Source organism: Dama dama, chromosome 22, assembly GCF_033118175.1.
Source record: "Dama dama isolate Ldn47 chromosome 22, ASM3311817v1, whole genome shotgun sequence".
Classification (NCBI taxonomy): domain Eukaryota; kingdom Metazoa; phylum Chordata; class Mammalia; order Artiodactyla; family Cervidae; genus Dama; species Dama dama.
The window spans coordinates 42,148,213-42,220,301 of NC_083702.1; positions in this window are offsets into that span (position 1 = coordinate 42,148,213).

A 72,089-nucleotide genomic window follows, 5' to 3' on the forward strand; every position below is an offset into this window, starting at 1 on the left:
GAATCAGTAATAATAATGTGCCAATTTTGAGGAATAGTATTGGTGATGGGATCTCTGGTTGCAATGCACCCATAGGTTTCATAAAAGAATTAACTTTTCTAAACTCTGTTAAGACACACCATTTGTTATGTTTCTTTTTTATACCAAAAATAGAGTTCCAAAAAGAGCAAGATTTTTCAATATGTTTCAGTTTTAATTGTGTGTTTATAAGTTCTTTAGTAGCTTGTAATTTTTCTTTCGTAAGGGGCCATTGCTTTGTCCAAATAGGCCCATAATTTTTCTTAGTTATTTTAATAATTGTTTTGTTTGTTAAATGAGCAGTGGCCCCTAGGAAAAATATGGAATGTATATCTGAGTTTGCCATTGTATAAGTAAGTCCCTTCCTATTAGATTAAAGGGTACATTTATCACATAAGGTTTTAATGTTGCAGGTTGGCCTTCTGGTCCCTCACATGAGTATATTTGAACACTTTGATAAACTTTTTGTACTTTAGTTTGAGAAATTCTTGCAATTTGGCAAGAGACCTTTTGTACAGACCAGGATTTGGACCATAAATGTTTGGAAATAATAGTAATATCAGATCCAGTGTCAAGGAGACCAGAAAATCTTTTACCATTAATTTTGATATTTATATTTGGTCGGGCATACTCAGATACTAATGATGTCTACAAAGATTGTTTTTGATCTGTACTGTCAAACCCATCTGTCTGTACATTATTAGAGGAATTAATAGAAATGTAAGGTAAAAGAAGTAATCGAGCAATTTTGTCCCCCTTTTTGAATTGTCATAGAATCTGAGATGACATCAGAATTTGAATCTCTCTTTTATAACTTGAATCAAATATTTCAGGGTGAACAGTAATTCTTTTAAGTCAGACTAGATCGACCAAGCAAAAGACCAAAAGTTTGTGGGGGCAGGGGTCTAAAAGGTCCAGTAGGCACTCTAGTACGGACTGTTTGAAGGTAAAGGAAAAAATCATTTAGGGCTGGTATATCGATGGCAGCACTACCGGATGTTGAGGGTTTGAGGGAAAAGATAGAATTTGTTCCTGTTTGGAGCTTTTTGGAATAGGTTTTTCATCAATACCAAATTTAAATTTACAACTTTTGGCCCAGTGCATTCTTTTACGGCAGCGAGGGCAAATTTTTTGGTATTTTATTAGCCTGTGTAGGGCAGTGCCTTTTTAAATGATTTTTATCTCTACAATTAAAGCATCTTTTATTTTCCTTTCTAAAGGTAGTAGCCATTGCCTCAATCAGCATTTGTATCTTTTGAGTTTCTGATCCTAGATTGCGATAAGCTTTCAAACAATCAATAATAATCTTAGTCTCACAAATTGCAGCTATAGCTCTTTGACATTTTTGATTTGCATTCTCATAAGCAAGTAATTTCTCTAGCTGTTTTTTGGTTTCTTCTCTGGTTACAGTATGGGAAATAGCAGCTTCTAATCTAGTTTAAAAATTAGCATAACTTTTCATTATGTTCCAACAAATGAGAGACTTTTGGAGTTGTGACTGTTGGCAGAGGAGAAGCATTTGGAGCAGCCAGGGCAGGGCTAGTAAGAAAATTTTGAGATATTTTGTATTGTTTTAATTGGGCCTTTTGTAAAGTTTAATCATTTAATTTATATTTATGTAATAAGTGTTCTGTCTGTTGCTGAATATTGGAAGGGCTAGAATGTACCTTGAAATGGCAGAATTATAGCTTTAATAAGAGCCCATAGGGGCTAGAGATCAATTGGAATATTTTTTCCTTGTTTGGCTGCTCATTTAACATTTTTTTTGACCTGGAGCCAAATCTCTAAATCAAAACTGCATTTATCAGGAAACTAAGGATTATGTTCAACTACTGTTTGAAGGCAAGCCTCTATTCATTGCCGTGAAGCCAGAAGTCCCTGAAATTTAAACAAATGGTGAAGTAAAGTAGAAAAATAATGGGGCTGGCCAGCCGTTTAACCCATGCCTTAGTACTTACCGACCTCAATAGGTCCCTGAGTCACTCCGCCCGATATGCCACGTATACCAGTGTCCCTGTTCCTTGACGCCATTTGTTGGGGTCCTTTAATGGACCGGAACCTTGTGGTGTGGAGTCTACAATAAGAGAGTGAAAGAGAGAAAGAGAGAGAGAGAAAGAAAGAGAGAGACAAAAAAGACCCGGGGACCTAAGCTCCGATGGAGCAAAGGTGCTTTAATGATTTTTCTATGAGTATATATAGGCTGCAGTACAAGAAACTTCTTTCGGGAATCATAGAGATCAGAAAACCTAATGTACAGCAACCGTTACCAAGGGAACAAGGGGTAATGTTAGTCACAAGGTCAGGAGACAATCCATATCCCAAGAAAGGGGAAGGAGATTAAGCTGTTTTGTCCTAAGGAGAATGTTTACTAAAGGAGACTCATGCTTGCCTCACACAATGACCTCAGTCCCTGGGAGCAGCGTGCTGTTCCACTTGAAGAGGGACAAAGGACTCATGAGAGACAGCATGTAGGAATCCTCCCGTCAAACATTCCCTGACAGGCATACACACTGAGGAAACCAGATCTGAAAGAGACACGTGTACCCCAATGTTCATCACAGCACTGTTTATAATAGCTAGGACATGGAAGCAACCTAGATGTCCATCAGCAAATGAATGGATAAGAAAGCTGTGGTACATATACACCATGGAATATTACTCAGCCATTAAAAAGAATACATTTGAATCAGTTCTAATAAGGTGGATGAAACTGGAGCCCATTATACAAAGTGAAGTAAGCCGAAAGAAAAACACCAATACAGTATACTAACGCATATATATGGAATTTAGAAAGATGGTAACGATAACCCTATATGCAAAACAGAAAAAGAGACACAGATGTACAGAACAGACTTTTGGACTCTGTGGGAGAAGGCGAGGGTGGGATGATCTGAGAGAACAGCATTGAAACATGTATATTATTAAGTGTGAAACAGATCGCCAGCCCAGGTTGGATACATGAGACAAGTGCTCAGGGCTGGTGCACTGGGATGACCCAGAGGGATGGGATGGGGAGGGAAGTGGGAGGGGGGATCAGGATGGGGAACACATGTAAATCCATGGCTGATTCATGTCAATGTATGACAAAAACCACTACAATATTGTAAAGTAATTAGCCTCCAACTAATAAAAATAAATGAAAAAAACAAAAACAAAAATCGGAAACAAATGAAAATACATTGATCCAAAAGCTAAGGAACATAAAAATCCATTCTATGTGTAAAACTTATAGTAATACAAGCTACCAAAGAAACAAGAAATATCTAAAATAGACAACATTAGGTCAGGCAATCTTACCTTACACCTAAAGAAACTAGAAAAAGCAAAACAAACAAAACTCAAAGTTAGTATAAGGAAAGAAATCATAAAGATAAATGCAGAAATATATGAAATAAAGACTTCGAAAAGATGAAAAGATCACTGAAACTAAGAGCTGATTCTTTGAAAAGAAAAATACAATTGATAAGATTTTAGCCAGACTTATCAAGATGTGAAATTAGCTTGACAGGAAAGACTAATACCATATAATTCCACTTATAGTGTGGAATCTAAGAAACAAAAGAGAAACAGAGTCATTAATACAGAGGACAAAGAGGTGGCTGCCAGAAGGGAGGTAAGTAAGAGGATGAGAGAAATAGAAGAGGGAGATTAAGTGGTACAAGTGTTCAAGTTGCAAAAATAAATGAATATGAAATGTATATTTGGGGGAATATATTCAATATTTAATATATTTGTAGGCTGAAAGATGATAAATAGACTTATATAGTGATCATTTTGAAATGTAGAGAAAAGTCAAGTGACTATGTTGTGCACCAGAAACTAATATAGTGTTATAGGTCAATTATAATTCAAAATGAAACAATCTCATAGAAAAAGAGATCAGATTTGTGTTTACCAAAGGTGAGAGGTTGGAGAAGAGGGAATCAGATAAAGACAATCACAAAATACAAAAGTCCAGTTACATGATAAATAAATACTAAGGATGTATTGTACAAGACCATAAAAACAATTAACACTGCTATGTGTTACATATGAGAGTTTTTAAGAGAGTAAGTCCTAAAATTTATCATCACAAAGGAAAGTTTTTTTCTATTTTTTAATTTTGAATCTATATGGATTGATGGATGTTCACTAGTTATTGTTGTAAAAATTTCATGATGTATATAAATCAAATACTTATGCTATATTTCTTAAACTTATATAGTGATATATGTGAATTATGTCTCAATAAGGCTGGAAGAAAAATAAAATAATTAATATATATTTTAAAGGTATAACCTTCCTGTTATAACATGACAAATATGGATATATTATACAACATGATAAATATGGATATATTATATAACATGATAAATATAATTAACACTATTGTATGTTATATATGAAAGCTGTTAAGAGAGAAAATTCTGAGTTCTCATCATAAGGAAATATTTTTTATATTTCTTTAATTTTGTATCTCTATGAGATGATAGATGTTCATTGAATTTATTGAGGTATAATGTAAAAATGTTTGCTACATACTTTAAACTTGGGACCAGTGCCCAGCACAAGACAGGTGCTCAATAAAAATAGCTTTAACCATTTGCAGGCAAATTGTTTACCATGTGAGCCACCAGGGAAGCCCTTTACTATTCTCAGTATAAATCATATACTTTCATCAAGAGAACATACTCTAGTGATAATAACTGATCTCACATCACTAAAGTATTTGTCATGCCTGTAACAAGGCAATATATTTTGTAGATCAGATCAGGGACATTTACCATTTTCACAGTCACTTCAGTCCATCGTGGACTGGTCTCTGTAAAAAAAGAAAACAATGACATTGTCTAAGTACTCTGAAAGTAGTCTATGTTCACAATTGCTCAAAGTTATGAGAAGAACAGTCTTCTACAACAGTCATTCTATTTCTGAACCTTTTAACTACTGTACATATCTCAGCAATGATCAAATGAAATGGATTACTCTGATGCTGCCCATTCAGTTCAGTTCAGTGCAGTCCTTCAGTCTTGTGCAACTTTTTGTGGGCCCATGAACTGCAGCACGACAGGCCTCCCTGTCCACCACCAACACCAAGAGTTCACCCAAACCCATGTCCATTGAATTGGTGATGCCATCCAATCATCTCATCCTCTGTCGTCCCCTTCTCCTCCTGCCCTCAATCTTTCCCATCATCAGGGTCTTCCCAAATGAGTCAGCTCTTCGCATCATGTGGCCAAAGTATTGGAGTTTCAGCTTCAACATCAGTCTCACCAATGAACAGCCAGGGCTGGTGTGGATCTCGTTGCAGTCCAAGGGACTCCCAAGAGTCTTCTCCAACACCACAGTTCAAAAGCATCAATTCTTCTGCACTCAGTTTTCTTTGTAGTCCAACTCTAACATCCATACATGACCACTGGAAAAACCATAGCCTTGACTAGATGGACCTTTGCTGACAAAGTAATGTCTCTGCTTTTCAATATGCTGTCTAGGTTGGTCATAACTTTCCTTCCAAGGAGTAAGCATCTTTTAATTTCATGGCTGCAATCACCATCTGCAGTGATTTTGGAGCCCCAAAAAATAAAGTCTGACACTGTTTCCACTGTTTCCCCATCTATTTCCCATGAAGTGATGGAACTGGATACCATCATCTTAGTTTTCTAAATGTTGATCTTTAAGCCAACTTTTTCACTGTCCTCTTTCACTTTCATCAAGAGGCTCTTCAGTTCTTCTTCACTTTCTATCATAAGGCCAGTATCATCTGCATATCTGAGGTTATTGATATTCCTCCCAGCAATCTTGATTCCAGCTTGTGCTTCTTCCAGCCCAGCATTTCTCATGATGTACTCTGCATATAAGTTAAATAAGCAAGGTGACAATATACAGCCTTGACAATATACTCCTTTTCCTATTTGGAACCAGTCTGTTGTTCCATGTCCAGTTCTAAATGTTGCTTCCTGACCTGCATACAGGTTTCTCAAGAGGCGGGTCAGGTGGTCTGGTATTCCCATCTCTTTCAGAATTTTCCACAGTTTATTGTGACCCACACAGTCAAAGGCTTTGGCATAGTCAATAAAGCAGAATTAGAGGTTTTTCTGGAATTCTCTTGCTTTTTCGATGATCCAGTGGATGTTGGCAATTCTGATCTCTGGTTCCTCTGCCTTTTCTAAAACCAGCTTGAACATCTGGAAGTTCTTGGTTCATGTATTGCTGAAGCCTGGCTTGGAGAATTTTAAGCCTTATTTTACTGGTGTGTGAGATGAGTGCAATTGTGTGGTAGTTTGCGCATTCTTTGGCATTGCCTTTCTTTGGGATTGGAATGAAAACTGAGCTTTTCCAGTCCTGTGGCCACTGATGAGTTTTCCAAGTTTACTGGCATATTGAGTACAGCACTTTCCCAGCATCATCTTTCAGGGTTTGAAATAGCTCAACTGGAATTCAATCACCTCCACTAGCTTTGTATAAGGAGCCTCTGATTGACCTGTTTATAGGGCAGCTGGTGGACTCTCAATAACTTCCTCTCGATAACCTCCAACGACATGAAAACAAAGAGGCTTCAGGTTCCTCAGGGCACAGATGCTAAGATGGAGATGTGAGGAATGCTCTTGAAAACAATGACTTAAGGGACAGAGGAGAGCAGGGCTGAGTAAATCAGGAAATTCAACAGGATGTGACAGAGGCAGTACAGATCTGGTAGGGAGTTTGGAGAAGCAGGTACAACTCTTCAAAGGTGGCCCAAATTGAAGCAAAGTCTGAACTTCATGTCCCTTCACCAATAAATCACTGGACAAGTGCTGCCCCAGAGAGGGACATAACCTTGAGTAAGGCTGCTCTTTTCGGTCATGGCAACTCTTGGAGCCATAGGTAAGCTATACTCCTAGCACCTGAGGTAAAATGGATCTCGGTCTTAAAAGAGGAGAGTCTGCTTCATTCACTGAGGTTTGAGATTTTCAAACTTCAGCTGCATCAGAATCACTTGGAAAAAGTATGAGTTGAAATTGTTAGTCGCTCAGTCATGTCCAACTCTGTGATCCAAAGGACTGTAGCCTGCCAGTCCCCTCTGTCCCTGGAATTCTCCAGGCAAGAATACTGAAGTAGGTAGCCATTCTCTTCCCCAGGGGATCTTCCTGAATCACTTGGAGGTGATTGTTAAAACGGATTGCTAGGGGTAACCCCAGAGTCTGATTTATTAGATCTGGATTGAGAATGGAGCATCTGGACAAGTTTCCAGGTGCTGATGTTGCTTCTAGGTGCAGAATCACTGCATTTATTTTCCCAAGTTTACTCCACTTATTTTCCTTCAACAGAGTGAAGAATACATTTATTTATTTATTTATTTATTTTGAAGAACACATCTAAAGACGGCAAAATAAGGGTAAGTGAAGAATGAAGATCTGTTAATAATTTTTTCAAATACTATCCTGTCACAATACTTTTTTTTACTCTTAACTTTGGAATTCTTTATTCTGTACTTATTAATAGTCCTTTTTTCCTTCCTTTTCTCTCATTAATTACACGTTATCTATGATTGTTTCCAACATTTCCCTGTCAACTTATCCCCACTCTGGCAGCAACATTGTCCCATTTTGATTCACCCATTAGTTCAGAAATTATTACTCTATGCCCATATTCATTTGTTATGTATAATTTATCAATGTGAAAAAAAAGTTTAGTGCCAATTAACTATTATCCTCACCAATGTGAGTTATGGTGGTATACACATACAGGGAAAGCCCCAACAACAAACCCTTTATGGAAGAGGTTAGGTGAACTGTAAGCATGGCTATACATGATAGAATTACCCTTAAACTGAAAGATAACAAAGTTTATAAACAAGCACATAATAGTACAAAACATGAAATGCCCTGACATACATTTCTCACTCTACCAGAATTAATTAGATTATAATCATTCTGATAGGTGACAGGAGGGCTTCTTGGAGGAGGACTTTTCTTCACTTTCTCTACTAAACACACCCAATTATGTGAAGCACATTTAGTACCCAGTGATCATGCTTAGACAAGGTTTGTGAAAATTCTTAGTTCTCCTTTTCTCAGCCCAATTTATTGTACACTCTTCTTCATGAAATTATTTATTGGTGACATTCCACCTTGTTATTGCCTCTTGTATCTGTCTTTTGTCATCCTTTCTAATATGACTTCAACACATAAAATTTTAGGGATGGCAGCAAAATTATAAATTTTCCTTTTTTATCTTCCTCTGCAAAGGTCCAAAAGCCTCCAACTCCATACATATAATCTTGGAGTATACCTTGGCATCATGTTTAATTGAAAGATGTGTGAAATTTTTAAATGATTTATTTTTAATTGAAAAAGATGTTTTAAAAGCAGAAAAATATTGTCTATAAAGAAATATTAGAAAAACTAGAATTATTTAGGCTGAAAATTAAAGTTTAACAATCAACTTCAAAGATGTAAAGGGCATCTAATGGGTATGATTGAGGAAAGGAGGAGGAAAGCAAGGCACTGAATTTCTGCTAAGAGACAATTGAAACTAGAATGAAAGGTTTTCCTACTTAGCAGAAAACTTGACATTAACTAGGAACCTGAAAAAGTTTTATTATCTGTTTTCCTAGGAGTCTTAAAAAACAAAACAATGTCATATTTCAACACAGGATTAGGTGTGGTCCTACAAGGAGACAGATTAGTACAATAGATGAACTCCTAAATTCCCTTCCTACCTAAGATTTTATCTTTTATTATGGCAGTCAGCGACACTCTTCTGGGCAAAATTGATTTCTGGCAAAGGACGTATCTCCAAAGAATCATTTTTCATGGCTTTTTGTATAATTTTTATTGATAGCATAATCTACAAAGGCTGAAGAGATGTCTCCATGTAATGAAAACCCTTAGTCTGTGCTAGCTATTTGTTTAGAAAGATTTACATTTCTATGATTTCTTAAAATTCTTAACTTATTCCCTAATCTAATATTTATATTGTGTATATGGAACCTGGTTAGCTATAAGAGTATGAGATTAGAATAATGTCAATTTAGAGCATAACTTTCCCCTGCAATATTTGAAAACATATCTTTATGAATTTTGCTTTTCTTATATTAATTTATTTTTATTCATAAGGTTTTATAAAGATCAGAATAATCAGGTTGAAAAAAATAACCTGAGATGGCTGGACTCACTTTAGAGAGTATTTATAGGGTGCCACCTATATACTTTTGCCATCCTAAAACATAGTCATCAATGTATGGATACTAGAGTAGGGTAGAGAAAATTGAAGTGAGAGAAGCACCAAGGATATAAGTTACCTCAAGTTGGAAATTCCCTTCAGACTTTTCCTATGTATCAAATTCTATTGTACATTAAATCCCAGCTAAATATCACCTTGTCTGGAAAGCCCATAGTCCTATGGTAGAACCACTCAGTTATCCCTGAGTTTAAATCACAATTCCAACAAATATTATCTATAAAAACTTGAACATTTTCCTCAGTATCACTTAACCTCAAAGTAAATCTGATACATGAATGTTTGTGAAAACTTCAAGGTCAGTGTCATACAGAATAGGTATTCATCCATCATTACTTTCCATTCCAAAACTGTTATAATGGATCATTTTTATGTTTATGATTACAATTACTTTATTCTCTTTGGTGAGTAACTGTTAATTATATTTCTCTATCCCACACCCATTAGATATAATTATCTTAAGACCAGGTACTGTGTCTTAGTTGTATTAGAAATTCTTGATGGCTAATGTGGTACTGGCATACAATGGATACCCCAAATGTAAATGTATTAAACACGTTTTTACTAGTCTCCAAAGTTCAAAAAGCATACTTCAAGCATCTTAAAAGATATTAGAAATACTTTTAATAGAAAAAATGTCCAACATATTCTTAAATTCTGGTATAATGGAAAATTCTAAAGAAAGAAAAAAATATCAGTAAAGGCTGAAGACAATCTGGGATTTTCTAAAATTTACTGTCATATCATACTCTGAACTGTTTTTTGGGAAACTGTGGGCCTGAGGGAAAATAAAAGTACAATAGAATGAATGTTTGTTTCTCCCCAGAATTCATGAGTTGAAACTCTAATCCCATATCAAATGATGATACTTGAAGGTGGGGCCTTTGGAAAATCATGAGGTGGAGCCCTCATGAATGAGAAAAGTGCTCTTATAAGAAGAGATCAGAGAGTACCCTCACCCATTCTGCTGTGTGAAAACACAGAGAGAAGATGGCCCTCCAGAAAGAAGGCAAGAACCTTACTAGTCAGTCATTCTCATCTTGGACATTTAGACTCTAGAACTGTGAGAAATAAATGCTTATTGCTTAATTCACACAATTTATAGTAATTTGCTATAGCATCCCAAGCTGACTAAGATAAAAGGCATAGAGTGTTAAGATCAAATAAATGGACAAAAAATCAGATTATTGTAATTATTTCAATATAATACCTAACATAAATTAGGTATAAATGATCAGAATTTTAAAGCTAGGGCAATGGTGGGGGAAAAACTCACAACACAAAGATGAAATGCCTTGACTCTTATGGTTAATTTCTCTCAGTATTTTCAATGTGCTTTGCATATTTCTGATCATACTATATAACAATATTTGGCTTTTTAGCATAATTTATTTAACAATATATAGTAAGAAAATTTCAATGTTATTACTAACTTTTAAAAAACCATCTTATTTGCTATCTGATGTAACATGTATATGTAAATAATAGTCATTCCTATTTATTTGGGTTTTAACGTCTTTATATTACATAATACTCATTTAAAGATTTTTTTTTAAAATAGAATTCATTTACTGTGTTGAAATTTAAAATAATAGATCAGAGGTTCAAGATGTCAGAGTAGGAATACCTTGAAGTCATCTCCCATGCATGTTAAGTCATTTCATTCATGTCCAGCTCTGCAACTGTGTGGACTGTAGCCCGCTAGGCTCCTCTTCCATGGAATTCTCCAGGCAAGAATATTGGAGTGAGCTGCCATGCCCTCCTCCAGGGGATCTTCCCAATGCAAGGATCAAACTCATATTTCTTAGAGCCCCTGCAATAGCAGGTGGGTTTTTACCACTAGCACCACGTACTGCTGCTGCTGCTAAGTCACTTCAGTCGTGTCCGACTCTGTGCGACCCCATAGGCAGCAGCCCACTAGGCTCCCCCGTCCCTGGGATTCTCCAGGGAAGAACACTGGAGTGGGTTGCCATTTCCTTCTCCAATGCATGAAAGTGAAAAGTGAAAGTGAAGTCGCTCAGTCGTGTCCGACTCTTAGCGACCCCATGGACTGTAGCCTACCAGGCTCCTCTGTCCATGGGATTTTCCAGGCAAGAGTACTGGAGTGGGGTGCCATTGCCTTCTCTACTAGCACCATCTAGTAGGGTATAAATATGTACTCAGTCATGTCGGACTCTTTGTGATCCCATGGATAATAGCCTACCAGGCACTTCTGTCCGTGGGATTTTTTCAGGCAAGCATACTGGAGTGGTTGCCATTTCCTTCTTCAGCAGATCTTCCTGACCCAGGGATTGAATGTTCATTGCCTGTGTCTCCTGCATTGCAGGCAGATTCATTACCTGCTGAGCCATCAGCGAAGCCCATAGGCACACCAAAACTGCAACTATTTACAGAGAAACTATCAATGGAATGATAGAAAACTAGCAGAAAATATTTTGTACAACTAAAGATCATGCAATATAATGAAGAAGTCAATGACATTTTTGCATGAAGACCTGGCCCCACTTAACAGCCTATTGTCTCCAGTGCTGGGATGTCTCAGGCCAAACAACAAACCAGGAGGGTCACAGTTTCACCTATAAGCAGACAGGCTTCCTTAAGACTTCCTGAGCCCACAGCCGCCTCTAGACATGCCCCAAGACACATGTCTAGCAAACAGCCAAAACTGAGCCCCGTCCATCAGTGGAAGGCACTGGCCCCTCCCACCAAGAAACTTGCAGAAGCCTCTAGACCAGCCTCAAGCACCAGGGGGAAGACACCAGAGCAAGAAAACTACAGTCATGTAGCTTGCAGATCCAGTCCAAAAACACAGGCCAGAAACAACCCTGGGATGACCTGGTCCCTGGCCACTGTGTGACGAGAGGGGAGTATAATGCTGAGATGCTTAGGATGTCTCCTACACAGGGACACTGCTCCAAAGTCAAGAAAGGTAACTAACATGCCACATACATAAAAGTGCAAATAGCAATTTAGACAAAATGAAGTGATAGGGGAATATCTTTCAGAAGACAAAACAATGTAAAACCACAGAAGAAAAAGTAAGTGATGTGGAAATAGGCAAACTATCTGAGAAAGAGCTCAGAGTAATGATCATAAAGATGATCAAAGAGCTCAGGAAAATAATGAATGCATAGAATGAAAAGTTATGAGAAGTTCCAGAAATGATTTAGAAAATATAAAGACCAATAGAGCAGAATTAAAGAATATAATAACTGAAATGAAAAATACACTAGAAGGAATCAATAGTAGATTAAATGAGGGGGAATAAAGGATCAGTGAGCTGAAAGAGAGTAGTGGAAATTACAGAAAAAAGCAAACATAATTAAAAGAAATGAGGACTGTTTAAGAAATCTCTGGAACAACATCAAGCACAATAATATTCCCATTATAGGGATTCCAGAAGGAGAAGAAAGAGAAAATAGGCCTGAGAAAATATTTGAAGAGATAGATAATAGTGGAAAATGTCCTTAACCTGGGAAAGTCCAGGAGTCATGAAGAATCCCATACAGGATTAGCCCACAGAAGAAAACAATATAGTAATCAAAATGACAAATATTAAAGATAAAGATAGAATATTAAAAGCAAAAGGGAAAAGGAACTGATGACATACAAGGGAATTTCCATAAGGCTATCAGCTGATTTTTTCAGCAGAAACTCTGCCAACCAGAAAGGCATGTTAGAATATACATAAAATGATGAAATAGAAAAACCTAAAACCAAGAATAATCTATTCAATAAGGCTGCTGTTTAGATTTGAGGGAGAAATCAAAAGCTTTACAGACAAGCAAAAGCTAAAAGAATTCAGCACCACAAAACCAGATTTAAAACAAATGCTAAAGGAATTTCTCTATGCAGAAAAGAAAAAGCCACAACTTGAAACAAGATTACAAAATGGAAAAGTCCACTAGCAAAAATCCAATAAAGGTAGGAAAACATTCACATACATGCACAACTAGTAGGGGGGTTAAAAGACAAAAGCATAAAATCATCTGCATCCAAAATAAGTATTTAATGGGTACACAGTACAAATAGATGTAAAATATAATATCAAAAGCAGTAACCATGAAGGAGGAGAGTACAAATGCATCTAAGATGCATTTGATATTAAGATATCAACAACTTAAAACAAACACGATATATAGACTGCCAGGTAGAAACCTCATGGTAACCACTATAATAGATGTATTACACACACACACACACACACACACACACACACACACACACACACAGATATACAGAGAAAACAAAAAAAAAAAATCCAAACACAACATGAAAGTTAGCATAAAATCACAAGAGAAGGGAACAGAAGATGAAAAGAGGAAAAAAGATCAACAGAAGCAAATTTAAAACAGTTAACAAAATGGCAATAGGAGCATACATATTAATAATTACCTTAAACGTAACCAGACTAAATGCTCCCAACAAAGAAATACTTATATGAAACAAAATATACTTTAAATAAAGACTATTACAAGGAACAAAGAAGGAAACTACATAATGATCAAATAATAAATTCAAGAAGAAGATATAGCATTGTAAATATACATGCACAACATAGGAGCATCTCAGTGTATAAGACTATGCTGCTGCTAAGTCACTTCAGTCGTGTCCGACTCTGTGCGACCCCATGGACTGCAGCCCACCCGGCTCCCCTGTCCCTGGGATTCTCCAGGCAAGAACACTGGAGAGGGTTGCCATTTCCTTCTCCAATGCATGAAAGTGAAAAATGAAAGTGAAGTCACTCAGTCCTGTCCGACTCTTAGCGACCCCATGGACTGCAGCCTACCAGGCTCCTCTGTCCATGGGATTTTCCAGGCAAGAGTACTGGAGTGGGGTGCCATTGCCTTTTTCCATATAAGACTATATAAGTATATAAAAGGAGAAATTGACAGTAATACAATAACAGCAGGGGCATTAACACCCATCTTACATCAATGGACAGGTCATTCAGATCTAAAATCAATAAGGAAACACCACAGGCCTTAAATAACTCATTAGACCTGATGGCACTTAGTTGACTTTTGTAGAAAATTCCATTAGAAAGCATGACAATACTCATTCTTTTCATGTGAACATGGAATATTCTCCGGGATAGATCACATACTGGGCCACAAAACAAGACTTGGTAAATTTTAAATACTGAAATCTTATCAAGCATCTTTTTTGACTATAGTGCTATGAAGCTAGAAATCAATTATAAGGAAAAAACTGCAAAACAGAAACGTGTAGAGACTAAACAAAATGCTACTAAACAATCAATGGATCACTGAAAAAATGAAGGATGAAATTAAGAAAATAACTGGAGACATATGAAAATGAAAACACAACAATTAAAAGTCTATGGGATGCAGCAAAAGGAATTCTAAGATGGATGTGTATAGTGATACAAGCTTATCTCAGTAAATAAGAAAGACCTCAAGCAAAGAATTTAAGCTTATAGCTAAACTAGAGAGAGAAGAACAGGCAAACCATAAAGTTAGTAGAAGGAAAGAAGATCAGTGAAGAAATAAATGAAGTAGAGATGAGGAAAACAATAAAAAAAATCAATGAAATTAAAAGTCGGTTTGAAATGATAAACGAAAGTGATAAACCTTTAACTAGATTCATCAAGAAAAAAAGGAAGAGAACACAAATCAATAAAATCAGAAATGAAAAAGGAGAAGTTACAATGGACATCACAGAAATATAAGTGATCATACTATGAACAAATATGTCAGTAAAATGGACAACTTTAAAGAAATGGACAAATTGGTACAATCTTCCAAAACTGAATGAAGAAGAAATAGAATATATGAACAGATCAATTGTCAATACTGTAATTGAATCAGTTATTTAAAAACTTCCAACAAACAAAATACGGGACCAGATGGTTTCAGAGGTGAAGTCTACCAAATATTTAGAGAAGAATTAACACCTATCTTTCTGAAGTTATTCCAAAAAATTGCTGACAAAGTTACACTTTTGAATTTATCCTATAAGGCCACCATCACCTTGATACCAAAACAAGCAAAAGTTACCTCAAAAAAAAAAAAAAAAAAAAAAAAAAGGAAGGAAAATTATAGCTCAATAACATTGATGAACATAGATGCAAAAATTCTCAACAAAATGCTAGTAAACCAACTCCAATATATGTAAAGCATCATAACCTTGATCAAGTCGTTCAAGGATGTATGGATTTTTCCATATGTGCAAATTAATCCATGTGACATACTACATTAACAAATTGAAGAACAAAAATCATGTGATCATGTCAATAGATACAGTGCAAACTTTTGATAAAATTCAATATCCACTCATGATAAGAAACTCTTAGGAAAGTGGTCCTAGAGGGAACAAGTGTAAGTGGAGGGAACGTCAAAGTGAAAGTGAAAGTGTTAGTCATTCAATTGTGTCTGGCTTTTTGTGATCCCATGGACTGTAGCATAGACTTCTCCAGGCAAGAATGCTAGAGTGGGTTGCGATTCCCTTCTCCAGGGAATCTTCCTGACCCAGGGATCAAGGCCGGATCTCCTGTATTGCAGGCAGATTTTTTTACCATCTGAGCCACTAAGGAACATTATAAAGGTTGCATATTACACACAGCTAATATCATACTCAATGGTGAAAAGCTGAAAGCATTTCCTTTAAGAGCAGGAACAAGACAAGGATGTCTAATGTCACCACTTTTTTATCAGCATAGTTTTGAAAGTCCTAACCACAGTAATCAGAGAACAGAAGCAAAAGGAATCCAAACTGGAAAAAAAGTTAAAGCTGTGTTTGTGGCTGACATGATATTATACATAGAAAATCTTAAAACCTTTACTAGAAAACTGCTAGAACTCAACAATGAATTTTATAAAAATTGCTGGAAACAAAATTGATAAATAGAAATCTGTGGCATTTCTACACATTACCAATGAATCATCAGCAAGAGAAATGAAGGAAACAATCCCATTTATCATTGCATCAAAAAAGAATAAAACACCTAGGAATAAATCTACCTAAGGGGACAAAAGATGTATACTTCAAAATCTTTAAGATGCTGATAAAAGAAATTGAAGATGAACAAATAAATGGAAAGATAAACTGTGTTCCTAAATTGCAAGAATCAATGCTGTCAAAATGACTTTACTGGTCAATGCAATCTACAAATTCATTTCATCCCCTATTAAACTACCAGTGGCATTTTCAAAGAACTAGAACAAAATAATTTTAAATTTGTTTGGAAACAAAAAAGACCCCAAATAACCAAAGCAATCTTGATAAAGAACTGGAGGGATAAGCATCCTTAACTTCAGACTATACTACAAAACTACAGTAATCAAGAGTATGGTACTTGCAAAAATATAGACATACAGGTCAATGGAATAGGATAGCAAGTCCAGAAATAAATCCATGCACCTATGATCAACTAATATATGACAAATTAGGTAAGAATATACAATGGAGAAAAAGCAGTCTCTTCAGTAAATGGTTCTGGGAAAACTGGACAACTGCTTGGAAAAGGATGAAATTAGAACATTCTCTAATAGCATATTAAAAGCAAATTCAAAATTGGTTAAAGACCTAAAGGTAAGACCTGAAAGTATAAAACTCATGGAGGAAAACATAAGCAGAACACCTTTGGACATAATTTGCAGCACTGTACTTTTGGATCCATCTCCTAGAGTAATGGAAATAAAAACAAAGTAAACAAATGGGACCTAATTGAACTTAAAATCTTTTTCATAGCAAAGGAAATTGCAAACAAAATGAAAAGACAACCCACAGAATAGGAGAAAATACTTGCAAATTATACAACCAAAAAGGGATTAATTTCCATGATATATAAACAGCTCATACAGCTGAATATCCAAAAAAAAGTCAACAACCTAATCAAAAAAATTGGCAGAAGAACTAAACAGACACTTCTCTGAGGAAGACATATGGATGGCCAACAGACACATGAAAAATGCTTAGTATCATTAATTATTAGCCGGTTTCAAATGAAAACTACAATGTGGTATCACGTGAACGAGTCAGGCTGACCAAAAATCTGCAAAAAGTCTGCAAAAAGAAAATTCTGGAGAGAGTATGGAGAAAAGGAAATCCTTTTATACTTTGGTAGGAATGTAAATTGATGTAACCACTATGGAGAACAGTACAGAATTTCCTTAAAATACTAGAAATAAGTTACCTATGATTCAACAATCACTCTCGTTGGCATATATACATAGAAAACTGAATCAAAAATATAAATACACTCCAATGTTTATAGCAACACTATTTATAATAGCCAAGACATGTTGTTGTTGTTCAGTTCCTAAGTCATGTCCCTAACCCAACTCTAACCCTAACCCTAACCTAACCCTAACCCGACTCTTTGTGACCCCATTGATTGCAGCATGCTATACTTCCCTGTATTTCACTATCTCAGGAGGTTTGCTCAAGTTCATGTCCATTGAATTGATGATAATGCCATTCAAACTATCTCATCCTTGATTGCCCCTTCTCCTCCTGCCTTCAATCTTTCCCAGCATCAGGGTCTTTTCCAGTGAGTTGGGTCTTTTCCAATGACTCAGCTCTGTATCAGGTGACTAAAATACTGGAGCTTCAACTTCAGCATCAGTCTTTCCAATGAATATTCAGAGTTGATTTACTTTAAGTTTCACTGGTTTAATCTCCTTGCTGTTCAAGGAACTCTCAGAAGTCTTCTCCAGCACCACAATTCAAAAGCATCAATCTTCACTACTCAGCCTTCTCATATTTTCAGCCGAACTCTCATATCTGTAATGACTACTGGAAAAACCATAGTTTTGATTATACGGACCCTTGTTGGCAAAGTGATGTCTCTGCTTTTAAATATGCTGCTAGGTTTTTCATAGCTTTTCTTCCAAGAAGTCTTTTAATTTCATGGCTGCAGTCACCATCCTCAGTGATTTTGGAGCCCCCCAAAATAAAATCTGTTACAACTTCCATTTTCCCCCCATCTATTTTCCATGAAGAGATGGGACCAGATGCCATGATCTTTGTTTTCTGAATGTTGAATTTTAAGCCAGCTTTTTCACTTTCCTCTTTAACTTTCATCAAGAGGCTCTTTAGTTTCTCTTTGCTTTCTGTCATTAGAGTGGTATCACCTGCATATCTGAGGTTATTGATATTTCTAACAGCAGTCTTGATTCCAGCTTGTGATTCATCTAGCCCAGCATTGTGCATGATGTACTCTGCATAGAAGTTAAATAAACAGGGTGACAATATACAGCCTTCTTGTACTTCTTTCCCAATTTTGAACCAGTCAGTTGTTCCATGTCTGGTTCTAAATGTTGCTTCTTGACCTGCAAACAGGTTTCTCAGGAGGCAGGTTAGGCGGTCTCGTATTTCAGTCTCTAAGAATTTTCCACAGTCTGTTGTGCTCCACACTAAGACTTTAGCATTGTTCTGTAGTTTGAATATGCTTTGAAATCACTCTTCTTTGGTACTGGAATGAAAACTTACCTTCTTCAGTCCTGTGGCCATTGCTGGGTTTTCCAAAAGTGCTGGCATATTGAATGCAGCACTTTAACAGCATGATCTTTTAGGATTTGAAATTTATCAGCTGGAATTCCATCACCTCCACTAGCTTTGTTCATAGTAATGCTTCCTAATGCCCACTTGACTTCATACTGCAGAATGTATGGCTCTAAGTGAGTGACCACATCATCATGATTATCCAGGTCATTAAGACCTTCTTGTATATTTCTGTGTATTCTGGCCACCTCTTAATCTCTTCTGCTTTGTTAAGTCCTTGCAATTTCTGTCCTTTATTGTGCCCATCTTTGCATGAAATGTTCCTTTAGTAGCTCCAATTTTCTTGAAGACATCTCTATTCTTTCACATCCCATTGTTTTCCTCTATTTCTTTGTATTGTTCACTTAAGAAGGTCTCCATATCTATATCTATCTATCTATCTATTTATCTTTATCTCCTTGTTATTCTCTGGAACCCTGCATTTAGTTGGGTATATCCTTCCCTTTCTCTTTTTCCTTCTCTTCTTTCTCAGCTATTTGAAAGTTCTCCTCAGACAACCATTTTGTGTTCTTGCATTTCTTTTCTGGGGAAGTTTTTGGTCACCGCTACCTGTAGAGAACCTTGTGTGCACTAGGACCCAGGAGAAAGGAGCAGTGGCCCCACAAGAGACTGACCCAGACTTGCCCATGAGTGAGTGTCGAAGAGTCTCCAGCAGAGGTGTGGGTTGGTGGTGGCCTGCTGCAGGGTTGGAAGCAATGAGAGTAGCAGTACATGCATGGGATCTTTTGAAGGAGGTCACCATTATCTTCATTACCTCCACCATAGTTGGGCTCCAGGAAAATAGCAGGGAGGGAACACAGCTCCACCCATCTACAGAAATATGGATTAAAGATTTGCTGAGCATGGCCCCACCCATCAGAACAAGACCCAGTTCCTTCTCAGTCAGTCTCTCTCATCAGGAAGCTTGTATAAACTTGTAGAAGCTTATTATTCTCCAGCAGAGGGCAGACAGACTGAAAACCACAACAACAGAAAACTAATCAATCAATCACATGGACCAAAGCCTTATCTAACTCAATGAAACTATGAGCCATGCCCTGTAGGGCCACCTAAGACGGACAGGTCATGGTGGAGAGTTCTGACAAAACATGGTCCCCTGGAGAAGGGAATGGCAAACCACTTCAGTATTCTTGCCTTGAGAACCACATGAACAGTATGAGAAGGCAAAAGGATAGGACATTGAAAGATGAACTCCCCAGGTCAGTAGGTGCCCAATATGCTACTGGAGAAGAGTGGAGAAATAACTCCAGAAAGAATGAAGAGATGGAGCCAAAGCAAAAACAACACCCAGGATGTGACTGGTGACAGAAGCAAGGTCCAATGCTGTAAAGAGCAACATTGCATAGGAACCTGGAATGTTAGGTCCATGAATCAAGGCAAATTGGAAGTGGTCAAACAGGAGACAGCAAGAGTGAACGTTGACATTTTAGGAATCAGTGAACTACAAAGGACTGGAATGGGTGAATTTAACTCAGATGACATTATATCTACTAATGTGGGCAGGAATCCCTTAGAAGAAATTGAGTAGCCATCATAGTCAACAAAAGAGTCTCAAATGCAGTACTTGGATGCAATCTCATAAACAGCAGAATGACCTCTGTTCATTTCCAAGGCAAACCATTCAATATCATGGTAATCCAAGTTTATGCCCCGAACAGTAATATTGAAGAAGCTGAAGTTGAACGGTTCTGTGAAGCCCTACAAAGCCTTTTAGAACTAACACCCAAAAAAGATGTCCCTTTCATTATAGGGGACTGGAATGCAAAAAAAGAAGTCAAGAAACACCTGGAGTAACAGGTAAATTTGGCCTTGGAGTACAGAATTAAGCAGGGCAGAGGCTAACAGAGTTTTGCCAAGAGAATGCACTAGTCATAGCACACACCCTCTTCCTGCAGCACAAGAGAAGACTGTACATATGGACATCACCAGATGAAATCAGATTGATTATATTCTTTGCAGCCAAAGATGGAGAAGATCTATACGGTCAGCAAAAAAAAAAAAAAAAGACTGGGTGGTGATTGTGGCTCAGATCATGAACTCCTTATGGCCATATTCGGACTTAAATTGAAGAAAGTGGGGAAACCCACTAGACCATTCAGGTATGACCTAAATCAAATCCCTTACAATTATACGGAGGAAGTGAGAAATAGATTTAAGGGACTAGATTTGATAGACAAAAATATATGATGAACTGTGGACGGAGGTTCATGACATTGTAAAGGAGACAGGACTCAAGACCATCCCCAAGAAAAAGAAATGCAAAAAAGCACAATGGCTGTCTGAGGAGGCCTTACAAATAGCTGTGAAAAAAAGAGAAGTGAAAAGCAAGGAGAAAAGGAAATATATACCCATTTGAATGCAGAGTTCCAAAGAGTAGCAAGGAGGGATAAGAAAGCCTTCCTCAGTGATCAGTGCAAGGAAATAGAGGAAAACAATAGAATGGGAAAGACTAGAGAGCTCTTCAAGAAAATTAGAGATACCAAGGGGACATTTCATGCAAAGATGGATTTCGTAAAGAACAAAAATGTTATGGAACTAACAGAGGTAGAAGATATTAGGAAGAGGTCACAAGAATACACATAAAAGCTATACAAAAAAGATCTTCACGACCCAGATAATCACGAGGGTGTGATCACTCACCTAGAGCCAGACATACTGGAATGTGAAGTCAAGTGGGCCTTAGGAAGCATCACTATAAACAAAGTGAGTGGAATTCCAGTTGGGCTATTTCAAATCCTAAGAGATGATGCTGTGAAAGTGCTGCACTCAATATGGAAAACTCAGCAGTGGCCACAGGACTGGAAAAGTTAAATTTTCATTCCAATTCCTAAGAAAGGCAATTCCAAAGGATGCTCAAACTACCACACAATTGCACTTATTTCACACGCTACTAAAGTAATGCTCAAAATTCTCCAAGACAGGATTCAACAATACATGAATTGTGAACTTTCAGATGGTCAAGCTGGTTTTAAAAAAGGCAGAGGAACCAGAGATCAAAATTGCCAACTTCTGTGGGATCATCAGAAAAGCAAGAGAGTTCCAGAAAAACATCTATTTCTGCTTTATTGACTATGTCAAACCCTTTGACTACATGGATCACCACAAAGTGTGGAAAATTCTTCAAGAGATGGGAATATCAGACCACCTGATCTGCCTCTTGAGAAATCTATATGCAGGTCAGGAAGCAACAGTTAGAACTGGCATGGAACAACAGACTGGTTCCAAATATAGACTGGTTCCAAATACAGTTCAAGACTGTATATTGTCACTCTGTTTATTTAACTTATGTGCAGAACATCATGAGAAACGCTGGGCTGGATGAAGCATAAGCTGGAATCAAGATTGCTGGGAGAAATATCAATAACCTCAGATATGCAGATGACACCACCCTTACAGCAGAAAGCAAAGAAGAACTAAAGACCTCTTGATGAAAGTGAAAGGGGAGAGTGAAAAAGTTGGCTTAAAGCTCAACATTCAGAAAACTAGGATCAGGGCATCCAATCCCATCACTTCATGGCAAATAGATGAGGAAACAGTGAAACAGTGGCAAACTTCATTTTTTTGGGCTCCAAAAGCACTGCAGATGGTGACTGTAGCCATGAAATTAAAAGACACTTGCTCCTTGGAAGAAAAGTTATGACCAAACTAGACAGTGTATTTAAAAGCAGACAATACTTTGCCAACAAACTCCATCTAGTCAAGGCTATGATTTTTCCCATAGTCATGTATGGATGTGAGAGTTGGACAATAAAGAAAGCTGAACTCTGAAGAATTGATTCTTTTGAACTGTGGTGTTGGAGAAGACTCTTGAGAGTCCCTTGGCCTGCAAAGAGATCCAACCAGTCCATCCTAAAGACAATCAGTCCTGAATATTCATCAGAAGGACTGATGTTGAAGCTTAAACTCCAGAACTTAGGCCACCTGGTGCAAAAAATGGAATCATTTGAAATGACCCTGATGCTGGGAAAGATTGAATGTCAGAGGAGAAGGGGATGACAGAGGATTAGATGGTTGGATGGTATTACCAACTCAATGGACATGAGTTTGAGTAAACTCCAGAGTTGGTGATGAACAGGGAAGTCTGGCCTGCTGCAGTCAATGGCATTGCAAAGAGTCAGACATGATTGAGTGACTAAACTGAACTGAACTGAATCCTACGTTGTTATGAACCTTCGTCCATAGTTCTTCAGGAACTCTGTCTATCAGATCTATTCCTTTGAGTCTATTGCTACTTTCACTATATAATCATAAGGGGTTTGATTGAGGTCCTGTCAGAATGGCCTAGTAGTTTTAATTACCTTCTTCAATTTAAGTCTGTATTTTGAAGTAAGGTCATTCAGATGTTTGAATAAGATCATTCAGGTATGACCTAAATCAAATCCCTTATGATTATACAGAGGAAGTGAGAAATAGATTTAAGGGACTAGATTTGATAGAGTGCCTGATGAACTATGGACAGAGGTTCATGACATTGTACAGGAGACAGGGATCAAGACCATCCCCAAGAAAAAGAAAGGCAAAAAGGCAAAATAGTTGTCTGAGGAGGCCTTACAAATAGCTGTGAAAAGAAGAGAAGCAAAAAGCAAAGGAGAAAAGGAAAGGTATAAATATCTGAATGCAGAGTTCCAAAGAATAACAAAGAGAGATAAGAAAGCCTTCCTCAGCAATCAATGCAAAGAAAAAGAGGAAAACAATAGAATGGGAAAGACTAGAGATCTCTTCAAGAAAATTAGAGATACCAAGGGAACTTTTCAGGTAATGATGGGCACAATAAAGTACAGAGACAGTATGGACTTAACAGAAGCAGAAGAGGTCGCAAAAATACACAGAAGAACTCTCCAAAATAGATCTTCATGACCCAGATAATCACGAGGGTGTGATCACTCACCTAGAGCCAGACATCCTGGAATGTGAAGTCAAGTGGGCCTTAGGAAGCATCACTATGAACAAAGCTAGTGGAGGTGATGAAATTCCAGTTGAGCTATTTCAAGTCCTAAAAGATGATGCCGTGAAAGTGTTGCACTCAATATGTCAGCAAATTTGAAAAACTCAGCAGTGGCCACAGGACTGGAAAAGGTCAGTTTTCATTCCAATCCCAAAGAAAGGCAATGCCCAAGAATGCTCAAACTACCACACAATTGCGCTCATCTCACACGCTAGTAAACTAATGCTCAAAATTCTCCAAGCCAGGCTTCAACAATACCTGAACTGTGAACTTCCAGATGTTCAAGTTGGTTTTAGAAAGGCAGAGGAACCAGAGATCAAATTGCCAACATCTGCTGGATCATTAAAGAAGCAAGAGAATTCCAGAAAAACATTTATTTCTCCTTGAAATGGTTGGCTGGAAGAAGCTCAAGCTGGTATCAAGATTGCTGGGAGAAATATCAATAACCTCAGATATGCAGATGACACCACCCTTATGGCAGAAAGTGATGAAGAACTAAAGAGCTTCTTGATGAAAGTGAAAGAGGAGAGTGAAAAAGTTGGCTTAAAGCTCAACATTCAGAAAACTAAGATCATGGCATCTGGTCCTATCACTTCATGGCAGATAGATGGGGAACCAGTGGAAACAGTGGCTCACTTAATTTTTTGGGGCTCCAAAATCACTGCACGTGGAGATTGCAGCCATGAAATTAAAATACACTTACTCCTTGGAAGGAAAGTTATGACCCACCTAGACAGCATATTAAAAAGAAGAGACATTACTTTGTCACAAAGGTCCATTTAGTCAAAGCTATGGTTTTTCCCGTAGCCATGTATGGATGTGAGAGTTGGACTATAAAGAAAGTTGAACGCTGAAGAATTGATGCTTTTGAACTATGGTGCTTGAGAAGACTCTTGAGTGTCTTTGGACTGCAAGGAAATGCAGTCAGTCCATCCTAAAGATCAGTCCTGGGTATTCACTGGAAGGACTGATATTGAAACTGAAACTCCAATACTTTGGCCACCTGATGCTACGAGCTAACTCATTTGAAAAGATCCTGATCCTGGGAAAGATTGAGGGTAGGAGGAGAAGGAGATGACAGAGGATGAGATGGTTGGATGGCATCACCGATTCAATGGACATGAGTTTGTGCGAACTCTGGAAGTTGCTGATGGACAGGGCAGCCTGGCGTGTTGCGGTCTATGATATCACAAAGATTCGTGCATGACTGAGCAACAGAACTGTTCACTTTGCAATGAGGAGCTCATGATCTGAGCCACAGTTAGTTTCAGGTCTTATTGTAATTAATTAATTAATTTTAATTGGAGACTAACCAGTGCAAGCCCAAGTGTTTATTATCAGGTTATATCACTTGAAAGATATATTTGTAACATGCCCGAATTTTCAAATGTATCACATTTGAAGAATACTTGTCATTAAAATAAGAAGGCACAATGAGTTGGGTAGAAATGGCAGAGCATTAATATAATCAAGATCCATAACACTGGGTAGGTATTCCATGATCAGGAAGATAATCACAATTGCAGTGGTTCTCCCTAAAGAGTGAAAAGTCCAAGTCTCATGTCAAACTTCCCAGCCCAGGGTCCCTGTGCCAGAAAGAGGGACTCAAAGAATAACTGGCTTTGAAGGCCAACAGAGTTTGTGAATAAAAGAGATGGAAGCTGTAGGAAACAGAGACTCTACTCTTGAAAGCCTGATGCAAAATCTGAAAAGATCCATGACTCAGCACAGAGGGAACACATGGAAAGAAGCCTGGTTCAAACCCATGTGCTTATCTTGGAGAGTTTCCTAGAGAAGTCGTAGGGTTCTAGGACTCCCCTAGAAGTATAGATGCTGGCAACATCTATTTTGGAGAGGTCATTCTATCAAGTGGACTCTGGTGCTGGCAAGCAATATTTTGGAGTCCTTCCTCTAGTCTATTAGAGCCAGAAGCTGACTGGACCACCAGTCAGTCATCTCAGTCCTGGCCACACCTCACACTGAGCAGTTAACCATGTGGGAACACATTTGTACCCACCAGCAGGCCATCACCAACACCAGAATTCCTCCAGAGCCATACCCACCTGCCCCAGGACCAGATCTCACCCACCAGTTGACAAGTACCACCATGGGATTACATTAGCCACACAGCCATCCACTCGGAATAAAATCAGCCAACAGAAAGGCAACACAACAGCTGGGGTGACACCAAGACCCACAGAAAGCTTCCTTAAGACCCAGCCCCAGGTACCAGCATACAAGCAATCTCTTCATGAGGCAGAGCCTGGAAGCCACTGGCCAGTGGGTAGCTCCATTTATCAGCAGACCCATCATAGAAGGACAAACTACAAAAGAAGGATCCAGACAGTACACAAAGAGAGCACTTATAAAAATAGCTCTAGTGACCAGAAGAGAGTGTTGCTGGGCTGCACAGGACACCTCCTACACAAGGACACATCTCCAAAATGAGAAATGTTAAACCAACCTATGTAATACATGTAAAGAAACACAGACACTAGGCAGAATGAGGAGACAGAGGAATATGATTCAAACAAAGAAATAAGCTAAAACCCCAGAAGAAGAAATAAACAAAGTGATGGTAAACAGCCTATCCAATAAAGATTTCAAAGTAATGATCAGAAAGAGGTCAATGACATAGAAAGTAGAGTGGATGAACACAATGAGAATTTAGCAAAGAGTTAGAAAATGTAAGGATGAAGAAAACAGAGTTGAGGAATAAAATAACTGAAAAAAATATATATGCTAGATGGAATCAAGGTCAGGTGATATAGAAACTGGAAAGCAGAGTAAAGGAAATCAGCCAAACTGAGCAGAGAAAGAAAAATGTTTAATGAGGATAGTTTAAGAGACCTCTGAGACAACATGAGATACACTAACATTCCCATTATAGAAGTTTCTCAGAAGGAAAAAAGGGGGATGCAGATAATTTATTTGAAGAATAGCTGGAAACTTCCTTAAAAAAGGAAAGAAAACAGATGATCATGTCAGGAAGTACAGAGTCCCAAAACTAATGAGTCCCCCCAAAATCTACACTGACACACAATGTAATTAAAGTGGCCAAAATTTAAGATAAACATAAAATGTTAAAAGCAACAAAGAAAAGCAACTAGTTATATATAGGTCATCTGTAAAACTGTGGGCTGACTTTTCAGCAGAAACTGCAGGCCAGAAAAGAGTGATATGATATATTGTAAGTAATAAAAGGAAAAAAATAACATACAACCAAGAATACTGTACTTGGCAAGGCTATCATTTATTCAAAAGAGTGATAAAGGGTTTCCAGATAAGCAAAAACTAAAAAGACTTCAACATCTAAAGGTTTACAAGAAATGTTAAATGGGCTTCTGTAAGCAGAAAGAAAAGACCATACCTAGAAATATAAATATTACAAATAGAAAAATCTCATTGGTAAAGGCAAACATACACTAAATTTAGTAGATTGACCATTAAGGTTAAATGACTAAAGTAGCAAAATTATGTATATCCACAATAAATCGTTTGGGCTTCCCTGGTGACTCAGATGGTAATGAATCTGCCTGCATTGCAGTAGACCCAGGCTTGATCCCTAGGTTGAGAAGATACCCCGGAGAAGCGAATGGCTACCAACTCCAGTATTCTTGCCTAAAAAATCCCATAGACAAAGGAGTCTGGTGGGCTACAGTCCATGGCATTGCAAATAGTTGGACATGACTGAGCAACTAAGCACTCACACACAATAAGTAGTTAAAGATTATACAAAGCAAAATATGGAAATTATGATGCCAAAAATATTAAATGGGGTTCAGAGTCTGGGAGTAAAGATGCAAAGTTGTTAGAGTGTTTCAAACTTGAGAAATTATTACTCAAATTAATCACACATATAAATATCAGATGCTATATATGAACTTCATGGTAATCACAAATAAAGATCAGTAATAAATTGATACAAAAAGATGAGAAAGGAATCCAAACATAACACTAAGGATAATCACCAAAGCGCAGGAGAAGATAGAAAAGAAAAAGAGAGGATGAAAAACGAGCTACAAAAGCAACGCCAAAACCACCATAAAATAGCATGCATGCGTGCAAAGTCACTTCAGTCATGTCTGACTCTTTGTGACCCTACGGACAGTAGCCTGCCAGGCTCCCCTGTCCAAGGGATTCTCCAGGCAAGAATACTGGAGTGGGTTGCCATGCCCTCCTCCAGGGGAATTTCCCAACCCAGGGATGGAAACTGCCTCTTTTACATCTCTTACATTGGCAGGTGGGTTCTTTACCACTAACACCACCTAGGAAGCCAACAATATAGCATTATCACTCAACAATTGCTTTAAATGTAAGTAGACTAAATGCTTCAATCTAAAAATAGAAAGTTGCTGAATGGATTATAACAAAACAGACTCCATATACATGCTGCCTACTAACTTCAGATCTAAAGACAAACACAGACTGAACATGAGAAGATAAAAAAGGTATTTCATGCAAGCAGAAACGAATAGAAAGCCAAGTTAGGCAAGCTCCAACAATACATTAAAAGGATGATATACCATCATCACATGAGATTTATCCTAGGAATGCAAAGATGGTTCATTATCTGCAAATCAATCAATGTGATATACCACAGTAACAAATTGAAGAATATATACAATCATCTCAAGAAATACAGAAAAAGGCCCTTAAAAAATCAGTATTCATTCACGATAAAAAAAATTATTGACAAAGTGGGTATAGAGAGAACATACATCAAATGATAAAGGCCATATATGACAAGACCACAACTAACATCATACTCAGTGGTGAGAAGCTGAGAGTATTCCTTTAACATTAAGAATAAGACAAGGATACCTACTCTTGCCACTTTTGTTTAACATGGTATTAGAAGTCCAAGTCACAGCAACTAGACAGGGAAAGCAAAACAAAATCCAAGTTGGAAAGGGAGACACAAAGCCCTCACTCTTTGAAGATGACATGATACTGCATATGAAAAATCATAAAGACAATATCAAAAATTTATTAGAATTCATTGAAGCTATAGGGTACAAAATTAATATACAGAGACATTTTGCATTTCATACACTAATATTGAACTATCAGAAAGAGAACTTAATCTCATTTCCAATTGCATCAAAAATAATAAAATATCCAAGAATACATATATGTAATGAGGTAAAAGCCCTACTCTGGAAAATGTAAAAGACATTCATGAAAGAAATGGAAGATGACCTGTCAGGGAACGTTTAATTTGAAGGAATCCTATATGTCGTTTTCTGTTTCTCAAGGGCCCTCTGTTCCTTATCAGTTCCCGGAAAACAGGAAGGAGCAGAGCTGCACGCAATTCTCAGGACTGAGGTCATGAGACAAAATGCTTACATGGATTCCTTTCAGTAACCTTTTACTTTTCTGTAAAACTACTTAGTCATGTTCCTATTTCCAATACATGAATTGTCTTCTGGCCCTGTGACGATTGTTATTCCCTTAGTTAGTATTGCTATGCGTTTGGTTTTGGTGTTTTTGCTCAACTTTATTTTTCTTCCTAAAACTTCCTTGTATAACAATATATAAGCACACGCTGCCATGATAAAGCACCCTTATTCCACTAGAGACTTGGATCCCCCACGTCCTTGTTTTCTTTGTCTTCTTTTCATCACCTCCTGTCCCCAGGTCCCAGTCTGTCAAGAAGACCATAACAGTGACCCAAAGAAGTGGAAAAATATGCCATGGTCATGGATGTAGCAGGTGATACTATAAAATCAACATACTAACCAAGGCAAAATAGTTTGATACAATCCTTATCAAAGTACCTATAGAATTTTTCACAGAACTATAACAAATATTTCTGAAATTTGTATGGAAACACTAAAGATCCCCTATAGACAAAAGAATCTTGAGAAAGAAAGCTGGAGGTATAACATTCCCTGATTTCAAACTGTACTACAAAGTCACAGTAATCAAAATAATATGGCACTGGCACAGAAATAGACACATAGATCAATGGAAGAGAATAGAAAGCCCAGAAATAAACCCATACTTATATGGGCAATTAATCTAGGACAGAAGAGGCAAGAATATAAAATGGGGAGAAAATAACTTCTTCAATAAGTGGTGTTGGGAAAACAGGAGAGCAAAATGTGAAAGAATCAAACAACTTCTTGCACTGCATGCAAAAATAAATTCAAAATGAGTAAAAGACTTAAATGTTAGAACTAAAACCATAAAACTGGAGAAAAACATAGGCAGTATGCACTTTGACACCAACATTACCAATATCTTTTGGATATGTATCCTTAGGTAAAGGAAGCTAAAACAAAAATAAACAAATGGGAATGCATCAAACTAAATAGCTTTGGCATATCCAAGGAAACTGTCACTAAAAATGGAATGCAACCAACTTCATGACAAAGATATTTGCAAACTGTGTATCCAACATGTGAATATCCAGAACATACACTCATACAACTCAATATTAAGATAAACAACCTGATTAAAGATTGGCAGAAGATCTGAATAAACTTTTTCACAAAGAAGACATACAAATGGCTACCAGACACATGAAAAGATACTCAACATTACTAATATCAGGGAAATGCAAGTCAAAACTGCAATGAGACTGTCAGAACGGCTATAATCAAAAAGACAACAAACAAAAAATGTTGGTGAGGATGTGGAAAAATGAGAACCTTCATGCAGCCTTGGTGATAGTGTAAATCAGTGCAGCCACTATAGAAAACAGTATGGAGATTCCTCAAAAGTTTAAAAATAGAATTGCCATATGGCTCAGAAATTCTACCCTTGGATATTTATCCAAAAGATAATAAAGCACTAATTTAAAATGATATATGTGCTCCTACTTTCATTGCAGCATGATTTACAACCACTAAGATATGGAACAGCCTAAATGTCCATCAACAAATGACTGGATAGGAAAGATGTGATACATGTGCAAATATTTACAATGGAATATTACTCACCCATTAAAAAGAATAAACTTTTGTCATTTGCAACATAATATCATGGATGGACCTAGAGGGTATTACACTAAATGAAACAAGATAGACAGACAAATACTATGTGATTTCATTTATATGTGAGTCTATATACAAAACAAATGAACAAGCAAACATAGCAGGAAGATACATACAGAGAGCAAATAGGTGGTTGCCAGAGAGAAGAGCAATGGAGAAATGAAAAGGAAAAAAGGTAACTATATGAGGTAGTGAATGCTACTTAGCTTGATTGTGGTGATAATTTCCACAATGTATATTTATTTGAAACCATCACACTATGCACCTTAAGTATATATAATTTTTTCAATTATATGTTATAGAGTTGAAACAAGTTTTTATAGAAAAAAATATTTTTTAAAATAAATTTAAAAATAGAGCTGAGTCAATCATATCTATATATTTTTTCCTTCTATTTTCCCATCAGTCTTGCAAGAGGTTGTCTATTTTATTAGTCTTTTTTGTAAAATCAACTGTTATTTAGTTAATGTTCTGAAAGTTTGTTTTAATCTCAATAATTACTGCTCATACCTTTATTACTTTATCTTTATTACTACATTCATTATGTTGTCTTCTGCCTTCCGTTTCTGTTCATGAAGTAACAGACACTCTCATTGAGGATGCTGTGTACATTATGAATATTTTCTGTTTAACTTTTGGGATATTCTGTTCATCTTTGGATTTCATCAGCTTTACTTTTACATGTATGTGAGAGTATGTGGACCATACATGTATGTGAAACATAAAGAAAGCTGAGTGCTGAAGAATTGATGCTTTTGAAGTGTGATGTTGGAGAAGATTCTTGAGAGTCCCTTGGACTATGAGGAGATCAATCCAATTAATCCTGAATATTCATTGGAAGGACTGATGCTGAGGCTTAAGCTCCGATACTTTGGCCACTTGATGAGAAGACCTGACTCATTAGAAAAGACCCTGATGCTGGGAAATATTGAAAGCAGGAGGAGAAGGGGACGGCAGAGGATGAGATGGTTGGATGGCATCACCAACTCAATTGACGTGAGTCTGAGCAAGCTCCCAGAGTTGGTGATGGACAGGGAAGTCCGGTGTGCTGAAGTCCTTGGGATTGCAAAGAATGGAACATGACTGAGTGACTGAACTGACTGACTGTTATATGTATAGGTGTGAATTTGCTTTCTCAGTTTTGGAAATTGTTGATCTTTTAAAATCTATGGATTAATATTCATCATTATTAGGGGAAATTCTGAATCATATTTTTCTAATAAAACTTTTACAATAGATATTATTTTATAAGAAAGATTGGAAGGTAGTGAAAAGTTCTCATGTACTCCACATATAATTCTACCTATTACTAACATCTTTCATTATTTCTGTTTTTATTATTTCTTTATTTTTTAGTTGGAGGAAAATTACTTTTCAATGTTGTGTTGGTTTCTGCCATACAGCAATGTGAATCAGCCATTATTATACATATATCCCTTCCCTCTTGAGCCTTCCTCCCCTCTTCCCTTCACACCTCTCTGGGTCATCACAGAACAGCAGGCTGGGCTCCCTGTGTTACACAGCAACTTCTCACCAGGTATCTACTTTACCCATGGTAGTGTCTGTATGTCTACAGAAAGTGCTACTTTCTCTATTTGTATTATTATAGTACGTTTGTCACAAATAGTGAATCAATACTAATATATGAAATAAAGTCCATAGTTTATTCAGATTTTCTTAGTTTTAACCAAATGTGCTTTTTCCACTACAGGATCTCATCCAGAATAGCACATTATTTTTAGTCCTGTGACTTCCAAGGCTCCTGTTGGCTGTGACAGTTTCTCAGGTATGCCTTCTTAACATTAAAGAATGTTCAAACTACCACACAATTGTGCTCACTTCACATGCTAGCAAGGTATTGCTCAAAGTCCCTCAAGCTAGGCTTCAACAGTATGTGAACCAAAAACTTCCAGATTTATAAGCTGTATTTAAAAAGGTAGAGGAACCAGAAATCAAATTACCAACATCAGTTGGATCGTAGAAAAAGCAAGGGAATTCCAGAAAAATATCTACTTCTGCTTCATTGACTGTGCCAAAGTCTTTGACTGAGTGGATCACAGCAAGCTGTGGAAAATTCTTAAAGAGATGGGAATACCAGACACCTAACCTGCCTCCTGAGAAGCCTGTTTGAAGGTTAAGAAGCAACAGTTAGAATAGGATGTGGATCAACAGACCGGTTCAAAGTTGTGAAAGGAGTATGTCAAGACTATGTATTGTCACCCTGCTTATTTAACTTATATGCAGAGTACATCATGTGAAATGCTGGGCTGGATGGAGCACAAGTTGGAATCAAGATTGCTGGGGGAAATATCAATAATCTCAAATATGTGGATGACACCACCCTACTGGCAGAAAGAAAAGAAGAACTGAAGAGCCTCTTGATGAAAGTGAAAAGAGGAGAGTGAAAAAGCTGGCTTAAAACTCAACATTCAAGAAACTAAGATCATGGCATCCAGTCCCACGCATGGCAGATAGATGCATAAAAAGTGGAAATAGTGATAGATTTTATTTTCTGGGCTCCAAAATCACTACAGACCATGACTGCAGCCAAGAAATTAAAAGACATTTGATCTTTGGAAGAAGAACTATGACAAAACTAGACAGTATGTTTAAAAGCAGAGACATCACTTTGCTGACAAAGTTTCATCTAGTTAAAGCTATGTTTCTTCCAGTACTTGTGTACAGACATGAGAGTTGGACCATAAATAAAGCTGAGTTCCAAAAAATTGACGCTTTTGAACTGTGAAGTTGGAGACGACTCTTGACAGTCCCTTGGACAGCAAGGAGATCAAACTAGTGAATCTTGAAGGAAATCAATCTTGAATATTCATTGGACGGATTGATACTGAAGCTACAATACTTTGGCCACCAGATGTGAAGAGCTGATGTATTGTAAAAGACCCTGATGCTGGGAAAGACTGTGGGCAGGAGGAGAAGCGGGTGAGAGAAGATGAGATGTTTGGATGGCATCACCAACTCAATGGACATGAGTTTGAGCAAACGAGGGGAAATAGTGAAAGACAGGGAAGCCTGGCTTGCTGCAGTCCATGGAGTCCTAAAGGGCTGGACATGACTGAGTGACTGAAAAATAACAAAATCAGATATTTAGTAGAATTTCTTTAGTTGCAATTTATCAAATTTTTTTTCAACATTGGTGACTTCCTTGGTGGCTCAGATGGTAAAGAATCCTTCTGCCGATGCAGGATACACAGGTTCAATCGTTGTGCAGGGAAGATGCCCTGGGGAAGGGAACGGCTATCGAATCCAGTATTCTTACCTGGAGAATTCCACCAGAGGAGCCTGGTGGGCTACAGTTCATGAGGTCACAAAGAGTCAGACGTGACTGAGCAACTAAACACCTTTCTCTACATTAGACTGGAATTGTGTTTTTTTTTTTTTTTTTTTTTTTTAAGAAGCAATTCCACAGAAGTAAAGCGCTATTTGGACATGAGTTTGGGTAAACTGTGGGAGTTGGTGATGGACAGAGAAGCCTGGCGAGCTGCAGTTCATGGAGTCGCAAAGAGTCAGACAAGACTGAACGACTGAACTGAACTGAACTGAAAGCGCTATTTTTGTCACGTACTAACAAGGGTACATATTATCAGCACGACTTAACATTGTTGTTGTTAACCTTGAACACCTGGCTGAAGTAGTTTGTTAGCTTTCTCAGTTATAAAGTTACTATTTTTCCTCCTTTCCAAACTTGTGCTATTGGAAGGAAGGCACACTGTGCAGTCTACAGTTAGTGACCAGGAAGTTGTACTCTTAACTCCTTGAGAGCAGAGTAACTACATACATCTTTGGGAATTCTTTTGCAAATAGAACTTCTAATTTCCTTTATTCATTATTTACTTATATCATCTTGGACACAAAGACATTAATTTTATGTTTTACACCATATTCTGTCATTGTTTATTGTGTTGCTCAAATGGCTTTAGCTTTGGCCTTTGGGAGCTCTTTCTGTTGGCTGCTGTGGCCCTTTGACATTGCAAATTATTGTGCTTTGTTTATGTGCTTTATCTTTTTCTGTTTTGTTTTGTTGAGCACTTCCTTATTTTCTTATTTACATACAAGTTGATTCAGACTCATCTTGTATATTTTGTGCCTCACCCCTAGTGTCAGTCATTTTTCTGATAAGCCTTCATTCTTCCATTGCAGAACAGTATGAGAAACTGAGATCTGGGTGTTAGATGTACTCATTGCTACAGTGTTGTCATTATTTTTTGCTCTATCTACTGACAGATCAAGGGAATATCTATGTGCACCAGTCAAATCTTATTAATACGTTTAATTTTAGAGCAGTTTTATATTCACACCAAAGTTGAACAGAAAATACAGTGATTTCCCATATACTACTTACACCAGTCATGCATAGTTTCTCCCATTATCAACATCCTCACCCAGAGTGGTGCATTTTTTACAATCAATGAACCTACATCATTAACTCCCAAAGTCTGTAGTTTACATTAGGGTTCACTCTTGGTGGTGCATATTCTATGAATTGGGAAAAATGTATAATGCTACATATTCACCATTATAGTATCATGCAGAGTAGTTTCACTGTCCTAAAAATCCTCTGTTCTCTGCTTATTTATCTCAGCATCCCTCTCAAGCCACTCTGTTTTTTCTTTTTCTTTTTTACTGTATTTTATTGTCTCCATTGTTTTGCATTTTCTAGAATAACATATAGTTGGAATCATACAGTATGTAACTACTCAGATTGGCTTATTTACTTCACAATACACATTTAAGTTTCCTCCATGTATTTCCATGGCTTGATAGCTTATTTCTTTTTAGCACTGAATAATATTCCATTTTCTAGATGTACCACAAATTTTTTTCCATTTGTTTACTGAAGGAAATCTTACTTGCTTTCAAATTTTGGCAATCATGAAGAGAGCTGCTCTAAACTTCTATGTGCAGGTTTTTCTTAATATAAGTTTTCAAGTCATCTGGGTAAATAACAGGGAGCACAATTCCTGTATTGTATAGTAAGATCGTGCTTAGTTTTGTGAGACTGTAAACTGTCTTCCAAAGTGGTTATACTCTATATATTAATGAAATAGATAAACAACAGGGACCTATACTGAATATTTTATAATAATCTATATGGGAAACTAACTAAATTTAACAAATAAATTTATTTATTAAATAAATTTAATAAACAAATAAATTTATTTATAAATTCCTATATATGAGGATCTAAAGAGCTTCCTGATGAAGGTGAAAGAGGAGAGTAAAAAAGCTGGCTTCAAACTCAACATTCAAAAACTAAGACCATGTCATCCAGTCTCATCACTTCATGGCAAATAGATGGGGAAACAATGAAAACAGTGACAGACTTTATTTTTCTGGGCTACAAAATAACTGCAGATGGTGAATGCAGCCATGAAATTAAAAGACACTTGTTCCTTGGAAGAAAAGCTATGACAAGACTAAACAGTGTATTAAAAAGCAGAGACATCACTTTACCAACAAAGGTTCATCTAGTCAAAGCTATGGTTTTTCCAGTAGTCATGTATGAATGTGAAGTTGGACCATAAAGAAGGCTGAGCACTGAAATCTTGATGCTTTTGAACTGTAGTGTTGGAGGAGACTCTTGAGAGTCCCTTGGACTGCGAGGAGATCCAACCAGTCAATCCTAAAGGAAATCAACTCTGACTATTCATTGGAAGGACTGATGTTGAAGCTGAAGCTCCAATAATTTGGTCACCTGATGCAAAGGGCTAACTCATTTGAAAAGACCCTGATGCTGCGAAAGATTGAGGGCAGGAGGAGAAGGGAACAACAGAGGACGAGATGGTTGGACGGCATCACCGACTCAATGGACATGAGTTTGAGCAATCTGCAGGAGATGGTGAAGGATAGGGAAGCCCGTCGCGCTACAGTTCATGAGGTTGCAAGAGTCAGACACCTTTGAGAGGAATTATTCTATTAAATTCACCAGCTTGGTTCATGTCTCTATTTCATCTCACTTATCAGGCAGTCAGTGAGGCCATGAAAAGCAAATCTCAATTGTGCAATGTTCAGCAAATGCTTTCATGGTGAAAAATCTTCTGTCCTCCACCATCCTTTCTTAGATCTTACTTTCATTAGTTTCTCTGGTACAAAAAATTACTCACTTCCTTGCAAGATCAACAATTCTGTTATGATTATTGAAATTATTTTATTCCTAATTTTGAGAATTTTTCAGCAAAAAGATCAATTAGGGACCTAATGTGCCACATAAGCAAAAATAGAAATCTTCCACTCAGTTTTCCTACATCCTTGCTCAACGGGATCCTAGCATGAAGAGCAAATTCTAGAGAAATGGAATACATCTGCCTTCCAAAAGTCCCCACTCCCTAAATGGCTTTGGGATCAGAAGCATCCCATTAAGATTTTCCAAAAGCTTTAAGCTCTCTCACTTCCCCATACTATTTACTCTGCTTTTTCACTCTAGAAAAGTGATCAACATTTCTTCAGTTTCATTTGTCTCATAGCATCTGCAATATATTGCAGATTTTTACAGAACCTACTATTTTAAAGAACACTGAAACAGAACATAAACACATTTCTTAACCTATAAAAATAATTTATTTTAAGGCTAAAACAGTGTTGACAACTGGTCTGAAAACATAAACAGATAAAAATGATTACTTAATGATCTTGTGTAAAGAAACATTTAAAAAGAAAACCCAAAATTTATCATAGCACTTTTCCCTCACTTATCTGAAATGGCTGCAAAGGAAGTCAGCACCATTCTTCTCATTTTTGTTTTGCTTTAAACAAGAATAATCCCATGGGTTTCAAAGTTATTTTAGCAGGACTATTAGTCATTTTATTTGTCAAACAGAAATTGGAATTTTAAAATCTTTATGTTCTGCTTCTTAGAAAAATTACTTAGCACAATTATTATTTCTGAGCAGCTATCAACAATCCATTTGAGAACAGGCTTGTTGAAGGACTCGTTAGGATATGGCTATTTTTGCTAAGCTCTAGAAGAGTTGATGTATTTTGACAGATCTATCTAGGAAGGTAAATATGACCATGACTTTATTACTCTAATGACAACTTCACAGCCTACCAGAAAATTGTTGTTCCAATTTATCGATCCCCAGGCCAACCAGAGAAAACAAAGTTAAAAGCCAGACATAATAAAGCTCTTAAAAATCACAAAAAATAACAAGTTTCATGATTTTATGTGACATAAAACTTGAAGTAAAATTTGACAGACAGTAAGTCGTCCATCAAGGTACATGTCTTGAGTACATTGGCAAGAACTAGTGAGAGCAGCTAAGATGAAGAAGGAATGACAGAGAGATGAAGGAAATTATCAGAGCAAGGAGGTTTTAGGTAATTGGTGGAAGGGGAAGTATATGAAATAACCATAAAATAAATTGTGGCAGTTCAGTGCTGTTGCTGTTGTTTACTTAGTTGATTGTCCCTCCTTTTTTTCCCTCCTGGTGGGTTTCACTTATGTCCAACCAGCCAAGTGTGTTTTATTTTACTGAAGCAAGGTAGGTGAAGTCGCTAACAAGGATCCTCTTGGTATTTATTTTTAAATCAAAAAGTTCACACCATTGTGAGAGACAATATGTCTCTAAGTACTTTTTAAGTTTGTAGGGAGCAGCCATAGAGCAGAAGAGAGTCCCCTAAATGAAGAAAAGTTTCCCATGAGCCAGAAGTAAGAGGACAGACCTGGAAGAATACCTGTAACTATATGTATATTAATAAACCTCAGAGAGTGGAAAAGAGGGAGAGAGAGAGAGGACCTGCATCCTCTTACTGGGAAGATCCCTGAGAGCAAAGAGGCAGGATCACATCTGAAGAAACAAGAATTAAAACACATGTAAATCCATGGCTGATTCATGTCAGTGTATAGCAAAAACCACTACAATATTGTAAAGTAATTAGCCTCCAACTAATAAAAAGAAATGAAAAAAAAAAGTCTACCACAAAAACAAAACAAAACAAAACAAAAAAGCAACCTTGCAGAGACTCCCATGACCTCAAGAGTGATACTGATGAAATCTGAAGCGGTCAGGCAATAGAAGAGAGTTCATGGATTGATGACAGAGAATCAGAAGGGATGACACACATCTCAAGAGATATCCTTGTGGGACCTGCTATTGAAAGCAAGATACAACTCTCCTTCACACTCATCCTACCAGCCATCAAAAGTTGGACAAAACAAGAACCACCTTCCTATTCCCTCTTATCTGTCACTTATTAAAAGGACAAGAAATGTACATTTGTGGAGGCTAAATTTCTTTTCCTATGTCAGAATGGGGCATGAAATAAATTAAAATATATTGTACTTTTATTTTTTATTTATTTATTTATTTTTTTATTAGTTGGAGGCTAATTACTTCACAACATTTCAGTGGGTTTTGTCATACACTTATATGAATCAGCCATAGATTTACACGTATTCCCAATCCCGATCCCCCCTCCCACCTCCCTCTCCACCCGATTCCTCTGGGTCTTCCCAGTGCACCAGGCCCGAGCACTTGTCTCATGCATCCCACCTGGGCTGGTGATCTGTTTCACCATAGATAGTATACATGCTGTTCTTTCAAAACATCCCACCCTCACCTTCTCCCACAGAGTTCAAAAGTCTGTTCTGTATTTCTGTGTCTCTTTTTCTGTTTTGCATACAGGGTTATCGTTACCATCTTTCTAAATTCCATATATATGTGTTAGTATGCGGTAATGATCTTTATCTTTCTGGCTTACTTCACTCTGTATAAGGGGCTCCAGTTTTATCCATCTCATTAGGACTGATTCAAATGAATTCTTTTTAATGGCTGAGTAATATTCCATGGTGTATATGTCCCACAGCTTCCTTATCCATTCATCTGCTGATGGGCATCTAGGTTGCTTCCATGTCCTGGCTATTATAAACAGTGCTGCGATGAACATTGGGGTGCACGTGTCTCTTTCAGATCTGGTTTCCTCAGTGTGTATGCCCAGAAGTGGGATTGCTGGGTCATATGGCAGTTCTATTTCCAATTTTTTAAGAAATCTCCACACTGTTTTCCATAGCGGCTGTACTAGTTTGCATTCCCACCAACAGTGTAAGAGGGTTCCCTTTTCTCCACACCCTCAAATCAAAGAGGACACAAACAGATGGAGAAACATACCGTGTTCATGGATTGGAAGAATCAACATTGTCAAAATGGCTATTCTACCCAAAGCAATCTATAGATTCAATGCAATCCCTATCAAGCTACCAACGGTATTTTTCACAGAACTAGACCAAAGAATTTCACAATTTGTATGGAAATACAAAAAACCTCGAATAGGCAAAGTAATCTTGAGAAAGAAGAATGGAACTGGAGGAATCAACCTGCCTGACTTCAGACTCTACTACAAAGCCACAGTCATCAAGACAGTGTGGTACTGGCACAAAGACAGAAATATAGATCAATGGAACAGAATAGAAAGCCCAGAGATAAATCCACGAACCTATGGACACCTTATCTTTGACAAAGGAGGCAAGGATATACAATGGAAAAAAGACAACCTCTTTAACAAGTGGTGCTGGGAAAACTGGTCAACCACTTGTAAAAGAATGAAACTAGAACACTTTCTAACACCATACACAAAAATAAACTCAAAATGGATTAAAGATCTAAATGTAAGACCAGAAACTATAAAACTCCTAGAGGAGAAGATAGGCAAAACACTCTCCGACATAAATCACAGCAAGATCCTCTATGACCCACCTCCCAGAATATTGGAAATAAAAGCAAAACTAAACAAATGGGACCTAATGAAACTTAAAAGTTTTTGCACTACAAAGGAAACTATAAGTAAGGTGAAAAGACAGCCCTCAGATTGGGAGAAAATAATAGCAAATGAAGCAACAGACAAAGGATTAATCTCAAAAATATACAAGCAACTCCTGAAGCTCAATTCCAGAAAAATAAATGACCCAATCAAAAAATGGGCCAAAGAACTAAACAGACATTTCTCCAAAGAAGACATACAGATGGCTAACAAACACATGAAAAGATGCTCAACATCACTCATTATTAGAGAAATGCAAATTAAAACCACAATGAGGTACCATTACACACCAGTCAGGATGGCTGCTATTCAAAAGTCTACAAGCAATATATTGTACTTTTAAAAACAAAATTATGTATTTTCCTCAAATCTGAGTTGATAAAATTGTATCTCCACTGCTATAAAAGTAGATTTTAACCTTTTAAAACATAAATTATATTAAAAAACATAAATTATATAATAAACAAACCCCACACCAAAAGAGAAATCACTTTATAAAGGGCAGTGATAGTTAGCAGTGTTGAGCAGCTTTTGATGTCCCTGTTAGCTATCTGTATATCAATGAGATATGACCTCACACCTGTCAGAATGGCTATCTATAAATAACAAATGTGGGAGAAAACGTGTAGAAAAGGAAGCTGTTGTACACTGTTGGTGGGATCATAAATTGGCACAACCACTGTGAAAAACAGTATGGAGAATCCTCAAAAAAAACCTGAAAATAGAACTACCATATGCTCCAGCATTTCTACTACTGGGCATATATCCTGAAAAAAACAAAAATACTAATTTGAAAAGATATGTGAATCCCAATGTTCATAGTAGCACTATTTACAATAATTAAAACATGAAAGCAACCCAAATGTCCATCAACAGACAATTGGATTAATAAGATCTTATATATAATGGAATATTGCTCTGCTTTTAAAAAAAAGAATGAAATTCTGTCATTTGCAGCATCATGGATAGACCTAGAGAATACTATGCCAGTGAAATAAGTCAAACACTGTATGATATCACATATATATGGAATAAAAAAATAATACAAATGAATGTATGTGCAAAACAGAAACAGATTCACAATGCAGAAACATAGTTATTACCAGAGGAGAGTGGGAAGAGGAGAGGAACAAAGTAGGACAATTATTAATAATAGGTACAAACTATCATGTATAAAAAAATAAGCACCAATAATATATTGTATAGCAAAGGTAATTACAGCCTTATTTTAAAATAACTTATAATGGAGTATAATCTGTAAAAATGCTGAATCATTATGCTGCACACTTGAAATTAATATATTATTATAAATCAACAATCTTCAATAAAAATTAAAGAGTAGTGAAAGGTAATTATCACCATCATTACATCAGCACACTGTTATCTTTTGTACCAAAAGGAACAGAAATAGAATGACAGCTGAGGAAGTTTCTCATTGTGATAGATTTTAAGCAATTGTGGACATAGATTAATTTCAGAGTACTCAGACAATAATAATTATGGTGCAAAGAAAAAGTAACTTGAGGTGAAAAAAAAGTGGGTCACTAGAATGAAGGTCAAGAAAGTAATAAATATACCTGTTTATATATAAGATAGATATTTCCCTTGACAGTTCTAGTTACAAGCTTAATATTTTAAAGAGGAACAATTAGTTATCATTACAGTAGGTGATGTATGTATATGAAATACTGAGAATAATAAAAGTTCTACATTTGTTGTATAACTGCTGTCCCAGGACAATGGTCCAAAGTTAAAATCGCATATCAACTATTTGTTACAGCTCCCTGAATCACATGGGCTCACCTCTCAGGTGTAATTACTGCAATGACATCTAAACTAAGTAAACCCTTAGAGCATTATCTTTACAAAATCAGTAAACATACATCACCTTTTCTATTTTATATGTCTGAGTTAATGATTAGCTGAATGATCATAAATTTCTCCTGCTTAGAAAAAAATATGCAGAACCCCAAATTTCATTTGGGAGTCTAAGTGAACTCCATCTGAGTCCATTTCATGTGACTCATAAATTTGTCATCAAAAGTAAATGTAACTGTGTGGACAAGATGGTGGAGTGGGAAGACCCTGAGTACACCTCTTCCCATGGAAACACCCAAATTACAATTATTTAAAGAGCAACTATCTTTAGCTAGAATGACGTGAAGAGAACGAGCTGAAGTCTATCAGAAAAGATTTTTCTCTAAAGAAGGAACCACAGTGAGACAGGTAGGAGGGGCAGAGAGTCAGTATAGTAAGATTCACACCCCAGGTAAGCAGCTCATAAATGGGAAGATAGCCACAATTGCAAAGGTTCTCCTCAAGGAACATGGAGTCCAAACCCCATGTCAGACTCCCCAGCCTTGGGGTCCTGCACTAGGAAGACAGGATCCCATAGCATCTGGCTCTGAAAAGCTGCCAGGCTTGGGGACAGGAGAGTCAGAGGGCTATAGAAAAGGGACTCCCCTCTTCAAGGGTAGATAAAATCTCACGCAGTCTGAGTTCCAGTGTCGAGGCAGTAATTTGAAAGGACACTGAGCCAGACTCACTTGCTGACCTTGAACAACCTTCCAGGGAGGTATGAGGCAACTGGGGCTCCTCCTGGGGAGATAGATATTGGCAGCACCTATTTGGGGGAGATCTTTTACCAGAGGGAGCTGGTCCTGGCAGGTGCTGTTTTGGAGTCCTCCCTCTAGCTTATTAAGTGAAAGGGGCTTATGCACCCACAAGCAGACTGGCATTAGTCCAAGGTCCATCGAAACCCCAAACTAACCAGACCGAGCGAGACCCAGAACATCTCACCAATAGGCCAGCACCAGCACTGGAACCCTGGCCCCTCAGCCAACTGTATAGGGACTTGACCACTCCTGCAGCAGGTCAGCATTAACCCCATGCCCACCATGGACTAGAAGCTACCACATGTCTCACATGAGGCAGGACCTTACAGCTAACTAATCTGGGGGCCAGCCCTGCCAACCAGCATTACCAACATAGTTGGTTCCATGAAAACAGAAGGGCCAAAGCAGTCCACATAGAAGATATCTCTAGAGATTACAGTTCTGGTAACCATAGATGAGTGTGCAGCTGGGCTCCATAAAATGTCTGCTATATAAGGGCACCACACCAAGATTAGAATCATAACCAAATTGCCTAATACATAAAATAAAAACAGAGGATTAGGCAAAATAAAAAGATAGAGGAATATGTTCCAAACAAGGGACAAAACAAAACCTCAGAAAAAGAACTTTAAAAAGTGGAGACAAGCTATCTATCCAATAAAGAATTCAGTTCAGTTCAGTCGTTCAGTCCAAATCTTTGTGACCCCACGGACTACAGTACATAAAGCTTCCTTGTCCATCACCAACTCCCCAAGCTTGATTAAACTCATGCTCATTGAATTGGTGATGCCATCAAACCATCTCATCCTCTGTCACCCCCTTCTTTTCCTGCCTTCTATTGTTCCAGCATCAGGGTCTTTTTCACTTCACATGAGGTGGCTAAAGAATTAGAGTTTCAGCTTCAGCATCAGTCCTTCCAAATAATATTCAGGACTGATTTTCTTTAGGATTGACTAATTTGATCTTTCAGTCCAAGGGACTCTCAAGAGTCTCCTCCAAAACCACAGATCAAAAGCATCAATTATCAGGTGCTCAGTTTTCTTTGTAGTCCAAATCTCACATGTATACATAGCTAGTGGAAAAACCATAGCTCTGACTAGATGGACCTTTTTTGGCAAAGTAATGTCTCTCTTTTTAATATGCTGTCTAGGTTTGTCATAGCTTTTCATCCAAGGAGCAAGCATCTTTTAATTTCATGGCTGCAATTACCATCTACAGTGATTTTGAAGTCCAAGAAAATGAAGTATGTCACTGTTTCTGCTGTTTCCCCATCTATTTGACATGAAGTGATGGGGCCAGAGACATGATCTAAGTTTCTTGAATGTTGAGTTTTAAGCCAGTTTTTTCACTCTCCTTTTTTTCATTTTCATCAAGAGGCTCTTCAGTTCTTCTTTGCTTTCTGCCATGAGGGTGTTGTCATCTGCATATCTGAGGTTATTGATATATCTCCCGGCAATCTTGATTTCAGCTTGTGATTCATCCAGCCCGGCACTTCCTACAATGTACTCTGCATAGAAGTTAAATAAGCAGGGTGACAATATACAGCCTTGGTGTACTCCTTTTCCAATTTGGAACCAGTCTGTTGTTCCAGGTTTGGTTCTAACTGTTGCTTCTTGACTTGCATACACATTTCTCAGGAGGCAGGTAAGGTGGTCTGGTATTCCCATCTCTTGAAGATTTTCCAGTTTGTTGTGATCCACACAGTCAAAGGCTTGGCATAGTCAATAAAGCAGAAGTAGCTATTCTGGAACTCTCTTGTTTTCTGATGATCCAAAGAATGTTACTAATTTGATCTCTGGTTCCTCTACCTTTTCTAAATCCAGCTTGAACATCTGGAAGTTCTTGATTCACATACTGTTGAAGCCTAGCTTGGAGAATTTTGAGTATTACTTTGCTAGCATGTGAGGTGACTGCAATTGTGTGGTAGTTTGAACATTCTTTGGCATTGCTTTTCATTGGGATTGGATTGAAACCTGAACTTTTTCAATCCTGTTGCCACTGCTGAGTTCTCCAAATTTGCTGGCATATTGAGTACAGCACTTTCACAGCATCATTTTTTTTTAGGATTTGAAATAACTCAACTAGAATTCTATCACCTCCACTCACTTTGGTCATAGTGATGCTTCCTAAGGCCAATTTGACTTCGTGTTCCAGGGTATCTGGCTCTAGGTGAGTGATCACACCATCATGGTGATCTGGGTCATGAAAATCTTTTTTTGTATGGTTTTTCTGTGTATTGTTGCCACCCTTCTTTATATCTTCTGCTTCTGTTAGGTCCATACCATTTCTGTTATTTTTGTGCCTATCATTGTATGAAATGTTCCCTTGGAATCCTTAATTTTCTTGTAGAGAACTCTAGTCTTTCCCCTTCTATTGTTTTCTTCTATTTCTTTGCACTAATCACTGAGGAAGGCTTTCTTATCTCTCCTTGCTATTCTTTGGAACTCTGCATTCAGATTGGCATGTCTTTCCTTTTCTTCTTTGCCTTTAGCTTCTCTTCTTTTCTCATCTATTTGTAAGGCCTCCTCGACAGCCATTTTGCATTTCTTTTTCTGAGGGACGATCTTGGTCACTGCCTCTTGTACAATGTCATGAACCTCTGCCCATAGTTCTTCAGGCTCTATCAGTCTAATTCTTTAAATCAATTTGTCACTTCCACTGTATAATCATTAAGGATTTGATTTAGGCCATACCTGAATGGTCTAGTGGTTTTCCCTACTTTTTTCAATTTAAGCCTGAATTTGACAATAAGGAGTTCATGATCTGAGCCACAGTTACCTCCTGGTCATGTTTTTGCTGACTGCATAGAGTTTCTCCATCTTTGACTGCAAAGAATGTGATGAATCTGATTTCGGTATTGACCGTCTGGTGATGTCCATGTGTACAGTTGTCTCTTGTGTTGTTGGAAGAGGTGTTTGCTATGACCAGTGCGTTCTCTTAGCAAAACTCTGCTAGCCTTTTCCCTGCTTTATTTTGTAATCCAAGGCCAAGCTTGCCTGTTACTCCAGGAATCTCTTGATTTCCTACTTTTGCATTCTAGTCCCCTATGATGAAAAGGACTATTTTTTCTTTTTTTCTTTTTTTAGTGATAGCTCTAGAAGGCCTTGTAGGTGTTCATAGAAACTTTCAACGTCAGCTTCTTCGACATTAGTAGTTGGAGCATAGACTTGGATTACTGTGATATTGAATGGTTTGCCTTGGAAAAGAACAGAGATCATTCTTTCATTTTTGAGATTGCACCCAAATACTGCATTTCAGACTCTTCTGTTGACTATGAGGGCTACTCCATTTCTTCTAAGGGATTCTTACCCACAGTAGTAGATATAATGTTCATCTGAATTAAATTCATCCATTCCAGTCTATTTTAGTTCACTTATTCCTAAAATGTTGATGTTCACACTTGTCATCTCCTGTTTGACAACTTCCTATTTACCTTGATTTGTGAATCTAACATTCCAGCGTCCTATGCAATATTGTTCTTCATAGCATCAGACTTTACTTCCATCATCAGTCATGTCCACAACTGTGTGTTGTTTCTGCTTTGGCTCCATCTCTTCATTCTTTCTGGAGTTATTTCTCCACTCTTCTCCAGTATCATACTGGGCACCTACCGACCTGGGGAGTTCATCTTTCAGTGTCCTATGTTTTTGCCTTTTCATACTATAAATTGGGTTCTCAAGGCAAGAATACTGAAGTGGTTTGCCATTCCCTTCTCCAGTGGACCAAGCTTTGTCAGAACCCTCCACTACGATCCATCCATCTTGGATGGCCCTACATGGCAAGGCTCATAGTTTCATTAAGTTATACAAGGTTGTACTCCATGTGATCAGTTTGATTAGTTTTCTGTGATTGTGATTTTCATTCTGTTTGCCCTCTGATGGATAAGAATAAGAGGCTTATGGAAGCTTCCTGATGGAAGAGACTGACTGTGGGGGAAACTGGTTCTTGTTCTGAAAGGTGGGGCCATGCTCAGTAAATCTTTAATCCAATTTACTATAAAGATCCGACTAGTCAAAGCTATGGTTTTTCCTGTAGCCATTTATGGATGTGAGAGTTGGACCATAAAGAAAGCTGAGCACTGAAGAACTGATGCTTTCAAACTGTGGTGCTGGAGAAGACTCCTGAGTATCTTTTGGACTGCACGGAGATCAAATCAGTCAGTCCTGAAGTGCATCAGTCCTGAATATTCATTGGAAGGACTGATGCTGAAACTGAAACTCCAATACTTTGGCCAACTGATGTGAATAACTGACTCATTGGGAAAGATCCCGATGCTGGGAAAGTTTGAAGGCAGGAGGAGAAGCAGACAACAGAGGATGAGATGATTGGATGGCATCTCCAACTCGATGGACATGACTTTGAGCAAGTTTCCAGTGTTGGTGATGGAGAGGGAAGCCTGGCATCCGTGTGGTCACAAAGAGTTGAACATGACTGAGACACTGAACTGAATTGAACTTGCATGAACTATTCCCTTGGTATCCCTAATTTTCTTGAAGAGATCTCTAGTCTTTCCCATTCTATTGTTTTCCTCTATTTCTTTGCATTGATCACTAAAGAAGGTTTTGTTATCTCTCCTTGTTTTTCTTTGGGGCTCTGCATTCAGATGAGTATATCTTTCCTTTTCTCCTTTGCCTTTAGTTTCTCTTCTTTTCCCAGTTGTTTGTAAGTCCTCCTCAGACAACCATTTTTGCCTTTTTGCATTTCTTTTTCTTGGGGGTTTTCTTGACCTTGTGACTAATACTCTGTGATCTCAATGGAAGGGGCCCAGGTTCAGTCCCTGGTCAGGGAACTAGACTCCACATGTCAAAAGAATTCAAGGTAGTGATCATGAATATACTCAACAAACTTGAGAAAAGAATGGATGAACACAATGAGAGTTCAACAAAGAGTTTGAGAATATTAAGATCAAGCAGGTTGAGGAACTTAAATACACTGGAAAGAATCAACAGTAGGTTAGATGATACAAAGGAGTGAATCAGCAAGCTGAAATAGGGGTGTAAATTACCAAGCAGAACAGAAAAAAAAACATTAAAAAATGAAAATAGTTTTAGAGTCCTCTCATCACAATGTCAAGCAGAGAAATATTAATGTTATTGTGGTCCCAGAAAAGAAGAGAGAGAAAGTGACAGAAGACTTACTTGAAAAACTAAGAACTGAATTTTTTTTTAATCTGGGGAAGGAAACAGATATTCAGGTCCAGGAAGCACTGAGTCCCAAAGAAGATAAATCCAAAGATGTCCAAAGCAAGATACATTATAATTAAAATGGTAAAACTTTAAGATAAAAGGAAAATTTTAAAAGCAACAAGAGAAAATAAATTGCTTATATACAAGTGAGTTTCCGTAAGACTACGAGTTTGCCAGAGAATATTTTAAGGCTATATGGGAGTGGCACAAATTATAAAATAATAAAAGGAAAAAAACTACAGTGAAGAATGTTCTACATGGAAAGGTTATTGTTAAGATTTGAAAGAAGGATGAAGAAATTCACAGACAAACAAAAGCTAAAAATGTTCATGACCTACAGACTGACTTTACAAGAAATGTTAAAGAGACTTGTCTAAACATAAAGAAACAACCACAATTAAAAATATAAAAATTATGAATGGAAAATTCTCATAGTTAAGGAAAATATACAGAAAAGGTAGTAGAGCAACCATTTATAAAACTAGTGGGAAAGTTAAATGACTGCCCCACTTTTTTTTACTAAAAGTAGTAAAAAAAAATCATTCATATTCACACTAAGTATTTAAGGGATACACAAAACAAAAAAAAATGTAAATTATGATGTCAAAAATATTAAATGAAAGGGGAGTAAAACTCAATGAAACTAAGCCATGCCGTGTGGGGCCACCCAAGACGGTCAGGTCATGGTGGAGAGGTCTGACAGAATGTGGTCCACTGGAGAAGGGAATGGCAAACCACTTCAGTATTCTTGCCTTGAGAACCCCATGAACAGTATGAGTAAAAGTGCAGGGTTGTTCAAATGTGCTCAAAATGAAGAGATCATCACTTAAATTAATCTTTTATATAATCATATTTTTGTTGTTTCCTTGCTAGGTCACATCTGACCCTTTTTCGAACCCATGGACTGTAGTCTGCCAGGCTTCTCTGTCCATGGTATTTTCCAAGAAAGAATGCTGGAGTGGGGTGCTATTTCCTTCTCCAAGTGATCTTCCTGACCAAGGGGTAGAACCAGCAACTCCTGCCAGGTCTCTGCATTGCAGGCAGCTTCCACTGAGCCACTGAGGAAGCACCAATTTTATATATATATATAAATATATATATTTATGACTCTTTGTGACTCCATTGGCTGTAGCCCATTAGGCTCCTCTGTCCATAGAGTGGTCCATGGAGCCCACTGGGTTCCTCTGTCCATCCTCCAGGCAAGAATAATGGCGTGGGTGGCCATTCTCTTCTCCATTCTTCTGCCATTCTCTTCATACACTTATCATAATAGCTTCAAATATAAAGAGACTAAATAATCAAAAGACATAGAGTGGCTAAATGGGTAAAAAACAAGTCCCCTGTATATGCTGCCTACAAAGCACTCATTTCACATTTAAAGACATGTACAAACTGAGAGTGAGAGTATAGAAAAGGTATTTCATGAAAATGAAAATAGAATGAAGGCTGGGGTAGCAACATTCATACCAGACAAAATAGATTTTAAAATAAAGATTTTAGCAAGAGACAAAAAAGGACATTACATAATGATAAAGTATAAACTTAACAAGATAATAAAACAATTATAAATACACATGTATCTAAATATGTACAGCAAATATTAACAAACATAAAGGGAGAAATTGACAATAACACAATAATAGTAGGGGACTTTAATGTCCCAAATTACATCAATGGACAGATCATCCAGAAAAAAATCAATAAGGAAATGCTGCATTTAAATCTCACATTATATCAGATACCAGTAACAGATATATACAGAACATTCCATGCAAAAGTAGCAGAATACACTTTTTTTTTTTTTTTCAAATGAACATGGAGCATTCTCTAGAGTATATAACATTCTAAGCCATGAAACAAGTCTCAGTCAATTTAAGAAGATTGAAATCTTTTTTTTCTTTTTACTTTTTTTTCATTTATTTTTATTAGTTGGAGGCTAATTACTTTACAATACTGTAGTGATTTTTTGCCATACATTGACATGAATCAGCCATGGATTTACGTGTGTTCCCCATCCTGAACTCCCCTCTCACCTCCCTCCCAATCCCATCCCTCTGGGTCATCCCAGTGCACCAGCCCCGAGCACTTGTCTCATGCATCCAACCTGGACTGGTGATTTATTTCACACTTGATAATATACTTGTTTTGATGCTGTTCTCTCAGATCATCCCACCCTAGCCTTCTCCCTTAGAGTCCAAAAGTCTGTTCTATACATCTGTGTCTCTTTTTCTGTCTTGTATATAGGGTTATCATTACCATCTTTCTAAATTCCATATATATGCGTTAGTATACTGTTTTGGTGTTTATCTTTCTGGCTTACTTCACTCTGTATAATGGGCTCCAGTTTTATCCATCTCATTAGAACTGATTGAAATCTTAACAAGCATCTTTTTCAAGGACAACTATAAGAGACTAGAAATCAACCACAGGGAAAAAACTGTGAAAAACACAAACATATGGTGTCTAAACAACATGTTATTCAACAGTCAGTGGGCCATTAAAGAAACTGAAGAGAGTATTTAAAAATACCAGAAGACAAATGAAGTTGTAAACACGGTGATCCAAAAATCTATGGGGTGATGCAAAAGCTGTTCTAAGAGAGAAGTATATTGTGATGCAACCTTATCTAAGAAAATCTCATATTGACTGACTTTAGACCTAAAGAAATTAGAAAATGAAGAACAAAGCCCAAAGTAATTACAAGAAAAGAATTCATAAAGATCAGAATGAAAATAAATAAATTAGAGAGTTAAAGATAATAATGAAATGAAAATAAGAGCTGGTTCTTTTAAAAGAAAAAAAATCTTATACAATTTTAATAAGACTCATCAAAAAAAGATGAGAGAGAGCCCAAATAAATAAAATCAGAAAAGAAAGAGAAGAAATTATAACCAACACCTCAAAAGGACAAAGAATCTCAAAAAAAATTATAGACCAATAAAAAGACCACTGTAGAATAATTGGATAAACTCCTAGAAATATACAGTCTCCCAAAACTGAATTAGGAACAAATATGATTACCAGTAATGAAATTTAATCAGGAGGCAAAACTCTCCACAAACAGAAATCTAAGACATGACGTCTTCAAATATTTAAAGAATGTTAACATCTACACTTCTCAAACTATCCTAAAAAATTAAAGAGGAAAGATACCTTTTCAACACCAGTCTAAAGGCTGGTATTACCCTAATACCAGAACCAGACAAAGACACCACAGAAAAAGAAAATTACAGGCCAATATCTCTGATGATCATAGGTGAAAAAACTCTCAACAAAATATTAGCCAACTAAATTCAACAATATATTAGAAGGATGATATACCATGATCAGATGCATTTTGTTTCAAGGATGTAAAGATGGTTCAATATATTCACAAATCAAACAATGTGATACATCACATTAACAAACTAAAGAACAAAAATTATATTTTCATCTCAATAGATACAGAAAAAGCTTTTGAAAAAATTCAACTTCCATTTATGATTAAAAACTCTCAATAAAGTAGGAATAGAGGAAACACACTTCAACATAATAAAGGTCATATATGACAAGCCCATAGGTAACATCATGTTCAACAATGAAAAGCCAAAGCATTTCCTGTATGACCAGAAACAAAACAAAAATTCTCATGCTTGCCACTTTTGCTCAAAATAGTATTGGAAGTTCTAGCCACTGTTCACACCAAAAAAAAAAAAAAAAAAAAAAATCTGAATTGGAAAGGAGGAAGTAAAGCTATCACTGTTTGTAGAAGACATGACACTATATACAGGAAAATTGTAAAGAAGTCACACACACAAAACACTGTTAGAGATAATAAATGAATTTAGTGAAGTTGCAAGATATGAAATTACTATACAGGAATTCCCTGGTGGTCCAGTGGTTAGGACTCCATGCTTTCACTGCAGGGGACAAGGGTTTGATTTCTGTTCAGGGAATTAAGATACCCTTACAGAGTGGGAAGCCAAAAAAAGATTTCCATAAATTTCTTTTCTAAAAATGATTAATATATATAATCTGCTGTTTTTCTATATGCCAACAATGAAAACTCAGCAAGAAAAACTGAGAAAACAATCACTTTTACAATTGCATCAGAGTGATTAAAATACAAATACCTAAGGATAAACCTAACTGAGAAAGTTACTTGGAAAACTAAAATACATTGATGAAAGAAAAAAACATAACACAAACTAGTGGAAAGACATTTGGTTCTCATGGATCAGAAGAATTAATATTGCTAAAATGACCATTTCTACACAAGGCAGTCTACAAATTCAATGCAATCCCTATCATAATACCAATAATATTTTTCACAAAGCTAAATCAGATGATCATGTGGATCATCTTGCCTAACTGAAACTATGAGCCATGCCATGTAGGGCTACCCCAGACTGATGGGTCATGGTGGAGAGTTCTGACAAAATGTGGTACACTGGAGAAGGGAATGGCAAACCACTTCATTATTCTTACCTTGAGAACCACATGAACAGTATAAAAATGCAAAAAGACATGACACTGAAAGATGAACTCCCCAGGTCGGTAGGTGCCCAGTATGATACTGGAGAAGAGTGGAGAAATAACTTCAGAAAGAATGAAGAGATCTAGGCAAAGTGAAAACAGTGCCCAGTTGTGGATGTGACTGGTGATGTAAGTAAAGTCGGATGCTGTAAATAACAATATTGCATAGGAACCTGGAAAGCTAGGTCCATGAATCAAGGTAAATTGGAAGTGGCCAAACAGGAGATGGCAAGAGTGCACATTGACATTTTAGGAATCAGTGAACTAAAATGGACCGGAATGGACGAATTTAATTCAGATGAACATTACATCTACTACTGTGGGCACGAATTCCTTAGAAGAAATGGAGTAGCCCTCGTAGTCAGCAAAAGAGTCCGAAATGCAGTACTTGGGTGCAATCTCAAAAATGACAGAATGATCTCTGTTCATTTCCAAGGCAAACCAATTGATATTACAACCCAACCACTAGTGCCGAAGGAGCTGATGCTGAATGTTTTTATGAACACCTACAAGACCTTCTAGAGCTAACACCAAAAGAAAAGATGTCCTTTTCATCATCGGGGACTGGAATGCAAAAGTAGGAAGTCAAGAGATCTGGAGTAACAGGCAAGTTTGGCCTTGGAGTACAAAATGAAGTAGGGCAAAGGCTTCATTAGAAGGACTGATGCTGAAGCTCCAATACTTTGGTCAGCTAATGCAAAGAATTGACTCATTGGAAAACATCCTAATGCTGGAAAGATTGAAGGCAGGAGTAGAAGGGGATAATAGAGGATGAAATGGTTGGATGACATGACTGACTTGATGGACATGAGTTTGAGCAAGTTCCAGGAGCTGACGATGGACAGGGAAGCCTGGCATGTTGCAGTTCAGGTGGTTGCAAAGAGTTGGACATGACTGAGTGACTGAAATGACTGAAATCAAATAATTCTAAAATTTTAATGGAAACTCAACATACCCCAAGTCGCCAAACATTTTGAGGAAGAAGAGCAAAGGTAAAGGTATCACACTCCCTGGGTTCAACCTATGCTAGAAATCTACAATAATCAAAACAGTATGGTCCTGGGACAAGAACAGACATATAGATCAAAGGAGCAGAATAGAGAAATCAGGAATAAACCTACACTTCTATGGGCCATTAGTCTATGATAAGGTGGCAAGAATATACAATGAGGAGAAGACAGCCTCTTTGATCAGAGGTGTTTAGAAAACTGGATAGCTGCATGCAAAAGAATCAAACTGGTCCACTGTCTCATACTACATGTAAAAATAAATTTAAACTCATTTAGAGACTTATATTTAAGCCATAAAATTTCTAGAAGAAAATATATGCAGTTTGCTCTTCGACATTATCCTTAGCAATTTTTTTTTTTTTGATCTGTCTTCTCAACCAAGGGGAAAAAAGCAAAACACAACAAATAGTAATACATCAAACTAAATTGCTTTTGCAAGTGAAGGAAATTATTAACAAAATAAAAAGAGTACTGCATGGGAGAAGATGTTTTCAAATCATATACCTGATAAGGGATTAATACACAATATAATACTACCCAACATCAAAATATAACAATTAAAAATTAAACATTGAGCAGAGAGCCTGAATAATCATTTTCCCAAAGGAGACATAGAGATGGCTAACAGACACATGAAAAGATGCCTAACGCCAATGATCATCAGGGAAATGCAAATCACAATCAGATACCACCTCATACCTGCCAGAATAGCTATCCTGAAAAAGACAACAAATAACAAGCATTGGTTAGGATATGGAGGAAAGGGAACCCCCATGTACTTTTGATGAGAATGTAAATTAGTGCAGCCACAATGGATAACAGTATGGCGATTCCTCAAAAAATTAAAAATAGAAGTGCCATATGATGCAGAAATTTCATTTCTTGGTATTTAGTTACTATCTACTACTGATACTAATTGCAAGTCTGAAATATCAGGATGTAAGCTTCTCAGGAAAAGTATATATAGGTATTGTTTTTTCAAATATAATTTACTTGGATAATTTCTATAGCCAGGCAGTTTTCCCACAAAGAGAGCCCAGTTGCATATGTATCCAAATTTTTATTGGTTCTTTTTTCCGTTCGGTTTTGGTATGGATTAAGTGTATGAAATAAAAGAAAATAAAAACACTAATTCAAAAAGATATATGCATCCTTATGTTCATGGTAGCATTATTCACAATAAACAAGATAAGGAAGTCTATCAATAGATGAATGGATAAAGAAAATCTGATATATATATGTATATGCTTAGTCGCTCAGTCATGTCTAACTCTTTATGACCCCATGGAGTGTAGCCTGCCAGCCTCTGTCCATGGAGATTCTCCAGGCAAGAATACTGGAGCGGGTTGCCATGCCCTCCTCCAGGGGATCTTCCCAACCCAGGGATTGAACCTAGGTCTCCCACATTGCAAGGGGATTCTTGACTGTCTGAGTCACTAGGGAAGCCATATATATATATATATATATATATATATATATAAAATGAAATGTTATTCAGTCATATAAATAATGAAATCTTGCAATTTATGACAACATAGAAGAACTTACAGGGTACTGTGCTAAGTGAAATGTCAGACAGAGAAAGACAAGTACCAAATAAATTTACTTACATGTGAAATCTTAAAAACAACAAAAAAAAATGAACAAACGTAACAAGTGAAGTAGAGTCATAAATATAAAAAAGAAATAGGCATTTTCTAGAGAGTAGAGGGGTAGGTGGATGAGTGATATAGGTAAGGGAAATTAAGAGGTACAGACTTCCAGTTGCAAAATAAATGGAGTCACAGATATAGAATGTAGAGTGTGGGGAATATAATTAATAATTATGTAGTATCTTTGTGTGGTAACAGATGGTAACTAGACTTGCTGTGATCATTTTGAAATGTGTAGAAATATTGAAACACTATGCTGTGTAACAGAAATTAGCATAGTGTTTTTGGTCAATTATACTTCAAACAAACAAACAAACTCATAGGAGGAGATCAGATCTGTGGTTACCAGATTCAGGAGTGCAGGGTAATAGGGTGAAGGAGGTCAAAAGTAGCTTTCAGTTATAAGATAAACAGTATATAATATAATTAGCACTGGATGTTTTATATGAACTTTGTTAAGAATAAATTCTAAAAGTTCTCATCACAAGGAAAAAGTATTTTTTATTTTCATTTAATTTTGTATTTATATGAGATGATGGAAGTTCAATAAATTTATTATGGTAATCATTTCATGATGTATGTAAGTCAAATCTTTATGCTGTACACCTTAGACTTACATGGTGATGTATGTCAATTATGTCTCAATAAAACTGGAAGTTAAAAAAACCACACTAAATAAATAAATATTCTTCAATGAGAAAAGATGTCCTTGTACTAATAACACATATGTGTGATCCACAAAAGTAAAAATCTGAGGCAGAGTTTCACTGGAATCTGTCTTTTCATGGGGTCACTGTGTGTCACTATATTGCATGGATATTTATTTTCCTTTTAAGCAATACATTCTAAAAGCAGAATGAGGTAAAGGAGAAGAGAAAATATAGTAATATGCATGAGTGAAATCAAATTTTACCAGGAGAATTAAATTTTTAGAGATCTAATAGGCTTAAAATTTTATTTTAAATGTTTATAATTGCCTTTCCATTTTGAACATGTGATGAAACTGATACAGGAAGGAGAGTTGGCCAGCTTGAATTGCATTGTTGTGAAAGTGGATGTATTAATGCTAAGTCACAAGGATAAATTGACTCCCTTGTTCTTCAGAGATTAAGAAATTAAACTTTTAACAATACTCCAGCTGAAGACAGGAAGTGTGTATGATTTCAATAGAGTTATGTTTATAAGCCTTAAAACAGCTCACGTTTTATATTTTAGCTAAAATTTTTATATTCTTTTGCCTAGCTCTCTGAAGCAAACTTCTAAGAAAATTGACTTCCTGTTGTACCAGAAGTTTAAATAGATCAGCTCATCTTGATGTTTGAAAATACCAGTTGGGAAAGATTTAGGAAACAGCCAAACAAGGCAATTTTTAAGGTAAAGTCACCTTGTAGAATATTACAGGTACATTCACAGTTTTCATTGTATTAATAAAATGAGATGGTCTGGATTCAAATCCTAGCTGTGCCATTTACTGTCTTTTGTTTCCTTCCATCAAAAGTTAACTTTTCTGCTTCTGTTTCTCCATCTATAATATGGGAAAAATAATAAATTTAAGACAGGCTTTTGGACTCTGTGGGAGAGCGTGAGGGTGGGATGATTTGGGAGATTGGCACTGAAACATATATATTATCATATGTTAAACGGATTGCTAGTCCAGGTTCGAAGCATGGGACAGGGTGCTCGGGGCTGGTGCACTGAGATGACCCAGAGGGATGGGATGGGGAGGGTGGTGGGAGGGGAATTCAGGAAGGGGAACACATGTACATCCATGGCTGATTCATGGCAATGTATGGCAAAACCACTACAATATTGTAAAGTAATTAGCCTCCAATTAAAATGAATAAATTTATATATTAAAAAAAGAAATAAGTGGGTAGCATATATAAAAATAGGGGTGTGTGTGTGTGTGTGTGTGTGTGTGCTCAGTCATGTCTGACTCTGTCAATCTAAGGGCCATAGCCCACCAGGCTCCACTGTCCATGGGATCCTCCAGGTAAGAATACTGGAGTGGGTTGCCATGTCCTCCTGCAAGGGATTGTCCCAAACCAGGAATCATAACCTTCATCTCTTAACATCTACATTGGCAGACAGGTTCGTTACCACTAGCGCCACCTGCAGTAGCAGTGACAACATTTAGCATGGATTACAAACTCTTCTATGGCCTGACTCCTGCTTAATCTTTCCAGATTCTTTGGTCACCCCCTGCTTCAACACATTAAACAGAGTGCTGTGTTCAACACATACTTTGTTGTCTCTCACCTAAGTGTCTCTGCTCATTCTTCTTCATCTGTCTGGAATACTGGTGTTTCCTTCATCCACTTTAAAAAAAATTTTATTTATACACATTATCCAAGCCTCAGATCAGACATCTCCATATTACCTTCCTCAATTATTCACCTCTTTCAAGCTATTTTCTATTGGGCATCCTCAGATATCTCTATCACTCTGCGTTCTATATTGTATTAGTAGCATTGGGTTGAACTGAATGAAATTGCCATTATTTGTTTGATGTTGACCTACAAAAATGATGTCATTCTCTGTCACCAGGCTGTAAACTCCATTAGGGTTGGTCTTCCTAATTAATCACTAACTGCTCCCTTCCTGTTCAGAATGGACTCCCGTAACTGTTTATTTGAATGAATTGGTAATTTTGAAACAATCACAGAAATTTCAAAGATGCTCCTCACACTGTCCTGTGTATTAAATTCAGGCTAGTTTCACTTCACTCATCCCTTGAATGAATTGAATACGTGATGAAACCAGTCTTCCGATTTTTGATGATATTCCATGTTTTTGATAATGGAACAGGGTTTCATGTGACTTTTTTTGTTGGTTGTTCTTGCAAACAATCAACATCTTGTTCATGTATGTGTGTGTGTGTGTGTGTGTGTGTGTATGTGTGAATATATCTTCAATGGAAAGCTGAAAAAAAAAATCTGTCCCCTAGCAACAGCTGTCTGTAAGCTACACTCATAAATCAATACAAAGAGAGGGAGTGAGAGACATGGGAGGAAGCATAATTTTAAAAATGATCAGAATATAGTTGATCTAAAATGTGTTGCTATCTACTGTATAGCAAAGTGAACCAGTTCCTTATTAGTTATCTATTTTATATATAGTAGTATGTACATGTCAATCCCTGAGCTTTCTAGGTGACCCTAATGGTAAAGAACTTGCCTGCCAATTCAGAAGACACAGGTTCGCTACCTGGATTAGGAAGATCCCCTGGAGAAGGAAATGGTAATCCACTCCATTTTTCTTGCCTGGAGAATCCCATGGACAGACGAACACGGTGGAATACAGTCCATGGGGTTGCAAAGAATCAGACATGACTGAGCGACTAAGCATATAAGGGATAACAAACGATAACTGTCCTTCTCCTTCTGACTTACTTCACTCAGTCTGACAGTTTCTAGGTCCATCCATGTTGCTGCAGACAGCATTATTTTATTCTTTTTTATGGCTGAATAAAAAACAGCTCATGCAGTTTAAAAGCCAAAAAAAAAAAAAAAAGAAAGAAAGAAACCACACCACCCTCCCCGCCAAAAAAAAACCAAAACAAAACACAAAAGCCAAATAACCCAATCAAAAATAGGAAGAAGCAGGACATGGAAGCAACCTAGATGCCCATCAGCAGAGGAATGGATAAGGAAGCTGTGGTACATATACACAATGGAATATTACTCAGCCATTAAAAAGAATACATTTGAATCAGTTCTAATGAGATGAATAAAACTGGAGCCCCTTATACAGAGTGAAGTAAGCCAGAAAGATAAACACCAATACAGTATACTAATGCATATATATGGAATTTAGAAAGATGGTAACAATAACCCTATATGCAAGACAGAAAAAGAGACACAGATGTACAGAACAGAATTTTGGACTCTATGGGAGAAGGTGAGGGTGGGATGATCTGAGAGAACAGCATCGAAAAACATGTATATTATCAAGTGTGAAACATAGCCAGTCCAGGTTGGATGCATGAGACAAGTGTTCGGGGCTGGTGCACTGGGAGGACCCAGAGGGATGGGATGGGGGGGAGGTGGGAGGGGGGTTCAGGATGGGGAACACATGTAAATCCATGGCTGATTCATGTCAATGTATGGCAAAAACCACTGCAATATTGTAAAGTAATTAGCCTCCAACTAATAAAAATAAATGAAAAAAAAAAAATAGACAGAAGATCTAAATAGACATTTATCCAAGGAAGACATACAGATGGCCAAAAAGCACATAAAAGATGCTCAATATCAGTAATTTTTAGTGGATTGCAAACAAAAAATACAATGTGGTATCACCTCACACAGATCAGAATGGCTTTCATAAAAAAAAAAAAAAAAAACTATAAACAATAAATGCTGGAGAGGGTGTGGAGAAAAGGAACTTCCTACACTGTTGGTTGGAATGTAAATTGGTACAGCCACTATGGAGAACAGTATGGAGGTTCTTTAAAAAACTAAAACAGAGCTACCATATGATCCAGCAATCTCACTTCTGGGCATATACCCAGAGAAAACCATAATTCCAAAAGACACATGACTTCCAATGTTCTTTACAGCATTACTTACAATAGCTGAGATGTGGAAGCAACTAGATGTCCATCAGCAGAAGAATGGATAAAGAAGATGTAGTTGAGCATAATTTTGACGTGACATAAGATTCAATAGATTCAAACTCATTATGGACTGTCTCTGTTTCTCCTTAAAAAAATCCTGCTTACAACAGGTCATCTCTGCTTTCCTGAGGCAATTTAGTCATGCCTAGAAAATGGGTTATGAATAAGAAGCAGACACAAGACTTAACTCCTACCACTTACTATTCATTTAGGAAGTGCGCACTGTGTTCCAGGAATTACACTAGGATTACAAAGATGGATAAAATGTAATAACTCTTATACTCAAGGGGTTCATAATTTAGTGAGAGGTATAAATAAACAATGGTTCAACAAACAGGCAAATCCATATCAGATATATACCAAGTATTATGACAGTGAGAGAGTATTTTAACTCTGCTGCCAGGGGGTAAAGTGTGTCTGTAGAATCAGACAATTAGGAAAGCACTGGTGACCTTGATGAGAACAACAATAATATCTACTGGAAAAAAAATCCAGGGAAAAGGAGAGACTTTGCCACAAATTCTTGGGGAAATCTCTGGTAAAGAAGGTGATGAATCAGACAATTAGGATTAGCCAATTAGAATCAGACAATTAGGAAAGCACTGGTGACCTTGATGAGAACAGCAATAACATCTACTGGAAAAAAAATCCAGGGAAAAGGAGAGACTTTGCCACAAATTCTTGGGGGAAATCTCTGGTAAAGAAGGTGATGAAAATTCTCAACTATAAATATAGAATACTTGATTATTTCTTTATCCATGCCACCTCTTTTCTAATGTTAGCCCTAATATTGAAGAGTTGATTTGATATTTAATGTATCCACCAATCTTAGAAAGATAAGTTCCATCTTTCTTCTTATGTCATAGTAACTTCAATTCTTTTCTGTAATTCTCATGAAAACCCTCATACTGAAGAAACATTCCTTCATAATGCAAGAATTCAGGAAAATAAAACAGAGATATGGGGAAAAGGAAGCTGAGAAACAGTAAGTGAAAAGTAGCCAAGAGCAAATTTTGCAGATTGACTTCCATTTTCTCTGTTTTGCTCAGATAGATTTTTACCTGAGCTTTGTGTCTCTTGATACAATATGCTGTGCCTTGAAATGTCATTGAATGGCTGCTCTAGATTATTCCTCTCAATTTTGAAGATATGCTTCTAAGAGAGGAAAGTAGGCCACATTGAATTTGCTATTATGTTTTTCATCTGGTTAAGCCAAATTATGTTAGAAAAATAATAAAGAAGTTTAAATAAGTAAAATGTAAAATTTGAAGGACTATAACATTTATTAAACATCATTATGTTCCTAGTTGCTAAGTATTTCTAATATTATATTATTTAATCCATATAACTACACTACAAAATAAGCATTAACTTCATGTTACAGTTGATGAAACTGAAGCTCAAAGAAGTAAAAAAATTTACCTAAGACCACAGAGCTAGTAAGTGCAGACTTTTGTGCAATATACTTGTTGCATTTATTTGTAAGCAAATATATTGCATCACCGACTCGATGGGCATGAGTTTGAGTAAACTCCGGGAGCTGGTGATGGACAGGGAGACCTGGCGTGCTGCGATTCATGGGGTCGCAAAGAGTCGGACACGACTGAGACTGAACTGAACTGAACTGATATTTATTTAATTTATTTTTTGTTTTAATTTGTTTTTATTGAGATAACATTGATTTATAACATATAAATTCATGCATACATTACATTTCTACTTCTGTATACCTTATGATGTGATCTAATTTTGAAGGAGGAAACAGAACAGGCTCCATAAAAAAAAGTCCTTGAAAGCAGGACTTCATCTTGGGCTGGACTGTGGACTTTGAGCTATATGCCCAGTATCTATGGAAACAACACACCAACTGGAAAACCAGATCCCCCAGTGGAAGAGCTCCAGGGCTTGTACCTAGACTCTCCAACACCTAAAAGAATATCCTAATTATCTGTGTAAATGAATAGAATCATGAATTCTATTATGCTTATCGGGGTATGACCACAGGCCTATTGATAATTGTCTGCTGTTAACTACCTAGGCTTAAGGCATATGATTGTATCTTTCTTTTCCTTTGTTCAGACTAGTTTCAGAGAATTTGGGGAGGTGGGTTTGAGCATGTACACTTAGGGTATATAAGGTTTTCACAAAAACTGGTCAGGGTCCTTGGCTAAGAGGAGGCTCTGCCTTGGGTCCACTGGTGTAACAAACTGCATTCCACTATCTGCATTGTCTTTCTGAGTGAGTTTGTTTCCCAGAGTGTATGGCTACAACAATTTTATTAGGAGAATGAGGAAAAAACAATAGGAGCTCTTTTGATGGAGGAGAACCTAAAAAAGCAGAATAGTTATGGTTGATGACCCTAAAAAAGAACTCAGAGATGAATAGATTGAAACAAGTAAATTAACACTTAATTCTCCTCTCTCAGATATGAGCAAATTTTTATTTGGTATGTTTTCAATGTAAAATAGCTATTCAGTGTAAAAGGAAATAAAGACTATTTTGTCAAATTTACATTTGAACATAATTATGTTTGTAATACATGCTTTCATCTCCGTGTATTAGAGAATTGCTTAAGACTTGAAACATGATTGTGTAGGATATACTGTGTTGTTCATGAAATATTTTATTTTGACTCCAAAGGTAAATATTCACAACTGCTTTAATTACTTTATTTCTTTTCTCTGCTTTCCAAAAAACTATTTAAAAAGCCAAAATATGTTTTGATTTTGAGGTGACTGGCATAATTCTCTGTCTCCATTTTGAAAAGTTAATGAGATAAATTGGGGAGCATGTTGGGGGAAGAGAGACTTTCTTGAAAATTAGAGCTTTTAAAAAATCATTTTAAAAGTTTCAGAATGTAAAATATAAAGTTTACTCATTGACTTGCTATATATTAAAAGGAATAATGGGAAATGATGACACCAAATTTTTTCTCTATTCACCAGAGAATTACACACATTTTTACATTCACAAGGGAGAAAGAAGAGAGTTCTTGTTTTGTTTTGCCTTTTGAAGAGAAACTTCTCTTAGTCTCACTTGCTGTATCTTTAAGAAAGACTCAACCAGTCTTTTTATTCTGTACATTCCCTGTGGTTAGATTTAGATTCTTTTGTAATAGATGCACCAAAAACCATTATAATTTATTTTATATAAGTTATTTGGAGCTAAGAGTCAGAAAATATCATAATATATTCAATTGAATTCAGAAAACGTTGATTGAGCTTCCTCTACTAAGAAAACATTGATTGAACTTCCTCTAGTAATAAAGCAATTACTAGGGTATAACAAGAATGTGGTAATTAGTAAAACACTATTGCTGCCTTCCATCATCTCACAGACTAGCTTTTAAATAACTAATAACAAGACAGCATGCCATAAATTCTACAACAGGCATTCAGATTAAGTGTTATATTTGAGCTGCCATCAGAATAGTTATCCTAAATATGTCTTGTCTAGGTCTTGATCCTGAGGGCTTCACTTATGACTGCTGGCTAACCATAATGTGAAAGACTGCTTCAACCAAAACTAGTTGAGTTTGCTTTCAATACCCTAGTCCTTCATGTGTACCAATGAACCAAATGCAGCCATATACTTCCATATCCTCCTATCACATATTTGTTAAGTGCCATGGCCCGTGGTTATTTGGGATTTTTTCAGCAGTACTGGAAGAAGAGATTCTACCAGGTATACTCTGTGTTCTTGAAATAATAATAATTAACACTCTGCCTTCTGTCTGGGAATATTCTTCTTTACAGAAGCCCATACAATACAAGGTAAATAAGCACAAATATAGATTGGCCATACAAGAAAGAGACACACAGAGTGGTAAAATTGGAAAGTGTTGATGCTGTCAGCCAGATATTAGGTTCGTCAAATTAGTCCAGACAATCAGTGTCATTTTATAGTCTTCTCACCTTCTTCTACACCTCCTTCTACCTGCCCGGGTCCCAGGTTCTAGCACGCTTCCTCCTAACACCCCAGGGCACAAAAGAAGCACAATAGGAGGTATTTGTTATGTCAGGACTTCCCCCCAAATAAGTCTGCCTTAAAAGCACAGATTAGCATTTTAGGCTCAGTTTTTACAGACAACTTGCTTGGTAAATATTAACTAATCCATTTCACCCGTTATCTAATCCACTTCCAATTTTTAAAAAAATCACTGGACTATTTGAACTAAATAAGGGGGTTATGTTGCTATAACAATTAATTAGGGAGTATTTGAGGGGACATGGAGTTTCACAATCTATTCATATTATATAATACAAGAGAGCACCAAATAAGCATGTACATAAAACATATAATAATATAGAAAAAACACTAACTGGAGAAAAGACAATAATAAGTCAAGGGCTCTATCATTTTGTCCTGGTTAAATTCCCTTTCTTGGTAAATCCAATATTGCTTTAGATATCCTCTAAGGATATAAACTTGATCCTTCTCTTAGAACAATTGTCAAGAACATTACCATTCCCTCTGGCTGAAAAACAACTACTGAGTTCTATTTCTGTGAACAAAAATACATCATGCACCAATGACATTTTCAAGTTACATCTTAGAAAGAAAATCTAAAGAAGTAAACAATTTTCAAAAGGAATGCTGAAAGACAGCGTCTCTTCTAATGTGATTGACTTCCAAAGGCAGATGTCTTGTTAAAACAGTTAAAGAAATTACAACTCTGCAGTAATTGAGATTTTTTCATTTCAATATTTAAAAAAATTAACATAAATTCATCATTTTCCTTTTAAGTGAAATTTTTGCCTGAGAATGAAAATACAGAGGCAGCTATTTTCTGGATCCTGCTACAATAAACCCCATGAATAACGATTTTGAGGACTTCTGTTGTGATCCGGTGGTTAAGTCTCTTCCCTCCCAATGCAAAGGGCATGGATTTGATCCCTGATCTGGGAACTAAGATCCTGCACACTACATGGCACAGTCAGGGAAAAACAAACAAACAAACACATAAAAATGATTTTGAGTGTGTGAAATGGAGTATTTCTTGCCGTATCAATAAACAAGGATGTCACAATCATCAGGGATTCTGGCTTTTCAAATATGAATTTCTGAGGCCAGGAAGAACAATGCCTGCTATCTGGCAACCATCAAGCTGCCACCAGGAGCTGCCACCACTTCCTATTGTGAGTGATGAACTAAGAAGGTGAAAAATCAATAGCAGGATGCTTGCCCCAGATAGCTGAGATGCATATGAAAGGAATGACTTCAGTAAGCCCAGGCTTTTGTATATTTCCATACATAGAAAAGCACTAAATTCCTTAACTTGAGATGTCTGGTTTTAATCTTGATATTCAGACTACCTGCTCCTTCTGCAAACTTCTATATAACATGACTCCTCCCCCTGGAGTCACAAAGAGCCGGACATGACTTAGCAAGCCTCCCCCTGGCTCCTCAGAGCAGTTCTTTCAGGGTTGCTTGAGATGCTATATCCTGGGCTTAAAGTCTTAAAAAAATCCTGCCAAATAAAACATAACTCTCAAATTTTAGGTTGTGACTACTTTTTAAAGTTGACAAGCACAAATATTTTTTGTTAAAAATAAATCTTGTTGGAAAAAAAAAAAAAAAGAGTCAGTGAGACCAAAAGAAGAACACTTCTTTTGCTATCTTAACAAAGACCCCAGGCAGCTGAAAAGAGAATGTCAAAAAAGCATCTTCCTACTGAAGAAAAAAATAAGAGGAGCAATTCTATAAAATCTAGAAAAGCAGTAGTCAGGAAGCAGAAAAAAAAATCTCCTAAATGTTATTAGAATCAGAGGCCTAAAATGAAGCTGGGTAGTTTAATTTACTGCTAATCTTAGATCTAAATCAACTTGCAAAGAAGGTGCCCTGCTGTTTGTTCACCTCTAAAGCAAGGAGTTGGTGATGGACAGGGAGGCCCTGCAAGCTGCTGTTCATGGAGTCGCAAAGAGTCAAACACCACTGATCGACTGAACTGAACTGAAAGCAGGAAGAAGATTTCACAACATCCCAAACAATTTGAAAGTATTTAGGAAGCTTTTAGAGGCACTGAGTTTTGCATGTTATGTAAATCTCTTCTCTAGTCTTTAAATATATTTATATCCTTAGTAGAGGGCAAGGACAAGTGATTATAGCCTCTATATATGATCCTTTCTGATTTTGGTGGTTGCTGTTATTTTTCCTAAGTTGCTTGTTCAACTGTTAAATAAGCTCATTTCTCTTGACCTATTTTCATATGTGCCAAGTAGGTCCTTTAATCTCATGAATTTGCATAGCTTGTCTTTGAATCGTGCCAAATATTTTATGTCTCCATTTAGATGGGGAACCCAGATATCATGAAATTAATGAGTATAAAGGTTATGTTGCAGGAAGGGGGACCCCTTCCAGGGCCCGAAACTGGGCTCTTGTCTAACACTCGGAAATGAATTGTCTGAGGAGACACATGCTGACAAAGCAAGAGATTTTATTGGGAAAGGGCACCCGGGTGGAGAGCAGTAGGTAAGGGAACCCAGGCGAACTGCTCTGCCGCGTGGCTCGCAGTCTTGGGTTTTATGGTGATGGGATTAGTTTCCGGGTGGTCTTTGGCCAATCATTCTAATTTAGAGTCTTTCCTGGTGGTGCACGCATCGCTCAGCCAAGATGGATGCTAGCAAGAGGGATTCTGGGAAGTGGACGGACAGGTAGTGTCTCCTCTGGATCTTTCCCGAACTCTTCCGGCTGGTGGTGGCCTATTAGTTCCGTATTCCTTATTAGGATCTCCTGCCATAAAACAACTCATGCAAATGGTTACTATGGTACCTGACCAGGGTGGGCGGTTTTAATCAGTGTGCTTCCCCTAACAACTCCCCCCTGAGAGACTTCATACTCAAGATGCTTCTTGGGAATTGGGGCGGAGGTCTCTTTTTTCTGTAACTTTTTCTTGCTGTGTCGGGGCGTAGGCCTGCCTAGCAGAGCAGAAGTCTCTCTCTACCTGATCTAAGTTGGGGTGTTTTATATTTGAAACCAGCTCTCACCCTTGTAGTAACATCAATTTGGCCTGGAACTGCTGGAGTCTGCTGGAGATAAACTTTGTAAGGAGTTGGAGTATACAAGGGCCAAATAGGAGGCCTAATAGGATAGTTATCACTGGACCCATGAATGGTAAGAGCCAAGAAGGGAAAGAAGGAGAACTCCATACACCTGTTGAACTTAAATCCCGGATCTTTGTAGCCTGTTTTAAAAGCCCCTTGATATCTTCTTGGACCTGCCCAGACTGGTTATAATAAAAACAGCATTCTTTCTTTAGATATAGACAAGTGCCTCTCTGTCCTGCAGTCAATAAGTCTAGGGCCTGACGATTTTGTAGGACCATTGCGGCTAGGGAGTCTAACTGGGATTGTAGGCGTTGGAGGGTCTTCGCTGTTTTTTTTATGGATACAGCAGTGTCGGTAGAAAGCTGCTGAAATTTATGTAAAGAAGTTCCCCCCACGGCAACTCCTGTTAAACCAGCAGTCAGTCCTAATGCCAGGAAAATAGGGGTAAGTATTACCGCACGACGTATCCTCTGGTTGGTATATACTGGTAGAAGCAAGGAGGTATTATTCTAGGCCAGATCTATGTGGGGCGTAACATACCCTAGGGAGCAAGTTTCTGACCAAAAAGGTGGTAGGGATAAATAAGCTTTATCCCCACATATGAAATAGACACCATGACTAGGTTTAAGTTGGGCAGCAAAATGGGTTTGCCAAAGAGGAACAGGATTTCCATCTGCCTTACAACTGGAACATGGCATAATGGAACAGGGGCAGTCCTTTAGCAGCTGGGAGGAGACTGTCACCCCACTTGCTGCAAAACCGGCAGCAGTGAGGGCATTTAGAAATGGATTTAAGTGTTGTGAGGCATCTCTCTTTTTTTTTAAATTGCTGCATGGGCATGCAGAATGAGGAAAGCATACTTAGAGTCCGTATACACATTAATCCTCTTTTTTTCTCCTAACTCCAAAGCTCTTGTCAGGGCAAAAAGTTCAGCTTTCTGGGCTGAGGTGTCTGGGGGAAGAGACCCACTTTTTTTAGTTTTTTTAGGCTCACTACTGCATATCCTGCTTTCCTCTCTCCTTTTTCTACAAAACTGCTGCCATCTGTGTACCAGTTTTCCTCTGGGTCAGATAAAGGTGTCTCTGATAGGTCCGGGCGAGAAGAGTATAACTCGTCTATGATTTGTATGCATTGGTGATCCAGAGGGGAAGTAGGGGGATCTGGCAGTAAGGTTGCTGGATTTAAAGTCTGGCAGACCCTCAACCTTATTTCTGGAGTGTCAAGGAGGAGGGCTTGGTATTGGTGATCCTTCCCCCTGTCATCCACCTGTCCCCTTTAGTTTTCAAGACTGCTTGCACCTGGTGAGGCGTATACACTGTGGTGGGCTGACCCAGGGTCAGCCTAGATGCCTCCTTAACCATAAGAGCGGTGGCTGCTACTGCCCGGAGGCAAGTGGGCCACCCTCTGGCCACCTCATCTAGTTGTTTTGAGAGATAAGCCACGGGTTGTAATACGGGCCCCATCATCTGCCCTAACATCCCAAGAGCAGTTTTTATCCTTTTAGAAACATAGAGTCTAAAAGGCTTTTTCAGGTTTGGGAGGCCTAAAGCTGGGGCTGTAGTGATGGACTCTTTTAGGGCATTAAAGGCCACCTTGCAGGTCTCATCCCAGTCGAGTGGCTCTTTTTTTTTTCCCCTTAACTTTTTATATAGGGGTTTGGCCAGATTGCCATAATTAGGAATCCAGATCCTGCAAAACACGGTCATTTTTAAAAATCCCCTAAGCTGTTTTTTTGTTTGGAGGTACGGGGTATTTAAGATGAGGGATTTTTTCTCGGGGTCAAGCATTTTTTTTCTTTTTGTAATTATAAATCTAAGGTATTTTACTTGGGTTAAGCTAATCTGAGCCTTCTTGGGGGATACTCGATAACCCTTTTTATATAGGAAATTTAGAGTTTTAATAGTGTCCATTTGAGAGCTGGTAAAATCTGGACTAGCTATGAGCAAGTCATCTACATACTGTATTAGACTACTGTTTGTTAAAGTTAATTCCCTTAGTTCTCTCCCCAAGGAAGTCTCAAAGATATGAGGGCTATCCCTAAACCCTTGTGGTAGTCGAGTCCAGCAGAGTTGTATGGTCTCTCTCGTTTCCAAGTCCCGCCACTCAAAAGCAAAGAGTTTTTGGGATTCAGGATGGAGAGGAATGCAAAAGAAAGCATCTTTAAGATCCAAGACTGAGAAGTACTTGGCTTTTCCTGGGACTTGGGATAGGAGGGTATACGGGTTTGGGACTATGGGGTGGATGGGAACCACAGCTTCATTAACAGCTTTTAGATCCTGGACGAATCGATAAGATCCATCTGGTTTTATAACGGGCAAGATTGGAGTATTGCAGGGGGACTCACAGCTGATTAGAATTTCAGTATCTCGGTATTTGTTAACTAATGGTCTAAGACCCTCAAGAGCTTTTGGTTTTAAGGGAAATTGTCTTTTCCAGGGGTAGGGAGCATTTGGCCTCAGAGAAATCTTTACCGGTGGAACATTTATGGCTAAACCAGGGCTGGAGACATCCCACACCTGGGGATTGACCTCATCTAGGAAAGGGACAGACTCTTTTTTTTTTTTTTTACCTCTGACTGTAAATATTTAGACACTAGGCAAAGAAAATTATCGACTTTTACCTTTTCCTAAGTCACTTTGGTTTGGAGGCGGCAAAGAAGGTCTCTCCCCAGTAGGGGAGCAGGGCAACCAGGGATGTATAAGAAGGGGTGGGTTTTTTGCCAATTTTCCACCTTACAATGGAGGGGCTTAGTAAAATTCCGGCTTTGGGGTTTTTTATCTACCCCTATCACCATTTTAGTCTGGGAGTCTAAAGGTCCTAATCGGAAAGGAAGAACGGAGAAGGCAGCCCCCGTGTCTAGAAGAAAGTTCACATTTTTACCTTTTATTTGTAGAGTCACCCAAGGGTCGAGAGGAGTGATCTGGATCTCACCATTTGCGGGGGTTTCTCGAGCCGCTGGGCACCGTCAGTCCTGGTCGCCCAGAACTAACACAGAGGGAGCAGGTGTAGGGGTCGCCATACGCCTTTTCTTAGGGCGATATGGACACTCTCTTTTTTAATGTCCATCCTCTCTGTAGTAGGCACATTGGGTGCGGCTCAGCCGCGGTGGATTGTTAAGATCTTTTTTTTTTCTTTGCTCTCCCCGGGACTCTCGCATAGTGGCAGGATGAATCAAGGCCAGGATTTTAGCCTGTTGTTGGGCCAAGGCCTGGGTCTGCCTCTCTATTTTCCTATCTTTTCGGACTTCTTTTTGCTCCCTTCTTGCTTCCTCCTCCCGGTCTCTGTTCAAAAACACCCTATTTGCCTCTTTCACCAAATCGGAAATTGGGGTCTCTGGTCCTTTTTTAGTTTTTGTAATTTTCTCCTTATGTCTGGGGCTGCCTGGGTTATGAAGGAATGGGCCAACAGGACTCGTCCTTCCATACTTGTTAAATCTGTCTCGGTAAAGTTTTTAAAGGCTTTTGTGAGTCTGCCCAAAAAAAGAGCTGGATTTTCATTCTCTCCCTGTGTAACCTCTTTTATCTTATTATAATTAACAACCTTTCGCACACCCTGGGTCATTCCCTGTAGTAGGCAAGTAATGAGGTGTCTTAAGGATTCCTTTTTTGTCCTTGTATTAGGATCCCAGTCTGGCTCTGTCGAGGGAATTGCCTCTTCGGCAGGGGCCAGACTGACATCTACCCGCTGTCTTTCATCAGCCACTTTTTTAGCCTGATCTAGGATTCGAGCTTTTTTTTTATCATTACAACACCGGGTGAGGATGACCATTATATCCCTCCAGGTGAGGGAGAAGTTAAGGCTAAGACGCTCAAATTTATCCTTAAATTTTTGAGGGTTCTCGGAATATGAACCCAATTGTTCCTTGCATTGGGTAATGTCTTGCATAGAGAATGGAACATGAACGTGCATAGTTCCCCCCTCCCCATCTGGTACCTCTCTTAGGGGGCAGATTTTGTCTGAGGATGACCTTTTCTTCTGTAGAGGACAAAGCTTACTTCCTGATCGTAACCCCATGGGGGAGGGGACATATGGAGGAGGAGCCGAGGCGACTGGGAGTGACTCCCCTTCTGATCTCATGTCTTCCGGGCCGGGCTCTTGACTTCCGGGCGTGTCTGACCCTCCCTTCCTCGTGGCCTCTCTGCTGAAGCAGGGGAGGTCAAGAGAAGGTCAAGGGGATCTTCTGTTTCAGGCCTTGCTAAAAGGATTTTGGAAGAGCATTTATCGAAATCTTCAAGCTTATATTTTTCCTTTTTTTTCAGAATCCTGGTAGAGGGCCATAAAGGCCTGAACATAGGGAACTTTTTTGTATTTACCCACACGTTTGCAGTATAGACTGAGCTGTAAAATGGTGTTCTGTCCAAGTGATCCTGACTGGGGCCATTTTTCCCCTCCTCCCAGGGAGTAAGTAGGCCAGTACTGAGTACAGTATTTGATAAGTTTTTTTTTTTTTTTTTTTTAACCCTCCCAGTTGGTGTCCCTCCCAGTTGGCCAAAAGACAACCGAGCGGGGTGTCTAGAGGGAAGCTAGGCTTATTTTTCATTTTAGCGATGGTATAGCCTATATCTCGTTCCCAAGGGACCAGTACTGGGGCGGATGCCTCTATATCTGACTCTAGAGAGATTGTAAGCTCTCTCCTGGTCCCAAAGGGCCTGATTGTATAAGCGCCAAAGGAAATGTTCGGTAGTAAGCACAATCAATGGGGCTGTAGGGCTGGTCCCAAAAGGTAAATTAACCCCTAAGGATGTATCTAGGGTGTTAATTTTTACCCAAGACCAGGTGCGACTATACTGAACCCAGTCAATCACTTCCACGTGGAAGCACTCAGCCAAATGCGCAATTAAATGGCTGAATTTATAGAAACAGGGCACCCGATGGAGGGCTTCTAACGCCCGATCGTCTCCCCAGGAACAGAAAGCACAGTTGATGGGGAGCAGAGGGCGTAGCCTCTCTGAAAATCTCTTACAAAGACCCAGAACTTCA